Below are 70,854 nucleotides of genomic sequence, written 5' to 3'. Positions count from 1 at the left end.
ATATTGGTTCACTCCTATGCCACCACCTTGATTGTTACCACGTTGAACGTTGTTGGCGATGGTTCTGAGAAGATCCTCCATGTTCTTCTGAGATTGTTCTGTGTTGCGCTGACTCCTGAGCAGCTGTGCGAGGAACATTTCGGGGGTAAACGGGGGAGGAGGTGGTAAATGCGGTTCATGGGGAGGTTCATTGTTGTTGCTGTGGTTTCCACCACCACCACCACCACCGGTCCCTGCACCGTTGGCACCGGGCTCAGCGGCCTCATACGTGGTTCGGCGAGTGTTTGTCATCTGCATATTTCAGCAACAAGTATGATTGAGTGAAGCTGTAATAATTGCGAGTGAAGGAAAAATTATGCCATACTGAATTTACTGGAGAGAATAAATTCATACAATAAAAACAGAGGCACAACAATCGCATTCCAATTACAACGACAGCACTCAATTGAATTACTTAAACGGCAAACATCGCGTCCATACAATCACATTGCCAGCATACATACACTGGACTTTTTATGCGTTCAGATATCGCATTCGAAAATCAAGTTCCAACCATATGCCAAGTCTCATACGTTCGAAGCAACATACGATAGGTTACATGCCAACAAAAGAAAGGTCATCGCGACAAGGCATAGATACTAGCGTGAAGCAACTAGCCTACTCCTCAGGGCCATCATCGGGATCGGAGACGTCACCATCGCCCCCAGGTGAAACTGCAGGCTCGTTCTCGTTGTCGTTGTCAACGTCCATGCCAGCGACGTTCGGTGGAGCATATGGGCCAACCCCATTGTAGAGCGCGTGAAACTCCTCGTGCAAGTAGCCGTTGTATTCCTCTAGCTCATCGACCCTCTGCAGCAGAAGGTTTCTTGCATTCCAGGCTTCATTCCTTTCTTGAACCAGCTGTCCAATCATGCGGTCTGCATTGTTGTTGGCTTGAGTCAACGTATGCACTCGCTGCATAGCTCTATCACCTCTCTCAACCGCTTGATCCCGCTGTAAGTTCATATCAGCCAATTGCTCCTGCAAGCTAGCTATAGCTCGTGCCTGTCTCTTCTTCTGCTTCTTCCCTTTGAGCTTATCCTCACTGCGCAAGCCAGTCAAAGTCCAGTAGGTACTCTCGAGACCCTCATACGCTCTGATGGCGGCGAACATAGCACTCATTGCCTGGTTGTCGCTAGCCTGTCCCTCAGCTGGACCTCTGACCAATGCGCTTCCTTGAGGCTGAACCCAAATGGCATCACGAGGATCATCCCTAGGAAAAGTACCAGCTAGAGCTGCAGCAAGCTCACTGGGAAATCTGCTCATAATGTCCCTGATGACATGGAAGGCTGCTCCCTCTGCACCCTCAGCTGGAGTGCGACCCTCAAACTCCAAATGCCAACCATCCCAATCTGGAGCATCACCAAGAGCAGGAACCGTGATCTCCACCACTGCAAGTCCATCATCTGCTAACTGGCTCTCATTCCAAGAGTACACCGGCTCTTGACCCTCTGGGTACCCCACATCATGGAGCACTCTCCAAAGCAAAGTTGGCATGCCAAACTCGCTCAAGAAGGTGTCCATGGTGCGGTGCTCCCTCAGGGCCAACGAATGTCGAGGTGCTCTTCCTCCGGTGGACTTACGGGCGGTCTGCTTCGTGCGGGCCATCTGTAGCAAAAGTTCTCTTATTACTTCGGGGAAACATATTTTTGGTGATACACTTTTACCAAAATGAGATAATCAATTTATAAGGGGAGGTATGCATGGGATGAATGAGATGCACAAGTAACATGTTGTATGTACGTGTCGTACGTTCTCACAAACTTAGAAAATAAATAATTTCTAACGACGAATTCGGTGGCATAACAACGATCTCTCAATTACGTAGCTAATACGTTCTACACGATAGCGTTGTTATGTACCTGCAGAAGATTCATTTTAGCCCAATTCCCAATGAATGCATAAAAGCAGTAAAATTTTATCTACACGCTCTACACGAATCCCCAGATACGTGTACAACGGTAGTAACTACCCGAATCATCATCCTAATGATGGCATCGCCTCCACAGACGGAAGACCCTCACATGAGATACCTTGGTAAAACATGCGTAGAACATGTAATTACTCCAGCATCATATAAGCATTCACCCTAGATCGGCGGTGTATCCGATCATGCTCTCACAACTCACACTTACCGAGGCGTAGAGGCAATTGATCCATTCATTACCACTCAAACAAGTGGCACTCATACAATAGCACGCCGTATGAGCGACGAAAGAGAAATATGATGCAAGAACCCCAGTCAGTACTTAATTAAGCCACCTAAAGTCCTTAACTGGGCATAAAGGATATGATCACTGGCACACTTTATAGTTTAAAATCACGTTTTCCAATGCCTTTTTGTTTTAAATACACTTGTGAACAGTAACACGCTAAACCATGCTCTGATACCAGCTGTGACAGAACCGACCAATTATACGAAATTAAGTAAGAAAATCATCCACCAGAGCAGACGATTGAGCAAACTTAAGCCCGTATAACCCGGTAGTCCGTGAAATCATGAAGGATTTCAAACCAACTCGTGTCCCAGCCGTGATCGTAATAAGTTTAGCGGTCACCATCACATATTACATAAAAGTTCACATAACAGATACATCAGAGTTTCAACATAGTTATTACAAACCAGTTCGAATAAAAAGTAGCGGAAGTCTTTTGTTCAAATCACACACACACACACAGAGTTGAAATATAGTGCCAGCGGATGATCATCTCCAACAAAAGCATTAGATGAGACGTAAGGAATGACCATGCCCATGGTCCTAAGCATCACCCATCGTAGGATACAGGCAGTTGATACAGTAGCCATAGTACATCTGCCCATCTGCAACAAGTGGGAATAAAACCTTGAGTACGAGAAGGTACTCAGCCAGACTTACCCGACATAACCGAAAATAATGACACCAAGGATTATGAATGGCTTTATAGTAGGGTAGCTGACTCATTTGCAAAAAGAAGCATTTTTAGCATTTCAAGAACCTGTCTAAAAGCATTATTGCCAAGTTAATTATTATTAACTTGTCAACTAGGTTTGCACCTATGCTAGAGTAAACATGTGATTAAGCAGATAATGATAACCAATGATCATTAAACAACTTCCATACTGTCATATTCACTATAACTGTCCAAGTGTTCCATAACATTTACTACGATGAAGTAACTCAAGTCAAGTGCTCACTATCCAGGAGCGATGGCGATTCGAATCGATTCCTAACCAGCTGGTGATTTATTCCTTACACAAACCTCACTCACCCGCTAAAGTGAGATATTGATCACCGAGTCAACTTTCCAGGAATCTCGAGTTTGCCAGGAACCACATGTACCCGGGGGCCGACCGACTGCACTTTGGTCTTATCATCCCGCCCCCGTGTCCTACCACACCTGCTCCGGTACAGTGCGTTGCGAGCAATCTACTCGGCCCGAAAAATCTCCCAGCTTCGCGGTCGGAAGGTACTTTATTCGGCCAGCTAAATGTAAGGCATGCGTTCAACATGACTCGAGGCCCAACAACGGTCGGTCCTTAATCGACACAGACGGAAACACTACAGTCCAGAACTCTGCAAGTCTCCGTCCGGTCTCCACTTCATTTAACACTTAGTTATACCATGACTTCATAGTCATCCAAGCAGATCCAGGTAACCACCTATAGCTCGCAGGTGACAGGAAATCACCCGACTTCTACCGGTCTAAGCCAGCTAAGCATTGACTCGACTGCGGATACCAGGGTAACAAGGATATAGTATAACAAAGGTAAACAAGGTATAATGCAGCAACGGTTGCAAACAACTCCTGAACGTAATGCATCAATTAAAGTAAAGCATTTAATTAAATCATTGCAAACCGGGAGAAAAATGCTCCGGGGCTTGCCTCTCTCGAAGGAGCTCGGACGGTGATCGGGGCACTCCGGAAGTTCCTCAACGTCCTCCTCGTCGGCTTCTGGCACTTCCTGCGGCTGCACCTCGAGCTGCTCCTCTGGCTCCTCGGGTATGACGACCGGGTTCTCGGTTTGCAATCCTGTATGATGCAATGCGCGTAAGTGATTATGCAAACGGTGCATCGAAGGAGATGAATGCAATGGATATGTTGAAATGCAAGGTAGTCAACATCATCTAAGAACTATACTACAAGCACATGTCATCTACTGCACTCTCTTCTACTACTAATATGTTAAGTTAACCTATCTTATGAAATGCTTCAAAGATACACCAAAGCTTTACGACTTTCTTAATCACACTTAAAGCGACACTGGCTTAAACCCTAGTTACTAATAGGTTTGAATAGCAACCTATATTTTTGATGCTCCTAAAAATCTGAGAAAATTGCAGTAGCATACTACTACCCTAAACAGACTACCATAAAAATTTCATGGCATTTGGATAAGTAAACTATCCTACACAAAAATGACAAGCTATAGCATGAAAATGAGCATGAAATTACTTTGTACTATGAAAAGTGTCAAAGAACAGAATTAATATTTTTCCTAGGTTATTCATAGCATACAATGACTGTACAAAAATTACCACATGCATGTTTTATACAAATTTTGCTCTCTAGCAAAAATAACAAAAATCAGCCATTAAAGGCACTTGAACTACACCTCCAAAGTTTTCCACAGCACATGCATGAAACATATTTTCCTTAGGAAGTTCATGACATAAGAAGATGAACAAACTTGAAATCATATTTTTCTGAAGCCTATATATTTTTATACACATTTTTCAAGTTATCAGCAATTTACATGATTAAATAAAATCCTACAGAAAAGTATCCCAAAAATGACATGCAAAAATTTTCCCAAGTAGATCTGATGATAAGGAATCTAGCAAAATTTGTTTCAACAAATTTGGAGCAAGTTTGATCATCCAAACATTTTTCAAACCATTTCTATTTTCAAATAATAAAGAATAAACTGAAAACAATTCTTCAAAACTCTACTGGGCCGGCCCGAAGGGAACAGCTGGCCCATGGCCATCACCGGCCTGCGCGGCCCGAGCGCGAGGGAGGGGGAAACGGCCCAACAGGCGTCAACCCCCGGCCTGGCTCGGCCTGGCCAGCCGAGGCGAGGCGCCTCGCCGGGGCGCGCGCTGGCGCGGCGGCGCGGCTCGGCCAGCGGCCAGCGGCCGTCTCCAGCCACGGCAACGCCAGCGAGCGAGTGCAGGAGACGTGCGAGGAGAAAGCGAGCTCGGTAGGGTAGCTATGCGAGGCTAGAGGGGGAAAAGAAAACGGATTCCATGGCGGCCGTGCACAGCGGCGCCATGGCCGTCGGCGGCGAGACGCGGGGAGGCCCGACCTGTGCTCGGAAGGCGGAGCAAGCTCGAGCACGACTTCGAGGAAGGCGAGGCGGAGCTCGGGGCATGAGGAATTGGAGAATGGCGCGGTGGTGCGGGAGTTGGACGCCGGCGGAGCTCGAGCGCGGCGATGGCGGAGCTCGGAGCTCGCGGCTTTGGAGGAGAAGGGGAGGAAGTGCGGGCGCGAGTGAGCGAGTGCGCGGGCACCAGCAGGTGAAGGCGGGCGCGTGGGCGCGGTGCCAGGCCACGGCTGCCGCGCGGCGAGCGACGCCGGCGCGGAGTCGCCACGCGGCGGGATTCCTCTGTCGCGGTCGGGACGCGCGGCGCGGCGCGTCAGCGAGCAGGCGCGCGGAGGCAGGCCAGCGCGGCGCTAGGCTGGGCCGGGGCGCGGTGGAAGCGCGAGGCGCGCGGGGGCTTCGCTGGGCCGGCTTGCGGGGCTGGGCCGGAAAGGAGGCGGCGGCCCGCGAAAATAGAAACATTCTTTTCAATTTCCATTTTCAATAAATTTTCAAATAACAGTTTTCACATATTATTTTGAGCAAGAAAATGACCTCTTTTGAAAATGTACCAAAAATGAAAGTTGCTTAGAATTTAATTCCCTACAACTTTGCTTTTATGACCAAAGTCCAATTCTATCTAGATTTTAAATTATAGAATCAAAGTTAAATTTTAACTCAAAACCCTAATTTTGGGAATTTACTTTGGAAGCAAAATTTTGAATTAATTTAAATACAAACCTTGCTCCAAAAATTGTGCTAAACAATTCTAGATGATTTACAAGCATAACCAACAATTTCTACTCAACTAGCAAGCAAGAATCAGAGCAAAACAACTCTAATAAGTGTATGCATCATTTTCTTTTCACAAACATGTTTCGTATGTTTCGAAGTAATGTTTCAGTTGTTATATGCAAGATCATGCATGTAGGATTAGGATGCTTGATGATGCATGACATGTATGATTAGCAGTGCCTATATGTAGGCATAACACCGGGGTGTTACATTCTCCTTTTGAGGTATTGTATGGTTATGCACCGCGCCATTTTGGTGTTGCCACTTCTTTAGACATGAACATTATAGATTTGGCTACTTGGTTGTCTAATCAAGCTCTGATGTCTGAGGTGATTCGCCAGCATCTGAACCATGCTAAGCAATGTATGAAGAAGCAAGCTGATGAGCATCGGTCCAAACGTCAGTTTCAGGTTGGTGATCTGGTGTTCGTCAAACTCCAACCATATGTGCAATCTTCCTTAGCACATCGCAGCAATCAGAAACTGGCCTTCAAATTCTTTGGGCCATACCGTATTCTGGCTCGCGTGGGAGCAGTGGCTTACAGACTTGAGCTTCCGGCCTCTTCTTCGGTGCATCTGGTGTTCCATGTTTCATGGCTCAAGAAATCAGTGGGAACTTCTCATCCTGTTACCAGTCATCCACCTTCTGAGGTGATCCGTTGGAGTGTTCCCGAGTGGATTCTTCAAACTCGATCCATCGTCAAGGGTACGCGTTCTATCATACAAGGTTTCATTCTGTAGTCTAACTTGCCAAGGTCTCTAGCTACTTGGGAGGACTTGGAGTTTCTTCGCCAGCAGTTTCCCCGCGCCGCTGTCTGGGACCGGCTTGGCGCACAAGGAAAGGGGGGGTGTTACGTCTGGACCGGTGACTATGGCGAGTCCAGCACTAGATGCTGAAGATGGGCTAGAGCCATAGGCTGAGGACGGGCTAGAGCCATAGGAGAAGAATGGGCCATAGCTGCGAAGGTCTAGCTAGCCCAGGCTGGCTAACCGATGTGTCTCGGGCAGCGAATGGGCCAAGGCGTGAAGCTCATCGTTATACATACGGAGGTTGCGAAAGGAGAGGGCATGAAAGATTATTGTAAACTCTTGCTTCCACCTGCAAACTTCCTCTAACCCCATCCTCATGCTCTGCTGCCTTCTTTTGCTCCAATCTTGCTACTCACCTAAACTCTGTACCGCTACCTGAATATTGTGATTCATCTGAGTTCGTAACCTTGGGGTGATGGAAAATTTGGCAAGGTTTGTGTGCAGACCTGATGCTGCCCCAAATATGCTGAGTTTCTCTTTTACAGCCCGAGCATCCTATGTTGTCGGCTGGATGAATAAGATGACATCATCGGCATAGAAGCTACACTAAAACTTGACCTCCGATGGTCGCATCCTTCTGAGCACGCCGTTAGCTGAAGCTTTTAGGAACAGACGGTGTAGAATATCCATTGCGATGATGAATAGCATGGGAGATAGGGAATCTCCCTAGCACACACCTCGCATGTGTCTAATCAACGGTCTCTGATGGCCGTTCAGCATAATTCTTGAAGTTGTCGAGCTGAGCCGTGATAAAATCCAACCACACCAGCGCTGACCAAATCCCCTTGCCTGAAGAACCTCCAACAGGAATGGCCAGGAGAGGGTGTCGAAGGCCTTAGAGATGTCAAGTTTCAGTAGCAACATCGGCTTCTTCCTCTTTTGGATGAGAGCAACAGCCCGCTGAACATACTTGTAGTTGTCGTGAATCGATCTCATCCGGATGAATGCATTTTGGTTCTTGTCAATCAGTTCCTTGAGCTTTGGCGCTAGGCGTAGTGCTAGGATCTTTGAAATTAGTTTTGCAAAGCTATGGATCATTGTGATCGGCCTAAAGGTGTGGCAGAACTGTCCGAAATAACACACCTTTGGAGACGCTCGTCTTCTACTAGACACTAAGCACCCTGAAAGTAAGCTATACCAGACGGTTCCGTCGAGCACACCCCAAGAGAGAACTCGAACACTCCACGTTTTTCATCCAGGATCCAATAATGAGAGCGAGTTTACACAACTTAGTCCATTTCATACAACAAGAGTTCTCGGAAATACATTATTACAATACCAAGTTCAGAGTGTGGAATTTAAACAGCAGAATTAAAATAAACATCTAACGATAAGATACAAGGATCTGCCTGTGCCCAATAGAAAAATCCTTCACACAACAGCCACTCCTCAAGCTACACCTACAACAGGGGTAAATAAACCCTGAGTACATAATGTACTCGCAGGACTAATCCGACTAGTGGGAATAATTTTCCGACTCCAAAGGATATGATAAGCTTTATGGTTTGCTGGGTTTCCTTTTTACGAAAAGCATTACTAGTATTGAATCCTTATGTATGTGTTTTATTAGCATTCATGATTAGTTCATTAGCTAACCATTCTATGTAAGCACCTGTTCTACTTTCAAGCAAGAGTTGAGCAATCAAATCCATTTCACCATCTTTCATCTTTCAGTTATTACTACGGTGCTACATCATAGTCAAGTCGTATCATATCACACGGCGATTCATGAACCAATGTATCCTAGCTGGGTACCCCAAAACACACACCCCGCTTGTACCCCAGGCATAAGCAGGACCAACCCACCACTCTCCTGTCAAGGGGTCCAGGTCCCTGTCCAAACTTGGACTCCAAGTCCCCACTCCGAAGTCTCGGACTTAGTGTGGTGCTTAGACCTCCACCATCCCCACCTCCAATCAGTCACTCCAGAAAGAGCCAAAACCTATGACAAGAGAGTAACGAGCCTTCCCGCTCCCATAAGCAAGTATGTGCTCAGGATAATAAGTCTATGACCTGACTACCATCCACAGCAACGAATGGTCCTTAACTGACACGGACAGGAAAAACAATGTAACCAAGCTATGCCCCGTTGACCGTGGGACACAACCTATTACACCCACCAATCCTCGTACCATATCCCTGCCTAGTCTCCATTTCCTTTCACCATTTTATCATGAGAGTAATAATAATAATCACCTGTTGTGAGTAACGGCAGGTTACTCACGCTACTGATAGCCTAAGCATAGCAGCTACTCGACCTATGCTAGTAGGATTCATAGGTAGGTTTATCTATGCATGTAGTTTCAATATAAATCCTGTAACGTAAATGCACATCACATATATATATCCAGTGATTATTCAAAATAAGGGTTATGCACCAGGGCTTGCCTTGGGTAGGCGGAGTGTTAGATAAATCAGTTGTCGGTGGCTCCGAGGCTTCCTCCTGTACAAGAACCTCCTCCTCGTACTCCTTGATCACCTCCTTGTACTCCTGCTCTCCGGCGATCACGAACTCCACCAACTCGTTCTCTACATGCATGCAATACTGATGCAACACTTAACATTTTGGCAACAACAACTCTTAAAATAAGAATACACATGCTAAGCTACTAAGCTAGCTCTAATGACTAAGATACTAAGCTAATCATTATCTCTACCAAATAGATTTCAAGCTCACCCTACAAGTGCTTAACTTTTATAAACCAATATCTAGCCATTATTCCTTTAGCCTTAATGGATATTTAGCTACTATATTGAGTAGTCTATTCTAGGGCTACAAAAATTACAGTGAGCACCTAATAATACAATGAAGCTACTATAAAATTTTAGGGTCAAAGCTATCACGAATTTGCCACAACAATTCCTACAAATATTATCATAATAATTTTAAATACTTTCAATTGATTTAATATATCTCAGCATCATCACAGATAGGCATAAACTAATCACACCAACAGATAGATCATATTTTTAGGAACCTAACAAAATTGGTTTCATGGTTTTTGGACATTCGTACGAATTTATATTAAATATAAAAATCTAACTCAGAATTGAAATAGAAAAGCTTTACTAATTCGGCTAGAAAAAGAAAAAGACCAAAATGGCCCAACACGGCCCAACTCAGGCTTGGCCCACGCGCGAAGACGGCCCACGCGGGGAGCCCGCAGGCGCTTGACGCTTTTGCTGAAAAGCCCTTGGCTTTTGGACAAACAACCCACGGTCCACGCTACTATTTCTAAAGACAACATGTATGCACAAAGGACACTTGTACTCTCTCCTCTTTACAACGGCATGGTCCCTGGCCTCCCTCGCACGCTCCGGCGCGGCGAGCGGTGGCACTGGCAGCAGCGTCGGCCACCCGGGACCCATGCTAACCTAGCTAAGAGGCCGAATCTCACCAAGGGGTCGATGCGAGGTGATGGGCGGCGGTTGCACGAGCCGGGACACCGTAGAAGGACCTCTCCACGACGGCGTGCACCCTACGGCAAAGGCGACGATGTTCTGGTGAGCCACAACAACAACAAGGTAGTAGGGGTAGCGGATGAGCAACGATGACTCACCAGTGACCTAACCGAGGTGCCGGCTCGGCCGGAGACGACCCGAGCGAGGCTGGCCACGTGCGCGCTGCGAGATGAACGACGGACCGCAAAGGCACGGCAGCGTCAGCGGCGAGGAGGCGGTACTAGAGCTGTGACTAGCATGCGCACAATGAATAGGGGTTCTAGGCGGGGCTAGTGGTGCAATCAATTTGACGTAAGATGGCGAGGTTGGAGCTGGCCACGGTGAGGTGGGCTGGGCCTTAATGCCGCGGCGGCGGGAGCAAAGCTCCAAAATTAGAGCTCGGCCTGGCCGTAATCAAGGCGGGGTGAGGACAGCCGGCTAGGTGGCTTGATGGCGGCGCCAGAAACACCACGACGCGATCCGAGATGACATCTCCCTGCCATGCTTAAAGTCGTGGCTCAGTCGGCCATGGTGGGAGAGAGAAGAGATGGGAGGGGAATACTAGAACTCGACGCGACGTCGGCTTAGCGGAACACAACCGACGTGACCAGGGCGACATGCGCTCTGGCGCCAAAGCCAAAATGTGTGTGTGCAGGCGGTGGGGTAGAGCGGCGTGAGTGCGGCCGTAGCTTCATTAATGACGGAGCGTCGCGCATGGCAACAGGGAAGGAGAGGCAAGCCCCACATGCGCAACGCGACGGGGAGGGTTACAGTAGAACAGCAGTGCGAGGCAGAGGCAGCGCAGAGCCAGGCAAGGGAGCAGCGTGCAGGGTGGCAGCGGCAGCGGGGCACCATGGCCCGCGGCTGACCGGCAGCAGGCGCTGCGGCCAGAACGGCCAAGGCACAACCGAGCCACGGCCAGGCCGAGACGGCCTCAGCCGGCCAACGCGCGGCAGTGCGCGTGCACGTGGTGCACCCAAGCACGGCTACGCCGAGTTCCCGCACGAGGTGACCGCGCGCACAAGGATAGCTAGCCTAAGACATACGACGTGCACGAATTTTAAAGCGCCGATCATGATCAAACCGTTGCTCCTAAACCTAAATCGGCTTCACTACACTCAAGATGGCATATGGAACTACTAAATCGAATCATAGCACTACACCACTTCTCAATCCAATCTCTTCAAATAAATTGCTAAACATAGCAGCGTCTAGCTGTCCACAAGCTTAGAAATTTTTCTAAGTGTTTGAGCTAATTTTAATTTCAGATTGCATTTCTAAGCTACTGGAAATATTACTTAGCAATATTCTTTTTCAATACAAAGTATTTTATTGTCATCTACAAAGTTTGTACTTCAAACTTTATAAGTATCACACATATGTTCTATAGTATTTTTGCTTAATAAAAATTAGTTTTAAACCCTACTTGTTAACCGTACGAATTGTGGAGCAACTTTCGTTTCGTGTTTTTATTGATCGTTTTAAGTTACAAGAAATTGATCTATATACTTTATCACATGTATTAACATATAAACATGATGCTCATGATATGTTTTAGTAAATGATTTAGGGTGTAACACCGAGTGTGTTACATAAGTCCCCTAGGCAGTTGGCACCCAACTTCTTGGGAAGTAGCACGACCAAAGCGTTGTTGAGCTTGTCCAAGTTCCTGATATTCCCGGTTGTGAAGGCTTGGACAGCTTCCATGACCTCAGTCTGAATGACAGGCCATGCTATTTTGTAGAACACCCCGGTGAACCCGTCTGGGCCTGGAGCACGGTCACTGGGCATGGCTTTGATAGCCGCCCATACCTCATCAGCGGCGATCGGAGCTTCTTGGTCGGCCATATGTAGCGGTTGAATTCCCAGCACCTGGAAGTTGATTGTATTACCGCTAGCAGGAGCTCTACCGAACACATTGCAGAAGTGACTGTGAAGTGCCTCCTCCATGGCGGCATGGTCCGTAAGCATGTGTCCAGAAGCGGCAAGTGCTGGGATGTAATTCCTCCTTTTGCGGCCTCTTGCGATCAGGTGAAAATAGGCAGTGTTGGCATCCCCGTCGCTTAGCTGGCGGATGCGAGATTTCTGCCTGGCCATCGTCCGTTCCAGAGAGAATAGGCCGAGGCATCGCATTTTCATGCCCGCTTCTTCTTCAGTTATTAGTAGCCGCCATTCCTGTGCAACGTCCAGCCGCAGAACCAGCTCGCGCTCCATCAGCAACTGCGCTTCGATGTCCCAATTCTGGTTGCCGACCATCTCTGCAACTCACGCACGAGGTTCCTGAGCATTCGGTCGAGGCGTGCCATGGGATCACTTGGCGTTGTAGGCCGCTGCCAAGCTCGGACAATAGTTTCGTCGAATTTGGGCCAGAAGAGTTCAAAGTGGAACCGGGCCTTTGACATCTGGCCCATGTTGGTCTATAGGAGCAGTGGACAGTGATCGGACGCATCGGTGCCAAGTCCTCGCAAATGAGCGTTGGGGAATTTTTCATCCCAATCAACGGAGACAAGCATCCGGTCGAGACGTACTAGCGTTGGGCTTTCCCGCTCATTGCTCCAGGTGAAGCATCTTCCATGAAGACAGTGGCGGATGCAGAACAAGATTTAAGGGGGGGGCTGATCTCTTTTTCTTCTTCTTTCTCTCCAGTTTTCTTCTTTCCTCCACCTCTTCTTCTCCATCACCCTCCCTATATTTTCATTGATGTACCAGCTGTAGGGGGGGCTGGAGCCCCCCCAGCCCCCCTTGTAGATCCGCCCCTGCATGAAGAGATGTAGATCCTGTAGTCCTAGGCTGGCCACGGTTTGCCGGAAGCAGCGCAGGTTTGCACGATCGATGCGATCGTTGTTCTTGTCAGCTTCGTTCAGGATGAGATTAAAATCACCCATTACCGCCCAAGGCCCTGTGCAGGCGTCCTTGATTGCCTCCAGTTCCTCTAGGAAGATGGTTTTGTCGCCATCTTCTTGGGGTCCATAAACAACTGTTAGCCACCATTTGTTCAGGACGCCGTCGGTGCTCGATATGATGCTGCTTCAACAGAGATATATGGTGACTGAATAGCAGCCCACCAGCGCCTCAGTGAATGAAACATCTGACTGTCGCCGCGGGTGCTAGACGCAGGCAGGTAAGCAAACTCTGAAAAGGAGCTACCCAGCATAGAGAATACTAGGAATTGAGAGATTACATCCAGTTTGGTTTCTAGCAAGCAGACTATAGTTGGCCTAATGTCATCGACTAGAGTACGAACGGCGTCTTGCCTAGCCCGGCCGCGCACATTCCATGAAAGTATGGATGTATTATCCATGGAAACGAACTCCTTGGTGGGGCGGTACTAGAGTTGCGACTAGCGTGCACACGACGAAGAGGGGTTCTAGGCGGGGCTAGTGGTACGGTTAATTCGACGCAAGATGGCGAGGTTGGAGCTAGCCACGGTGAGGCGGGTTGGGCCTTAATGGCGCGGCGGCGGGAGCAAAGCTCCAAAATTGGAGCTCGGACTGGCCGTAATCAAGGCGGGGTGAGGACAACCGACTAGGCGGCTTGATGGCGGCGCTAGAGATACCACGACGCGACCCGAGATGACCTCTCCCTACCGCACTTAAAGTCGTGGCTCAGTCGGCCATGGTGGGAGAGAGAAGAGAGGGGAGGGGAATACTAGAACTCGACGCGACATCGGCTCGGCGGGATGCGACCGACGCGACCAGGGCGATTAGGCCTGAGCCCTGAGATTAGGCCACCACGGCCGTTGGCCGCCGCGACATTCTTCCGACCCATTTTCTTGAAGGCCACTCCCGTGCCTGCAGGTAGGAGGCATCGTGGCGGACACGCTGTGGAGCCCTGCCTCGAGGACCAGCTGTGCTGTTGGCCTTGAGGTGAAGGGATAGTTCCAACTCGCATGGAACCTGGCGCTCGGAATTGTCTGCTTGTGTTGCTTTTGGATCTACGCCTTCTTTAGGTGGCCCCTCTACAGCGGCACCACCGTTGGCACCCTGCGAGACTGGGTCAAGGAGGTCGCGAGAAGCATCTTGCTGTTGTGCTTTAGCATCTTCGAGGACGAAGCGCCAGCTGCTGACGTTGTAGCCCTATCCGGCACCGACTCCGGCCGTGGTTGGCAAGGCCGGCTGGCTCGCCGTCGACGACCCCATGGGCGCACCAGAACCCCTGGATTCAAGGGCCGACTCCCCTGCGGAAGTGATGACGGTCAGGGTTCCCGTCATGGCCACTGTCGCAGTCCGGCGGTGATGGCGACGAAGATGGGTTGTTGTTGTTGGGGTCGAAATCCGTAACGTTGCGGAGGTGGACGATGACTCGGTACCCCAGAACGTCTTTCCGCCTGAGGTAAGGTGGGAGATTGCCGAAGACTGGCGCGTTGCGGTGGCCGACCTGGACAACTTCGTTCTCGGCGATGTGGAGCCAGACGACCTTGGGGATCGAGCGCGGGTCGCACGTCCAGGCCGTGAGCTTGTACGTAGATAAGTCCGTCTTGGACGCTGACTGCTGGTCGATGGCGTGCAGCCAGCAACTTGGAGCCAGGATCTTGGCCGCCGTGTCTTCAGCCCATGCGTGAGGGGGAATGCATTCCAGCTCCAGCGCCACCTTGAACTTCATTGACGAGGCGTCCGCGTGCGCCAGACGCGACCAAGGCCGCATCACCAGGAAGGTACCGGCGATTGGCAGTGGAGTAGCCCCCCCAAGGATCCTGTCCCGGGTCTCACCGGAGTGGCACTCGATGAGGAAGTGCTCGGGGGTAGAAGGCCTTTACGGCGAAGGATGCCTCGTCGACGCCGCGGATGCCGCGCAGAGCACGGGAAGCGTCGGTGACGGAGACCTCATGAGTCGCATCCGCCACCATTGCCGTGATAGCGAGTCGCAGACCAGCTTCGGCGTCGTCGATTGCGGTGCTTCGTTGGATGATGCACCCGCTCTCCCACTGGCGTTCTTCCGGGTGTCCGGCCGGGCGGCAGGGGGTCCCGTTGATCCGGCAGCGGGCTCGGTGGTCTCCCCTACGTCGGGCTGTTGAGCGGGGTTGAACCGCTGGCTTGGGAGCCGGCCGGTGTGCCCTGACTGCCCGGGCCTTGCCGCGCGCGGACGAAGCGGTCCGCTGCGGCGGTGTCGCTGCAGCTTCCACCAGCCGGCGACCGTGGCCACTTGCATTCCCGGGACATGTGCCTGGGGCCATGGCAGCTCAAGCACTTCAGAGGCCGGCGGTTGAGGCACCGGTCGCGCATGGCGTCGGGGATCTTCCGCCGGCGGGGATGGACGGTGCGGCTCCGGTTCCTCGGGTCTGGTACCCGGCCCTGGTTGTCCGGCTGCCTATCGAGGACCTCCCTCCATCCGTCGGCGTCTGGCGGTGAGATTCGACGGCGTCCGCGTCGAGGGACCCGCTGGCCGAGGCGTAGGTGCGCCGGTACTCGATCGTCGGCAGGGACCCGCCGGCCGAGGCGGAGCTGTGCGCTCACGCGCTCGCCGACGGCGTCCCATGGCCAGAGTTGGAGGTGGGCAGGTATGTGCTCCGAGCCAATCCGCTGCCCAAGTGGTGCGGCGCGCGCGTGCACCGGTGCCTGGTCGTCGCGGGGCGCCTAGTGTCGAGGCTTCCGGCGACGCTTCCCGTCGCCACCGTGTCCTCCGCCGGCTACTCATCGACGGCACAGGTGTGCGTCCCTGTGCCGGAGATCCCCGGCCGATGGCGTCACGGTTTTTTTTTTCGCGTGTAGGCATATATGCCCGAATTTCATTAAGAGGACAGGAATGGTCAATAGACCTTACAATAAAGCCGTTAGCTGTTGGTGGCGAGAGACCATCATCAAAGCAAACCGCAGCCTAGCTACTGGATTACCAAAAGTCGTATTACAAGACCACCTGGTTCTACGACCATAAGCTAATCAAGTGAGCCAACGAAGAGTACCCTGCCACGCACCAGCATTGCGCTTTTCTGATCACCTCCGGTGCGATTGCCGCCAAGTTGGACGTGATTCGGTTGAAGACCCTATTGTTCCGCTCCTTCCAGATTGTCCAGGTGATGAGCAGTAGCAGGGTATGGAACGGTGGCCGGCTGTCAGCACTCAGCCGTTCTCTCTGTCTCAGCCACCAAATTCCCAAGCTTTCCTCTGTCAGCGGCGTCAAGTCCTGTAACCCCAAAGGTAGAAGCAACCTATACCAGAGTTGCCTGGTAGTCACACACCCCACGAACAAGTGATCACACGTCTCGGATGCCTGGCTGCACAGGTTGCAGTCATCTGAATCCTGTAGGCCATGCCGCAATCGTCGATTTGCAGTCCAGATCTTGCGGTGAAGCACCAACCACATAAAAAACTTGACCTTCGGTGGAGCTTTAGTCTTCCCTAATTCCTTGGCACCAAGGAGCGCAATTGATCCTTCAAAAAAAGCTCTGTAGGTCGACGACACGCTGTACTTCCCATCAGGCGACCACTTCCATGTGAATCGGTCCGGCACATGCGGATCGAGAACGACAGCGCGTAGGATTGCCCACACACGCAGATACTGAAGGAGCACCTGCACAATGTCCGCGCCATGAATTTCACGCGCCCACCGGTTCTGGAAGAGACCATCATTCAGAGACATCTTCTTTCCTCTCGGTGAGATGGCAGCGAACAACTGAGGCGCAAATGAGCATAGCGAACCAACATTGGACCAATTGTCCATCCACAGTTTTGCTGAGGCCCCATCGCCGATGATCACAGTCATGCTGGCATCTGTCATTGCGACTACATTCTTCTCAGCACGTGCCGGCAGTGTAGCCCAGCAGCGATCAGGCTCAACTCTGCTTAGCCATTCCCAACGTAGCCTGAGGGCCAGCCCAAAGAACCTAAGATCCAAAACACCTAGGCCGCCCAGAGATGTCGGACGACAGACAGTAGTCCAGGCCAGTTTGCATTTTCCTCCTAGCGCTGTGTCAGTACCGCACCAGAGGAAAGCCCTACGACGTCTATCAATCTGCTCAATGGCCCAGGTCGAGAGGCAACACGCAATGCTAATATGCACCGGGATCGCCGACAATGTGACCTTGGTCAGTAACACTCATCCCACGTGCGTGAGTAGTCCTGACTTCCAAGTCGGGATCCTCACGGCGACTGAATCCACCAATGCTTGCTCCTCTGCACGTTTCAGCCTCTTTAGCAACAGCGAAATGCCCAGATACCTGCACGGGAATGGGGCGACAACACATGGGACAGCGTCACGGTAGGAACCCCGAGGCGGCGGCGCCGAATCTACCTCATTGTCATCGTCGGAGAAGTCTGAATCCTCAGACCACCGCATGGCCTTGGAGCGTCCCGGAGTCCCAGATGGTAAGAAGGGTATGGCGTCGGCCCCTTACCTTTGGGGGAGGCTCAGTGGCCGTCGGTGCCGGGGTGGCGGCCGGCGGGCTGGGCTGAGTGGGGAGGGGGCGGGCTTGGGAGGGCAGAGCGTCTCCATCCGTTCGCTCTCTCCGCAGGGAGTTAGCGTTTGATTAGGAGATAACGTGGAGTCGATCATCAAGTCTATGTTTTGAGGAATAGGGTAGTTTCATTTCTTGTTGATACATGAGGCCTATAATGTCAACATCATTTTTTCCTCCTCTTCTTCTCGGATTCATCCTCGTTCGCGAAACTCCGCCTTAGGACCTCGGCCCCACGCCGGCAAGCACAGTCCACCGCCCTCAAACCCGCTTAATTAGCCTGCCAGGCTGAACTTAGACCCATGCCATCCTTGGTCGTCCGTCACTGCTTACGGTCCTTATCCGGTGACCGGAGCCCACACGCGGCCCCCTTACGTGCCCAAGCCCCCCACCTGGGCTGGCTTTGTCTGTCAATTTTCTGAGGATAGAGTCATCCTACATATTGGGATATATTCCCAAATAGAAATTTCTTAACTCTGTTTGTCCTAGGACCAAACACCGTCCCAAAAAAGTGAGACATCCCACCTGGGATGTCACAATCCCTCGAACTAAACACTATCTAAGAGCGAAAGTAGAGTAGGATACTAGAGTCCTATTTGGTTGAGCCCCCACCACCAATAAAAATCCACATATTTCAAGCTAATATGTATTTGTAACTTCAAGAAATCTTGAATCTAGAGTAAGAGGTACATTAAGGTCATTTAGGTGGCTTGTTTTCTTTATAGTTTGAACTAGACACAAATAATTAAATCATATTAGTTTAATCTACAAACTACATACCTAATATAAATGTTAGTCAACTATCAGTCGACTACGCAGGGGAGGAGGTGGGGGAGGCAGGGCGCTGATGAGGGAGAAGAAGGCGCTGCAGGGAGAAGACGACGGATGGTTTGCTAACTATCAGTCGACTACGCAGGAGACACACCCTAAGATAAATGTTAGTCAACACCACGGGAACCATTATCATCAAGCTAAGGAGGCCTTCCATCCTAGGAGGCGATTTGCGACATTATCAATTAGAGGAGTGGGTGGGTGGGTGGGTGGGTGGGTGGGTGGGTGTGTGTTGGGGGGGGGGGGTTAGAATTTCTTAGGTGAGGAGCAAATCATTTTCCGAGCAATGAATAGTAGAAAAGCTCATATGTAGCAATCTTGGACTTTTGACAAGCTGAGTACAGGGGAAAAGCTAAGATAAAGTGCAATTCTTGTTCAGTCATGCACCATATTATTAGTAATAAGCTAAATATATCTGATCTAGCATCGCATTTGGGTCAACAATGCACTCAGCACTCGGTCCCAAAACATGATATGTGAAGCAATGCAAGTTTAACCTCCATGCTTGATGAAACTGCTGTGCAGCCACTGTTAATTATCTTGTTGGAAGTGAAACATTGGAATGGTAATTCTTTATTGTTAAAATAATAATTAAGATGATCACTGTTCCAGGCAATATATTTTCATGGTCGCAACTCGCAACACCTTTCTATTCTATCTATCTATAGCCCGTCATCAGTATGCCAGCAGCAGCCAGGCAACTTTATTTAAACAACCTTAATAAAAAAAAAAAAAAAAAAAAGCTCAACCGCTTGTATCTTTAGAGATACAGAGTTGATGCATTAACCAATCAGACAGGCAGAGAAAATTAATGAAATAGGAGGAAGTGAAAAAGTGAGAGGTGAAACTAAACAAGGACAGGAGCAGGAGTCGCTCGCGCAGCTGCTGCTGCCGGCGACGTTGGTGCTGCTGCCGCCGGCTTGCCCCGGCCCATGGTGAAGCCGCGCGTGCCGTCGGGCATCCTGGGCCCCTGGGGAGGATGAGGCTGATGTCTGGGGCTGAAGGGGCACTTCTGGGAGGAGGCAGAGGCAGCAGCAGCCACCTGCTGCCTGCTGCCGGGGCTGGACGGGCACTGCTTCTGCGACGACGACGAGGTGCGGGGGCTGGACGGGTCGAAGTGGCCGGCCATGCCCGCGGGAGCCGACTGCGGGCTCTGCGGCGCCGTGATGTGCAGCTTTGTCGTCCCTCGTCCTCGAGCCCACCCTTTCTGCTTGCCCCCACCATTCTGCTGCTGCTGATCCTCCTGATGCTGCTGTTGCTGCTGGACGTGAGCGTGACCATGAGCTGCTGCCGCCGCCGCCGCCTCGGCAGCAGCAGCAGCTGCAGGTGAAGAGTAGTCTGCTGTAGGGGAGTCGGATGACATCTGGGAGGAGTGCGGCGAGTCGTCGTCGGAGCCCACAAAGTGGTCGAAATCTGCCCGTTTCAGCCTCATCACTGACTTGGGCTGCAATGCAAATCAAAAACATGCATGCATTGTTACTGAATGCACGCAGATGCAGATAACGAACTCAAGGAGAGGAAATGAAGTTCGAGGATCAAACAAACCGAGCGCCTGAGCACTGTGCGGACACGGAGCCCTTTCCTCCAGTTCCGTTCGTCATTCAGCTTCTCCACCTGGTATGGTACACATCAAAGGTAATCAAATTAATTAGATTATTCCTGTTCCTGGAAATTAATTACTAGGCACTCACTGCTTTCTCGGCTTGCTGTGACGTCTCGTACTCCACAAGTGCGTGCATCTTTTTTTTTAAGGATATGATAGTGTAAAAAAACAAGGTAAAAAGAGTGTCAGTGAACCTCCTGTATATGTATATACTCCATATGGCTGTATATGGTGCCTTGAATTAATGGTTCGGTTTAGGATGGATGAATGAATGAAATACCTTGTTGCTGACTAGCGTGTCGGACTTGGAAGCCCTTGCAGTGCTAGGCTCTTGTGGATGGCATATCTTGATGTTCTTCACACTGCATGCATGCATCAACAGGTACATGCATTGCATGGCACTCAGTGTTAGTTCATCTCTTACATGCATGCATGCATTACTGTATGTATCTGAAACCCATGCTGTGTGGTGTGCAGTTTGAGTAGTAGTAATTGTTTGTGTGCCTTGCTGACCTGCCGACAACGCCAAAGATCTTCTCGAGGCTGTTCCTAGACGAGTCCTCTGGCAAATTCTCCGCTATGATCATGCGGGACTGCAGGAATTTAACACGAGTTTCAGTTGTGTATTATTATTGTTTACTGCATGCTTGCTGATCAGAACTCAGAGATGTAGGACCATCGGAGGACACGTTTCAAGTTGAAGAGCCAAGCCACTGACAAACTGACCTGAAGCTCTTCCTTGTGTTTCTCCGTGAATGGCTGCCTGCGCCGGACTTTCTTGCCGTCGTCACTGACATTCTGCACAAGGAACCAAAGAGCTTCATCATTATCATAGTTCGATCTTTGATACGAGGCCAGCAGGGTTTCATTTCACATTTACAGACATGGGCTGCTGCTTACAAGCTTTGTGGAGGTGCGAAGAGCCTTCACCAGCATCTGGTTGGTTGCCCCAAGGGACTTGATCTTCTTCCAGGATGCAATGACTGACAAGGGAACTGGACAAGACAATGCAACAAGGTTTCATTGTTCCATCACTTAATTTGAGAATGCAGCCTGAACTGAACATTATTGGCCTTCTTTCTAGCTAGGATAGATGTGTCATCAGTCTAACTGACATTGTGACACAATCTCTAATCTGGGAGACTAGCATGCAGACTATCTCGTAGCTGGTACTGCTATACTACTTACCATAGCCTTCTGTGTCTTTGTTCATAATCTTGAGCAAGAACTCGTTTGCCACCAGGTTGATGTCGCTGAACTGGTACTCAACCTGTGTATGTGTCCAAGTGCAAAAGGAGCAGCGAATGAACTTACTTGTTGGTCACTTGCATGCATGCATTGCATCAGAGTTTAATTTCATCATGCGTGAGATTAGTAAAAGGCAGAACAGGCACCTACCTGCTTGACAATCTTCTGTGCGACGTCCGTGGTGGCGGCGGTCCCCTTGGCCTGAGCACTGTTGCTCCCAGCAGCAGCGGCGGTGGCGGTGGCGGTGGCCGCGCCGAACTTGGCGTGCGCGAAGTCGGGCATGAAGAACACGGGCTCGTGGTCATGGAAGAAGCTCCAGTCGGCGGGCGCGAGGCCCGGCTGCATCTGCATGAAGGGCGAGTAGTAGCCCCCCGCCGGCGCCGACATGGGGCTGGCGGTGGGGCTGGCGGCGGCGGGCGACATGGGCACGAACTCCGGCGCGTGCACGTTGAACTTGAAGGGCGTGGCAGTGGCGCTGGCTGCCGGCCCCGGGGGCGCCACCGCGGCAGCGACGGCGGCCCCATCTTCGTCGCTTGTGGCGGCCTTGGTGGCACACTTGACTACGACGTCGCTGCTCTCCTGTGCCATGGCGGCCGCGCGCTTGCTTGAATTGGTACGGCGGTGGTGGTCGGTTGGTTATTGACGACGAGAGGCAAATAAGCTAACCGATCGATCGATCGATCGCGTGCAGGGGCAGAGGAAGACGTCTATTTATGTACATATCGAATAGCGAAGGAGACGGCGACGACGACATGGGGAGGGTAGACACACACCAGTGGTTGGCTTGCCATTGGGAGAGTTTGTTTGAGAAGCCAGAGCGTTTTTCTCCATCCGCATGCATGCACGAGCACGACGTCCTTCCCTTCTGGCTATCACCAGGCTATGTCTGCATCCGTACGTATGGCGTCCGTCCGCACGGAAGGGAATGAAGACGACGGAGACCGTTGACCGGCCGCTCGCACGCTACGTCAGGCAGAGCTCACACCTCACATGTGATGCAGATGCAGGGGCAGGCCAACCACGGATCCTGTTTGCTTACATCGGAGCAACTCCAACGAAGCCCTGGAATCATCAGAAACCATTGACATTGATTTCAAGGCTCTCTTATTTTTGAGATCAGGACATTTACTCCATATATTTTCACCATCTGTACATATGCATTTGGCAACACCACAATAAATAATAAATTATTTATGATTTTACTATGAAGAAACCATATTTAAATTTATGCATGAATGTTCAAATTTAAATTAAAGTTCAAATTTAGTCCGAATTTGATGATATAGTCCATTGTGACATATATAGTTCATGACATCTCATCAAATCAAATGACATAATCCAACACAAATGAAGTCTACCAAAACAATTAAACAACAGATGTTCCACAAGATCGTTTCAAAATTTCTCATGTCCCTCTTTATCTTCAATCTCCCTGTATATCTTGAGAAACTCTGACAACACAACTGGATTACGGCATTGGTATTCCTCCTCCCTCGGCTTCTTACCCCCACATCTTGATCATTGCCATAGCGCCCAACAATGTCTTCATTTCTCACATTCTCAATTATCATATTATGCATGATCACACACGCTGTCAAAGTATACCATAGTCTCCTTGTTCTGGAATCTTACAGGACCCTAATCATGGGAAAGTGTGACTGCAAAACACCAAATGCTCCTCTGCTGTCTTACTTCTGGAGCTCTATAGTTTGGATGTAATGTAACCTCTATCTTTTCCTTTGGTTCTTGTATCGTATTCATGTAATTGGCGCCATGCCTAAACCCGGGCTACGGCCCTCCACCCAACAAAATTGTCTGGAATCAGTGGTAATATAATCAGGTGGGGACTCATCGTCCCCGTTGTTGTTGCTAAAAAAAACACCAAATGCTCTCTCAACATCCTTCGTTCCTAACCACTTCATGAGCTTTTGTGAAGTGACATTTCTTGTTACCTTGCGGGTTTTGTCACTTATGGTAGCAATGTATTTGGAACTTATATTAATGTAATCATTTAAAAGCTATGTTGTTTCCCTTAACCGGTTTTGAAAACCCAAACTTGTACTATTATTTGTGAACCCATTTGTAATATTTTTTCCGCTGCAAGTGCGTGTATATGATGTGTATTTGCTTAATCGTGCGATCTTGGTTGTGATGTTGATTTATCGAGGTCCTTCGTGACACTCGGCGGACTAACGGGTTTATATAAGTGAAAGTATGTGCGTGTCAACGTGTTAAATGGGGACAGCCGTACTTGAGCTTGTATGAATTTGACGGTTCTGTCACAACGGCGGCGGTGTTTTGGTGAGCTAGGACAACTACCGGCTTAACCAGCTAGCGTGCGAGCAGCAGGGGCTCACCATGGACCTGGCCGAGGTGACGGTACAGTCGGGGACTGCCTGAGCGAGGCCGGTCACGTGCGACCGAGCGGCACGGCGGCGCACCACGGCAGACACGACTGCGTCAGTAGCGCTGGGGTAGCGGTAGAGGTACGGCTAAGGAGCACATGGCGACGTAGAGGTGGAAGCGAAGCTAGCGATGCACTTGGATTGGATCGGGGTGGATAGATGGAGGACTGCCCATGGCAATGGCCGAGCTCGGCCTTATCGGCACGGCGGCGAGAAAAAAGTCCAAATTGGAGCTTGGCTGTGCTCGCTTCAAGGCTAGATGGGGTCAGATGGCTAAGGGGGTCAATGGCGGAGCTAGGGACGCGACGAATCGGGCAATGGTGACCTCTCCCTGCTGGATTTATTGAATGGCGTCGCGTCGGGTGGAAACGACAAGAAAGGGGAGGGAGGGGGTCAGCTTGCACACCGGCACGACGTGCTTAAAGACGATGACGGTTGGGACTACGACTGTCGCGGTGGGGCTAAGGGGCACGTGGGGATACTATGGCTGCGGGCATGGCCTTGTGCCGGTTCAGTGAGTGCGCCATGTGCGCGCGCGGCAGTGGCAGTGCCATCGGGCAGGCCAGGCAGCGACGTAGAATTGCAGAGAGTGTGGACGCGACGAAGAGGTGACGGCGCCGGCAGCAGGGACAAGCCCACGCGTGTGATGGTGAGAAGGATAGCAGCAGCACCACAGCGCGAGGCAGAAAGGGTGGCAGTGGTGGCAGCAGCGCAACAGCGAGGTGGGGCAGTAGCGTGACGGCCAGCAGCTGCAGGGCGACGACAGTGGCCCGCTGGGGCCGGCCACAGCCAACCCACGGCCAGACAGGCCGACCGGGCTCGGCACCACGGCGCGCGGGACGCGGCCAGCCACGCAAGGTGACCGTGCACACAGGCCAGGCATATGACGTGCATGAATTTTAAAGCGCGTCTAAAAACTAACCTAACACAGTTGAAGCTAAACTACCTCGACCATGCTAAAGAGGGTACATCAGTCTACCATAAGGAGCAAAAACACAGCATTGACCTTTAGCTATATTTTCCTGAATTAATTCACCAACATTGCATTGTCACACTGTTTTCAGACAAGAACTTGTTGTCTTGGGCTGAATTTGATTTCAAGTTCGATTTCTAAGCTATTAGAAATACAAGCTAGCAATATTATTTTTCTAAGACAAGAGTTGCATTGTCCTCTACAAAGTTTATACTTCAAACTTTATTTAGGGTCACATACATGTTCTATAATATTTTTGCTCAATAAAAATTGGTTTTCAACCCTACTCGATATACATGAGCTATTGAATCAACTTTCATTAAACACTTTTATTAGTTATTTTATATTACAAGAAATTGATCTACACACTTTATCACATGCTTTATCATATAAACATGATGCTCATGACATGGTTTAGTGGTTTGTTTAGGGTGTAACACTGAGGGTGTTACATAATGTTAACTATAAAAAAGAAAAACAGGAATTGTTTAAGATTGCTGATGAACTGGACAGAAAGGCGGAATCGCAGCCCCTAGGTCAACCTGAAACCGACCTAAAACAAAGTGTGAAAGAAAGGATAGCCCATTTGCTCAGAACTGAAGAAATCAAATGGTTTCAAAGATCAAAAACCAAAGGGCTATTGCAAGGTGATAATAATACGAACTACTTTCACATGATAGCCAATGGTAAAAGAAGGAAAACTAGAATATTTAGATTAGAACAAGACGAGGGAGTAATTGAAGGAGAGGAAAACTTGAGGAACTTTATAACAAAGTATTACAAGGACCTTTTTGGTGCCTCGCAGAGAAATGTCTTCTCTCTTGATGAGACACAAATGGGAGATATTCCACAGGTCAGTGAGGCGGAAAATGTTCGACTGACTGGCGAGTTTTCTGAGAAGGAAGTAAGGGAAGCTATTTTTCAAATGAAACACAACAAAGCCCCGGGTCCTGATGGTTTCCCAGTGGAGTTCTACCAGGTATTTTGGAGTTTAATAAATGACCTAATGGCCATGTTTAAAGATTTCCGTAGCGGGGACTTGCCCATCTTAAGTCTGAACTTCGGGATTATATCACTGACCCCTAAGCAAAAGGAAGTTAAAAAGATTCAACAGTATAGGCCAATTTATTGTCTCAATGTTAGTTTTAAGATTTTTACAAAAGTCCTAGCTAACAGATTGACAAAGGTGGCAGATACTGTAATAAATCCTTCTCAAACGGCTTTCATGCTAGGGAGAAATATTTTGGAGGGAGTAGTGGTGCTTCATGAGACAATACACGAACTTTATCGCAAAAGGAAAGACAGTCTAATCCTAAAATTAGGCTTTGAGAAAGCCTATGATAAGGTTAACTGGCCCTTTCTACAATAAACCTTATGAATGAAGGGCTTTTCGCCGACATGGTGTAAATGGATTGAAGCTATTGTGAGTGGTGGGAGTGTAGGAGTCAAAGTTAATGATGAAATAGGGCATTTTTTCTAGACCATAAAAGGGTTTAGGCAGGGAGATCCTCTCTCGCCTATTCTTTTTAACTTAGTGGCTGATATGCTAGCCATTCTTATCTCTAGAGCAAAGCAAGGAGGCTGTCTCATGGGGCTAGTATCTAATCTGGTGGATGAGGGTTTGTCCATTTTGCAGTATGCCGATGATACGATTCTGCTTATGGAAAATGATTTAGAGGAAGCTAAGAACTTGAAGCTGTTATTAACGGCGTTCGAAAAATTAGCAGGGTTAAAAATCAATTTCCATAAGAGTGAGTTGTTTTGGTTTGGTTTGGCTAAAGAGAGGAGTAAGGAATTTTCTGAGCTGTTTGGGTGTAACCAAGGGACTTTACCCTTCAAGTATCTAGGTATACCCATGCATTTTCGTAGGTTGTTGAAGAAAGATTGGGCACTTATAGAAGAGCGTTTTCAAAAGAAGCTTAGCAGTTGGAAGGGGAAGCTTTTGTCGTCAGGAGGTAGGCTAGTCTTAATCAATTCGGTTTTGTCCAGCCTACCAATGTATATGTTGTCCTTTCTACCGATTCCTAAAGGAATAGTTAAAAATTGGATTATTATAGATCCAGATTTTTTTGGCTGTGCGACGAACATAAGAAGAAGTATAGACTTGCCAAGTGGGACATCCTGTGTCAAACAAAATGTTTGGGTGGGTTAGGAATTTTAGACCTTGAAGTCCAAAATTTGTGTCTACTCAGTAAATGGCTATTCAAGCTTTTGAATGAGGATGGCCTTTGGCAAAAGGTTCTAAGAAACAAGTATTTAAAAAATAACAAATGCTTGTCTCAGGTGAAGAAGCAACCAGGAGACTCACACTTCTGGATAGGTCTCATGGATGTTAAAGTTCTATTTCTAGAAAAGGGAAAGTTTAAAGTCAACAGTGAAAACCAAACTAGATTTTGGGAAGATCTTTGGACAGGCCAAGAGCCTTTAAGTTTACAATTTCCAGGTCTATATAGAATAGCAAGAAGGAAGAATGTTTCGGTGGCCAATGTACTAGGTACAACTCCCCTTAACATGGCGTTTAGGAGGGCACTCCTATGGGAGAAATTGCGATACTGGTTTAGACTAGTTGCTCTAGTACTTTCAATCAAGTTGAATGAGAATTAAGATGTTTTTCTTTGGCGGCTAAGTAAAAATGGTCTCTTTTCAACTCAGTCTTTATATAAAGACATCACGGGGAGGGCTAGAAATCTAGGGAAATGTTCTTTTTGGAAGGCTAAATTGCCTTTAAAAATTAAAATCTTTCCATGGTATCTAAAAAGGGAGGTGGTCTTAACAAAAGATAATCTGTTAAAAAGAGGCTGGAAAGGGGAAACCAAGTGCAACTTCTGTGACATGGCAGAAACCATACAACACCTCTTTTTAGAATGTCATGTCGCTAAGGGGGTATGGAATTCTGTGTTCTTAGCGTTTAATATTAAACCACCTAAGGATATAAGCCACATGTTTGGTTCTTGGCTAAGAAGCTTCCCTCCAAGCCTAAGAAATCAAATAATAGTGGGGGTAGCAGCTTTGTGTTGGGCGATATGGTTACGTAGAAATGATGCTGTGTTTAGCAGAACAACGACTAACTCTTTCTCACAGTTGATTTTCAGAGGGACATACTAGATCAGACTTTGGCCGCAGCTGTCTAAAGAGAAAGAGGGAAGACAAATGAAGGAAGCTTGTCATTTACTGGAAGTTTTGATGTTGGAAGTCTTTGGAAAGCATTGGTGGAGACATCTAAAGAGGATTAAAACTTAAGGGCTATGTGTTTTAGCATCAGCTCTTAGAGGAGTTGTTCTGCTTTACTTAGTTTCAGTTGTTCTGGATTGTGTAACCGGTTTTCGGTTTGGCCTTAGTGTTGTTTCTGTATGTATGGCTGTACACATTCACTTGTTGAATGTTGGTGACCGGATGTTTCTTCCTTAATCTACTTAAAAACGCTCACTTCGCATACTTATGTTTGATGGATTTTTTTTTCTCGTGACGGTATCAGATCCAGCCACGCTAATTAGCGGGCGTTCACCAACCAGATTCTAATATGGTGAACGATCCGATAACCCCGCGACTTTCCATTTTTAGTAAAAAAATCCGCAACTTTCCTTTTTTTGGTAAAAAAAATTATGTAACTTTTCTTTTTTTTGGAAGTTACAAAGTTATACTCATAACTTTTACGTATAACTTGTTGAACAAACATCAACGTCTAACTTATACATATAACTTATACACATGACTTCAACATATACCTTCAACGTTATAAAGTTATCGGCAAAGTTACACACATAACTCATACATATAACTAACTACGTGACAAAGTTATATGCATAACTTTTATGTATAATATTTTACGGAACAAACTTATCAACATAATTTCATAGAAAACTACAAAGTTATACACAAAACTTTTATGTATAACTTATTTGTATAATTTAGATATATAACTTGATGAATGATTTAGAGTAAAGTTGGACGTATAAGTTATATTAAAAAACTTAGATGTACAAATTAATATCATAACATATTAGTAGAAATATGAAAACTATATATCAAAATAAGTATGTAGTATAACTTATAAATATATAACAAAAAAGAGAAAAATGGTAAAAAACAAAAAAAGGAAGAAAAAAGGAACGTTCGTGCAGGTGTAGTCATGCCACCGAATGAATCCGACTAACAAAAAGTTATTCAATCAACTTATGTATATAAGTTTTAAGTTATAAGTTATACAAAAGTAATACACATAAATTTTAACTAGAAAAAAAATTATTCAAAATATATACAAGTAGGTCTAGTTTTGTTCGCCTCGTCGCGTAGAACATGCCGGTGCAGACGGATTTAAAAATAGATACACCGTTTAAAAGTTATAGCATTTTTAAATAAATGTTTCGCTTTTTTTTCTTTCACGTCAGCGGTGAGCATAGGAGTGGGCGCATGCAGCTCGGACAACTACGGCTTGTTCGGGAGGGCGTAAATGATCATGGATTATTTACTGCTGGCTGATTTGGTATGAGAGAAAAATACTGTTCCTGACTGAAAATTTACGATGATTTACAAGCAAGCGAAGAGGCTAATCGTTCGCTGAGGACTGAGGAGTGGGCGCATGCAGCTCGGACAACTAATCGTTTGCTGCGTTAACGAACGCCGGATTGGAATCGGTTATCAGATCGAACATAACCTATCTTGCAAGTTGACGATTTTTACTGCATATACTCCAGTACCACCACGGATGGGTCGTACTCATATTAATAACATATGCACTAGAATAATCATGGACTGAGGACAGACCTGTGGCTTGACTTCACTTCACTCTTTTTTCGCTCGTGTCGTGCGTGGAGCCTCCTTTCTTTATGAAAACAAAACTATAATATATATTTACATACACTCTGACCCTATGTATGACCTGTGTGATGTGAATAAGGATGTTAGAATCCGATTCCACGGCGGTACAAAAGACATGGTGGAGAGAGGCTCCACTACTACTCTTACACACTCTCCCTCCGCTCCGTCGACATATAGACGACAGAGATGGTGTGTGTGATGATTGATTTGAATGTTTTTATTTTTCTTGTCAATGGTAGTAGTAATGAAAACCCGCCTTGATTTGTTGTCCTAGTATGTTTGTGACGGAATGATTGAATGATAGTAGCTGCTGCCTCGTCCTGTCTTCTCTCCACGTCTGATAGATAGTGTAGGCATTGGCGTCGCTCTGGGTGGGTGTCCAATCCCAATTCCAATTCCAATTCTTGCTCTCGCAGTGCAGTAGTCTCCATCCATGTCTACATCTGCATCAGCGCATCTCTAGTTCCAGTCCAACAAGGCCTCAAGTCTCAAGCACAGCAACAGCAGGCTTGTTGCCTTGTTGCTCAGCAGGCACTGTACACAGCTTGTAGGTAGGCTAGTCCTCGCCTACTACTTGCCTGCTCCTCCTCCTCCAGTCCTGGGTCTTTCTGCTGGTTGCCTTGCGCACCACCACCCTCTGTTGATCCTTCTCCTCTCCTCTGCAGTCAGCTGAATCGAATCCATTCCAATCCCCGGACAGGCCTCTTCTTTCTTCTTTTGGAGCCTCTTCAGTCCAGTGCCAGCCCAGCTTCTTCTTCTTTTTTTCCTTATTGTGTTTTATTTATATATATACATACATAGCACTACTACTACTCTTCTTTCTTGCTGGATTCTTCCTTTTCCTCCCATCCTCCTCCGCTTCTTCTTCATTCACTGGTGCCGGCCGGCCGGGCATTCACCCAAGTTTTCTTTTGTCCCGTCGACGTCGGTGCTCGCTTGTTCCTTTCTTTCTTTCTTCCCCAAAATCGTATCTTTCTGTCTCCGCCGTTGCCATGTCCGGATCGGAGCCAGGGGCCGGCTGAGGCGACAGCCACAAGCCCTCACCCTCACCATCACCTTCTGCTTCTTGCCTTGGGCTTGAGCCTTGAGCGGAGCAGGGGTGGAGAAGGAGATGGCGTCGTCCTGGTCCTCATCCTCCTCCTCCAGCACCAGCACCGGCACGCTCCTCCGGTTGCTCTGCCTCTGCGCCGCCTTCCCCGTCGCCCTGCAGGCGGCGGCGCGCCCACCCAGCGTCACCATCGGCGCGCTCTTCACCTTCGACTCCGTCATCGGCAGGTCCGCCAGGACGGCCATCCAGCTCGCCGTCAACGACGTCAACGGTGACCCCGACGTGCTGAGGGGCACCAACCTCAGCGTCATCTTCCAGGACACCAAGTGCAGCGGATTCGTCGGCACAATCCAAGGTAGGATACGAATGCTCTGCTCATACTCTGTTTTCCTACTCTGCTTATCTGCTCTGTTTTCTTTCTTTCTTTAACTAACTTTCCTGTGGGTTGGGGATTGGGGTTTCCATTCCATCCTCGGTGAGATTGCCATGAATCTTGATGTGATGTGATATGCCTCCTCCGTTTTGGGTGGTTGCCCCGTCATTACGCATCATCAGCAGCACCAAATCATCATGTCAAGTGGGGCTTAATGTGTGGGTGCAGCCAACATCTCCCCTTTCCTTCACTTTTTTTCGGTCCTGCATGCACCGCATTCCATTCCATTCCTTGCTTGCCTGCATTGCATTCCATTCTCTAAACTTTGATTTCTCTTTCTGCACAAGAACATCAACATTTGATTGCATCAAGACAAGATATATACCTCTGTCCTTTCTTTTGTAAGTATTCCTTCCTCTTTCCAAACTGCATTGGTGGGACTCAGCTCATGCATTCAGATTCCACACCGTCACATTCAGAGTTTCTTTCTTTCTTTCTTTCTTTCTTTTCGAAGTTTTCACATTCAGAGTATCATCAGGCACATAGTACTAATATAGGGACGCAGGGGCACTCTTCTAGTCTAGTCAAGTCTGGTTTTTTTAACAACAAATTAAGCTAGGCTAGGCTCCATTATTCTTCAAACAAACCATGCTAGCAGCTTGCATATACTCGTTGAATAAACAACAAACATGATTACTATACTAGCTGAATCAACCGAGTTTGATTTTGTAATAATGTCAGTTAAACTAATCACCAGATAAGATGAGTCAGCCTGCCTATGCAAATCCAATCCGTTAGTCAACGACCGCTTCATTGATTGTTACTGCTTGCTCTGCTGCTAATTGTAAAAGTCAACTGCGATGCCACTGACGACTCAACCCCCCTCGATCCGACCTGATGCACAGCCTTGGAGCTGATGGAGAGGCAGGTGGTGGCCGTGGTGGGCCCGCAGTCCTCGGGCATCGCGCACGTCGTCTCCCACGTGGCCAACCAGCTGCGCGTGCCGCTGCTCTCCTTCGCCGCCACCGACCCGGCGCTCGCCTCCAAACAGTACCCCTACTTCGTCCGGGCCACGCACGACGACCGCTTCCAGATGGCCGCCGTCGCCGACGTCGTCGCGCACCACGGCTGGCGCGAGGTCACGGCCGTCTACGTCGACAACGACTACGGCCGCGGCGGCGTCGTCGCGCTCGGCGACGCGCTGGAGGCCAATCGTGCCAGGGTCTCCTATAAGGCCGCGTTCCCGCCGGGCGCCGACCGCGCCGCGATCGCCGACCTCCTCGTGCGCGCCAACATGATGGCGTCGCGCGTCTTCGTCGTCCACGCCAGCCCGGACTCCGGCCTCGACGTCTTCGCCGCCGCGAGGTCGCTCGACATGATGGCCGCCGGGTACGTCTGGATCGCCACCGACTGGCTCGCCGCCGCTGCCATCGATGGCGCTGGTGCTGGTGCCGCTTCCAAGTCTGATATACAGGGCGTCCTCACTCTGCACCAGTACACCCCGGACTCGGACGCCAAGGCGTCGCTTGTCTCCAGGTTCGCCGCCACCTCCAAAGCATCCAGCAACGCCATCAACGCGTACGGCCTCTTCGCCTACGACTCCGTCTGGATGGCGGCGCGCGCCATCGACCAGTTCCTCAGCGACACCAGCGATGGCAACATCTCCTTCTCCGCCGACCCCAACGTCCGCGACGCCAACGGCAGCGCACTGGGTCTCAGCGCGCTCAAGGTGTTCGACCAGGGCGAGCAGCTGCTGCGGAAGGTCATGCTCGCCAACTTCACCGGCGTCACGGGCAGCGTGCGGTTCCAGTTCGACGCCCTCATCAACCCGGCCTACGAGATCCTCAACGTTGGCGGCACAGGCGTCCGCCGGGTCGCCTACTGGTCCAACTACACGCGCCTGTCGGTGGCGGCGCCGAGGCTGCTCCCCGACGGCGGGCCACCGCCCAACAGCACGACGACCCAGCAGCAGCAGCAGATGTACAGCGTCATCTGGCCCGGTGACACCACGGCTAAGCCGCGCGGGTGGGTGTTCCCCAACAACGGCAAGCCGCTGCGGATCGGCGTGCCGTACCGGACGACGTACAAGCAGTTCGTGTCCAAGGACCGGTCCAGCCCCGACGGCGTGAGCGGCTACTGCGTGGACGTGTTCAACGCGGCGGTGGCGCTGCTCCCGTACCCTGTGCCTTCGTCGTTCGTCCTGTTCGGCGACGGCGTGAAGAACCCCAGCTACAACGAGCTGGTGCACAGGGTGGCGGACGGCTTCTTCGACGCGGCGGTGGGCGACATCTCAATCGTGACGAACCGGACGCGGGTGGTGGACTTCACGCAGCCGTACGTCGAGTCCGGGCTGGTGATCGTGTCCACGGTGAAGGCCAAGAGCTCCAACGAGTGGGCCTTCCTCAGGCCCTTCACGCCGGGGATGTGGGCCATCATCGGCGCCTTCTTCCTCTTCGTCGGCGCCGTGGTGTGGATCCTGGAGCACCGGTTCAACCCGGAGTTCCGGGGGTCGCCCAGGAAGCAGATGGTGACCATGTTCTGGTTCAGCTTCTCCACGATGTTCTTCGCGCACAGTGAGTAGCTAGAGTACAATGTTGTTGGATTATTGTTTATTCAGTTCGATCGATTCAGCAATCAGCACCGATTTTCCACCATGAAGCTGAATCTGAAATCCTCTGTATTTTAATGGGAAATGCAGGACAGAACACCGTGAGCACTCTTGGTCGCGTCGTCCTCATCATCTGGCTCTTCGTGGTGCTCATCATCAACTCCAGCTACACGGCCAGCCTGACGTCCATCCTGACGGTGCAGCAGCTGTCGACGGGCATCCAGGGCCTGGACAGCCTCCTCTCCAGCAACGACCCCATCGGCTACCAGGTCGGCTCCTTCGCCCGGAGCTACATGATGGAGGAGCTGGGCGTTCCGGCGTCGCGCCTCAGGGAGCTGGCCATCGACGACTACGCCAACAGCCTGCAGCGTGGACCCAGCAACGGCGGCGTGGCGGCCATCGTCGACGAGCTGCCCTACGTGGAGCTCTTCCTCTCCACCAACTGCCAGTTCAGGACGGTGGGCCAGGAGTTCACCAAGAGCGGATGGGGATTCGTAAGGAGTTTTTCGTCTCTTTCTTTCTTTGTTTGTTTCGTTCTCCAAACTGACGACGACTTCGATAACAGGCGTTCCAGCGTGACTCCCCACTGGCGGTGGACTTGTCGACGGCCATCCTGACGCTGTCGGAGAACGGCGACCTGCAGCGGATCCACGACAAGTGGCTCAAACCGGGAACGTGCGCGTCGCAGAGCACCGACGGCGTGGGCGCTGACAGGCTCAACCTGGGCAGCTTCTGGGGCCTCTTCCTCATCTGCAGCGTCGCCTGCTTCATCGCCCTGCTCATCTACTTCGCCAGGATACTCTGCCAGTTCTGCGAGTACCACGGGACCGGGACCACCGCCGGCGCCGCCCAAGAGGACGATGGCGCCGGCCCGTTGCCTGACCCGCAGAGGAGCCTGCGCCGGCCCGCCAGGCTCACCAGCATCCGGGACCTCATGTCCTTCGTGGACATGAAGGAGGCCGAGGTGAAGAGGGCCATCCGAAGCAGGTCCAACAGGCGGCTCGACGGGTCCATGGGCGGCAGAAGCTACACCTCTGAAGGGCCGTCCTTGTCACGGCCGTCCTCCATGTCGCCGGTGTAATACGGGGCGGCGGCGTTCTTCTTCAAGGACACGATTCGGTGCAGGCCTGACTTTTAGGTAGCTGGAGTCGGCGATCCGAAAGAAGGGCAGGCCTGGTGCGGCAGAGCTGTCTGATTGAGTCACCAGGTCGCGGGTTCGAAGCAGTCTATCTGTAGATTTTGTGGGGGAAAGGTTTGCCTTGATTTTTTCTTTTCCCAGACCCCACTCATGTGGAAGCCTCCGACACTGGATGTGCCCTATATTTGGGAGTCGGCGATCTGAAATTGACGAAACTGTACGTTTGTACAAATTGCGATTCAGTCAGCGATTATATATACGGTTTTTCATCACCTGAAGATAGAATCTGTAGGTGCTAGATGCAATGTAGCTGTAGAATTACAGGGTATTATGTACGAAAACTTCAAACTTGTGTGGACAGCTGAAGATGAAATGAGAAGTTTTTGCTATACATATATTATGACACGTTCTAGATGGAATCTGTCTTACACCTGTTTTTTGAGTTTGCAGTAGCTGCACAGCTCTGGTGTGTGCTCTCTGAAATTCTTAAAAGTTAACTTGGGTGGTTCTTTTGAATCCATTGGCCAATTTTGGCTTAGTTACTGCTGCTGCTCTTTGGACCTTATGGAAGCTATGAAATGACCTTTGTTTTCAGAATGTTGTCTGGAAAGGGATGGATATCCTGCTGAACAAAATTGCCTATACGGTGCAAAATTGGCTAATCCTGTGCCCGGAGAACAAGAAGGATTCTTTTTCAAGAATAGTGTTGGGGATCAAGAGGAAAGGTGGGACTGGACGTTTCCCTGGAGAAGCTGCAAGTGGTGGACCGAATGCAGAGTTTCCTCAAGATGAAGCCGGAGCTGGTTACTTCTTCTGATGCTTTGCAAGTCTGGAGATCCTGCAGACTGGCGAAAGGAAGCCAAAACAAACCTAGTACTAAGCTTCATTAGCTGGATGGTTACAGAGGAGAGTATCTTGCAAGGCTATGATTTCTACTACATACAAACATACATACTCATACATACCGTAATAGAATATGAAACTCCATAAAGCTCCTAGCATCCGCGCGACGAGAGCGTTTCATCTACTGTTCATTTACTGTTCGCGAATCCGACACCTCCACGTGCCATAAAGCTCCTAGCATCCGCGCGACGAGAGGGCTTCATCTACTGTTCATTTACTGTTCGCGAATCCGACACCTCCACGTGCCTCGTGCGTGTGTCCGCGTCGTTTTGCTCTATCCCGGTTCGTCCAGTGCCGCCGCCTAGGGCCTCTGGGAAAATAAAACCCCTCGCAGTGCCTCGACGCCTCCGCTTCATCCTCTTCCCCTCCCCTAGCTCCCGTGGGAAGAAAAACGCCTCGCCGCCTCCGCCTCCATCTCCCCACCGGCCGCCACGCCCCCGGATGCCGCGCCTACCTGCCTCGCCGTTGGCTTCCTCCCAATCCCCGTCCACCATCCTCGCCCGCTCCGTCGCCTTGCCTCGCCTCCTCCGCTTCCATCCATGCTGCGTCCGTGCCTCCGCGGTTCGCCTCTTCTTCGCTCCCAGCGGCCGCGCTTACTCTTCCCTGGCCACGGTGCGCCGATGCCGCGCGCAACCCAGCCGGTAGCTACGCCAGAACGAAGAGGCGGCGACGACCACGCCTCTCCCAGACCTACCGCAGGTTCGCTCAACAGCGCCGGGCTGCTGCCAGCGCGATTCCTACACCTCCGTCCGTATTCTTCTCCTGCACGTCTGCAACGACGTCGCTCTTCCTGGCCGGATTCCTCCGCTGCATCATCGACTCCTTGATCTCTGCAGCTCCAGCATCGTACGTGTCCGGCGGTCATCCGGTGGGTCACTAAAAAATTCTTTTTCTCAGATCCGTCCTCCCACTTTTTTTTTCTGCAGATCTGTTAGATACTATTCCATGCTTGTGCTATTTGGCTATTGGCCTATTGTTCCATGCTTATGGTACTTACTGATGCCACTGAAACTGTTTTCTTAAAGCAAATCTTCTTCTTTGTTAGCAGAGATATGTCACTATGTGTACTTTCATGAGGTTCACGGGCTTCAAACAGTTATGCTGGCAGGTAATTAGCATTGCTTTTTTCCCTATTGCTGGCATCCTTATCGAATATTCTACGACATAATCTATTTGCCATGTTCCAAATTTCAAATACCTGAAGGTTTCTTTGTGATTCTCACCAATCAGGGTTAGCACTGTAATAGTGCCATACATGTAAGGAAAGCTTTTGCCTAATGGTTTCAGGTATTTTTAGGATATATATATCTGACATATACGAACTGAATTAAAATCTCTTTCATGTTTGTTTTTAGCCATTTTTGTTGTTACAACAGGCCATTTAGTCATCTGATATTTTATATTTAACTTACATGCATGAACTGAGTTAAAAATATTTTTATGTTTCAGTACGAAGATCTAGGCTTTCAGGAATTAATCTTTGTGCTTATTTTGTGGTCCATGACATTTGTACTATTCAGTGCTCTTTTGGGTGATGGCACTTCACAAGCATAAAAAATGTCAGAAATGTAATCAAATACGTTGTTTTATCTTCTATCTTGCTTTGTCAGAGCTTACATATTCTTTGATGTGAGCCAAGGTTTTTACCATCCTAATACTTTACAATTTTATAGTCATGTCTGTCGGCCTTCGAACATTTATTTCAGCAGGGTGCAGCACTAGACATGTATAACTAATTTGAACAGCAGAACATTACCTTATCTAAGAACACATTGTACACCTCTTATCAAGGAGGTCAAGTTTGGTTGTTTTCCCTTTGGTTCACTAAGGTAGCCAAGGGACACCTGGACCCAGCTAGCCTATATGTTTCATCTCCTGTTAAGATAATAGATGTGAGTGTTTCGTAACAAACTAATATTTCTCATGATGTAGTCACCAATGCAGATTAAATAATGAAAATATGTTCACTACTATTTGCAGCCTCAGTCCCCCCCCCCCCCTTCTTTCCTTTCTTTTAGATCACAAAAAATGTTTATACGGTGCTACAGTGTTATTCATTCCTTCCATATGTTGTCTTTTCACAGTCCATTGGTTTTACCATTCCTAATGGCGTATCCCATATAGGACTCAGTTATGCCCAGATAAATCTGACAACTACAACATGCTCAAATATGCAGTCGTGCCTGTTCTTTCTTTGATCTCAGATCTTTTTGCCCAGGTTTGGTTCCACCTGCGCACATCTGTTGTTCCTTTCAGCTTTGCCTCTTGATGCTCTCTGTCCTCAGCGGTACAGGTGGTTGTTCATTCCATTTATTCAATTTTCTGGTTAACTACACTACACCTTTCTCAGCGAAACCATGTATAATTTCACTGGATGAATAAACTATTATGTTTTTGGAGAACATATGATGTTCGGCTGTTCGGTGTTCGCTGGATGAATAAAGCAGCTTATGCTTTGCCTTTTGGCTTCTACTGACGAAATGTAGCTAAGCCACACTGTCGATTAGGTGAATTCAATTTTTGGGTTCATCCAGGGGATTGCCGTTTACTTTCGTGGTTATTTCTCTCTAATCCTGACCATACAGACAGTTGATTGATTGATTTTTTTTAATATGCATGTTAAAAATGACAGTTGATAACCCTGCTCTGATTAGATGGTATTTGTTTGATATTTGTTGGCAGAGACTTACAGTTTTGGCTTAGAATTAAGAAACACAAAGCATGATAAACACACATGTATACATGTATACTCCCTTCCTTTCTATTTACACACACCTGTGCATGCCTGTGATTGTTTTCATAGCACAGCCTAGCTGCTACTCTTTTGCTTTCATGCCTATAGTAATATCCTACAGGCTCAAAGCACTTGGTGTTCTTTTTGCAGTTGAGTTCTGAACGACTGAGTTATGCCCCTGGAATTAATCTGTAGGTGGTTCAGCTGGCATAGTGACCTGTAGTCTTCCGTCGCCTCCTATTATCTAAAGCGAGCAGAAGAATGAAGCCAAAACTTTCGGGCTTTTCAAAAAGAGACATGCTATTTCTTCTTAGATGAAAACAAAAGTGAAGTGTGCCGTTACTGTTTGCTTATGACAGAACATAACCTTAGGTGTGCACCATGTTGAGGTGTCAAAACACCAACCTTTTGTGTATGTATACTTATTTCAGTATAATATTTAGTGAGCCTTCTGTCGTGTTTCTAATCTCACGCCGTATGAAATCTTCTAAGCAGTGCATAATTTTGTCTAAATTTTTGGTGTTTTAGATGTAGGCTTCACAGATACTTTGGAATTGTTAGTTTCAGACCCAGTCACCGAACACAGACAAAACAAGAAAAGTTCTGTTTTTTTTCTCTAACTGAAATAGTTTGTTTTCGTAGGCAATTGCTCTTACACATGTTTCTATCTCATGCCATTAGACAGACCATTCTTTTCAACCACCCCGCTTGCAATATGCCATTGTATATGTCTGGCTTGCTTCAACTGTTGCTGACTCAATTTGATTTCTTCTGTCGTGCAGACCTCAAGAACGGCGGTTGCATCAGCTTCAGCTATCCTAGAGCTTCCTATCATGTTAGAAGGACGTATGTCAGACTCTAGCCCACGTTGCACCCATGGTACTTCTAATGGATCACATTATCAGTATCTGTGAATATTGTTACATGCAGCGCAAACATGTAGTCCTTTCTAATGGCAAAATGTTCCTAATTCCTTCTTCCGGATTCAAAGTTGCTACAAGACATTGCTACCTGTATGCCATGGTATGATTCTAGCTATTGAATGTTTTATCCTGATGCTTTGACTGAGCAAATATGTAGCTGCCATTGAATGTACGAAATAAAAAAAATGTCTAAATTAGATGGCGCAGTTTTTCCATTGGCCTGTTTCTGCTCACCTGGATGGCTCACGTGTGCTAAAAATTGTACATTTTATGGTGTTTCAAAATCAAGCATCTTATATGTGCTTGCTTTAAAAAGCCTTTGGAGGTGGGAAATCGGCAATGTTATCTGTCTAACTTCAACTAGCTCTAATGAATCCATGTATAATTTATGCCTGTAAAATATCGATGGTAATTATTGTAAGGACTTGCTTTATGTTTATTTGTTTAAAAATTAGATAATTTTACTGAATGATAAATTCCTTGGAGCAGGTCTATGAATTCTTTTATCATAACAGAATTTTTGTGATTAAAAGACTTGGGCTATGGATATGAGCGCTCAGATTTTCTTCCTCAATCATGTGATTCTAAAATGTAAGTTTACACTACTGTTGTTTATTCTTCTTGCTATTATCACTTCTGATAAAATATGCGTCGAGCATCTTTGGCTGATGTGCCGGGATGTTCCCTATATGGCGATTTCTTTTATGTTTGTGCTTACCGGACACTAGAGTGATGACTTCGATCAAAACTTGCATGCCTACAATATAAGCCGTTCTGTGTTTGAATTGCACTGCACTAAATGCTGGGAATCTATTTTTCTTTTTTCTTCTTGGCCCGTGGGAGGGGGGAATGTTAAAGGAAAGTTGTTCACCTGATGAATCTTTTCTACATTATATCTTTTTGAGCTAATCGTTTTGTTAAGCCTCTTCTAAGTTCCTTTGTATCCCATGTGTATTCGCTTCATCATCATAGCTAAACATTATGTATAATACGGAAAGATCTAAATGAATCACCAAAACAATACATATACCACATTGAAAGGGAAATACCACGTCAACATACTCCGGAAAGGGAAGCCACGCTATCCTCACGCATCCACGATGCTCGAATACCAGTCACAACTCACAAAGATCAAAGTGATGTAACCTTAGCAAGAGCGGTATCACAAGTTCACAGCAACAAAAACACAGAGATGTACACATCACCTGCGTGTGCAACCCGGCCTAGTATATATACTCCAGCTGGCTCTAGAATAATCATGGAGTGGTCTCCCGAACTGGGACAGGCTTGTGGATTTCGCCGGTGCTAGTTGGTAGGTAGGTGGACAAAGTCGCTGCAGTATGCGACTACGTCAGCGTGACTGGCTCTAGTACGTTGCTGAAACTGGCACTGGCAGCTGCACACATGCATGACACGTTGAATTCAAGCTCCAGGAACGAATACTCCGCAGCAGCGGCAGGCTGCAGCACACGGCCCAAGTGATGGCGAGGCGTAAGAGGCCTGCTAACTGAGACGTCGATGAGCCATTATTGGGTTACTTGTCTTTTTTTGGCCTGCTAGCTGGATGAGTCTGGCTGGCTGGACTCTCTCAGGTACATCTAGTACATCGACGGACTAGAGGCAAGACGACGACCCTCCTATATAAGTATCATCATGCAGTCGTCTCCTCCAGCACAGCAGAGTGATATGGCGTCCTCCGCCACCACCACCAGCACCACCCTCCTCCGGCTGCTCTGCCTCTGCACCGTCTTGCCAGTCGCCCTGCAGGCGGCGCGCCCGACCAACATCACCATCGGAGCCCTCTTCGCCTTCGACTCCGTCATCGGAAGGTCCGCCAGGACCGCCATCCAGCTCGCCGTCGACGACGTCAACCGCGACCCCACGGTGCTGAGCGGCACCAACCTCAGCGTCGTCTTACAGGACACCAACTGCAGCGGATTCGCAGGCATAATCCAAGGTAGGAGTAGACTACTCTCTCAATCTATCTCCCTCTGTCTGCACTGCACAGTCTGCCCTGCACTGCATTCCATTTGTCTCAACTCTGTTTTCTGCACAAGAACATCAACATTGATACACCCCCCCCCCCCCCCCCCCCCCCCCCCCCCCTAGTCCTTTATTTCTTTTGTAAGCATCCTTTTTCCCTATCAAGATATACTCAATAATATATGCATAATAAAGGCATAAAAGCGACCGTGTCAAACTGCATGGGACTCATGCATTGCACATTCCACGCCATCACATTCAGAGTTTCACCAAACATACAGAGAGAGAGAGTACTGAATTAATTCCCAGAGTTTTCTGGAATCAAACATTTTTTAAGTTTGATCAAATGTGTACAAAAGAAATCATTTGGATACATCATAAAATATATTTTCATAATATACATGCTCATCCGGTGTGATAAATATTTATCCTCTTTTATTTATAAATCTGATCAAATATAAAAAAGAGAGTTTGTGGTAATTAACATCATTGCTAGATGCGAGTCCTAACTCATACATTAGCGGAGCTAGAAACTCTTAGAAGTCTGGGCAATCTTCACTATGCAAAAAGAATTTAGCTAGTAAATTAGAGTCCTCTTCTTTGGTATAAAGGAAATTTTCTATTAAAAATCGCCGAGGAGCCTGGCCGGCCGCCTGGGGTGGCCGGGCGGTGGCTCCGCCACTGAACTCGTATGTGTATGAGACCTGAGTCCAGGTCATATATGAGATACGAAGAAAACTCTCTATTTTTCGGATAGTTGGGGGGAGGGGGACAAAAAAAAAAGGTGAAGAAAATTTTTGCCTTCTTAATAATAATAATTTATTATTGTTATTATTATATTAATATATATACATTATATTTATATTAGGTATAGATAGATATAAATATAGATATAGATAAATCATCTAGAAAAAAAAAACGTCTTATAATTTGAAATGAGGGGGAGTCCTATACTAGCTGAATCAACCGAGTTTAATTTTATAATAACAATTGTGCGCGTGTCATCAGTTAAACTAATCACCAGATCAGGCAGGCAGCAGCCTATCCAAATCCAATCCATTGGTCAACGACCGCGTCATTGGTTGTTCCTCTGCTGCACAGTCAACTGCGGCCAACGATGGGATGCCACTGTCCACTGATGAGTGATGACTGATCTGAATGAACCTGAACCCTGCAGCCGGCCTGGAGCTGATGGAGAAGGAGGTGGTGGCCGTGGTGGGCCCCCAGTCCTCGGTCATCGCGCACGTCGTCACCCACGTCGCCAACGAGCTGCGCGTACCGCTGGTGTCCTTCGCCGCCACAGACCCAGCGCTCGCCTCTACGCAGTACCCTTACTTCGTCCGCGCCGTGCACGACGACAGCTTCCAGATGGCCGCCATCGCCGACATCGTGTCGCTCTACGGATGGAGGGAGGTCACCGCCTTCTACGTCGACGACGACTACGGCCGCGGCGGTGTCGTCGCGCTCGCCGACGCGCTGGAGGCCACGCGCGCCAGGTTGTCGTACAAGGCCGCGTTCCCGCCGGGCGCCGACCGCGCCACGCTCGCCGACCTCCTGCAGCGCGCCAACTCGATGGAGTCGCGCGTCTTCGTCGTCCACGCCAGCCCGGACTCAGGCCTCGACGTCTTCGCCGCCGCGCATGACCTCGGCATGATGGTCGCAGAGTACGCCTGGATCGCGACCGACTGGCTCGCCGCCGCCGCCATCGATGGTTCTGGTGCCGCCTCCGAGTCCAATAATATACAGGGCGTCGAGTCCAATAATATACAGGGCGTCCTCACGCTGCGCCAGTACACGCCGGACTCGGACGCCAAGGCGTCGCTCGTCTCCAGGCTCGCCGGTGCCGAACAACCTAGCAATAATAATGCCACCGCCGTCGTCAACGCGTACAGCCTGTTCGCCTACGACTCCGTCTGGATTGCGGCGCACGCCATCGACCAGTTCCTCGACGAAGCCGGCGGCAACGTCACCTTCTCCGCCGACCCCAACATCCGCGACGCCAACGGCAGCGCGCTGCGATTGAGCGCGCTCAGGGTGTTCGACCAGGGCGAGCAGCTGCTCCGGAAGGTCATGCTCGCCAACTTCACCGGCGTCACGGGCCGCGTGGGGTTCCAGTTCGACGCCGATGGGAATGGGCCTGAGAGTGGGATCCTCATCAACCCGGCCTACGAGATCCTCAACGTCGGCGGCACGGGCGGCGTCCGCCGGGTCGCCTACTGGTCCAACTACACGCGCCTGTCGGTGGACGCGCCCACGCTGCTCGACGACGGCGGGCCGCCGCCCAACTCCAGTAGCACGACGCCCCAGCAGCAGAAGGATCAGCAGCAGCAGATGTCCAACGTCACCTGGCCCGGTGGCACGACGACCATGCCGCGCGGGTGGGCGTTCGCCGACAACGGCCAGCCGCTGAGGATCGGCGTGCCGTACCGGACGTCGTACAAGGAGTTCGTGTCCAAGGACGACACGAGCAAAGACGGCGTGAGCGGCTACTGCATCGACGTGTTCAAGGCGGCGTTGCAGCAGCTCCCGTACCCGGTGCCGGTGTCGTTCGTCCTGTTCGGCGACGGCGTGACGAGCCCCAGCTACGACGAGCTGGTGCAGAATGTGGCGGACGGCTTCTTCGACGCCGCGGTGGGCGACATCTCGATCGTGACGAACCGGACGCGGGTGGTGGACTTCACGCAGCCGTACATCGACTCCGGGCTAGTGATCGTGTCCACGGTGATGGCCAGGAGCTCCGACGAGTGGGCCTTCCTCAAGCCCTTCACGCCGGAGTTGTGGGGCACCTTTGTCGGTTTCTGCGTCTTCATCGGCGCCGTGGTGTGGATCCTGGAGCACCGGCACAACGAGGAGTTCCGGGGGTCGCCGTGGAACCAGATGCGCACCATGTTCTGGTTCAGCTTCGCCGCAGTGTTCTTCTCGCAAAGTGAGTCGTGAGTAGAATTGGCCGGTGAATCAATCCAATGTGTCGATCGATTCAGCAATCAGCATCTTAATTTCAGGTGAACTTGAAATCCTAATGAAAAGTGAAATGCATGCAGGAGAGGAGACTGTTAGCAGTCTTGGTCGCTTCGTCGTCATCATGTGGCTCTTGGTGGTTCTCATCATCACCCAGAGCTACACAGCCAGCCTGACGTCCATCCTGACGGTGCAGCAGCTGTCGACGGGCATCCAGGGCATCAACGACCTCCTCGCCGGCAACGACCCCATCGGCTACCAGCAAGGCTCCTTCGCCGGGAGCTACATGATCAAGGAGCTGGGCGTCAAGGCGTCGCGCCTCCGGGAGCTGCCCATCGACGAGTACGCCGACAGCCTGCAGCGCGGACCCAGCAACGGTGGCGTGGCGACCATCGTCGACGAGCTGCCCTACGTGCAGCTCTTCCTCTCCTCCAACTGCCAGTTCAGGACGGTGGGCCAGGAGTTCACCAAGAGCGGATGGGGATTCGTAAGTCCAACATGCATGTTTTTTCTTTCTTTCTTTCTTCCTTCCACCAAATTAACCAACTGACGACGTCGACGATCTGTGGAAACACAATAGGCGTTCCCGCACGACTCCCCCCTGGCTGTGGACCTGTCGACGGCCATCCTGAAGCTGTCGGAGAGCGGCGACCTGCAGCGGATCCACGACAATTGGCTCAACACGGGGACGTGCGACTCCACCGACGGCGTGGGCGGCCCCGTAAGGCTCAGCGTGGCGAACTTCGGGGGCCTCTTCCTTATCTGCGGCGTCGCCTGCGGCGGCGCCCTGCTCGTCTACTTCGCCAGGATACTTTTCCAGTTCTGCCAGTACCACCGCCACGGGACCAGCGACGGCGCCAAAGAGGAGGACAAGGAGGAGGACGACGGCGGTGGCGGCCCGTTCCCTGACAAGGAGAAGAGCCTGCGCCGGCTCGCCAGGCAGACCAGCATCCGGGACCTCATGTCCACCAAAGAGGAGGAGGAGGACGGCGGCGGCAGCCCGTTCCCTGACAAGGAGAAGAGCCTGCGCCGGCTCGCCAGGCAGACCAGCTTCCGGGTCCGGGACTTCATGTCCTTCGTGGACATGAAGGAGTCCGAGGTCAAGAGCGCCATGCGGAGCAGCTCCACTTCCAGCAAGTCCATGGGCCGGTCCGGCAGCGACACCTCTGATGGGCCGTCCTCCCCGTAGAGACACCTTTTTTTTTTTAAACTGGTTTTCCAGCACCGGATGAAGAAAGAATCTTGTTGGTATGCAACGTAGCTGTAGTATTGCACGCGTACTACATTTGGTGGGCCCTGGGGCATACTCAAACATGTTGCAATGCATGCATATGGACGACGTTGAAAACGATCGTAAACGATCGATAGAAGGCGAAATCACTCTCAGTTTCACGTTTTTGTCTCGAAAACGAAATCGATTGATATTGTCGGAAACCAATACGGCATCCGTAATATCGAAAATGGTAGTAGTCAATCTTAATCTAGATTGATAACGATAGGAATCCATGAAAATGATATCCTCAAAAATGATATTTCTTTTTTTTCGTTTACCGCTATCTTTTCCGGTTAGGCCTAAAAATCAGAAAAAACTCAAAAATGATTTTCGTAAATTAGAAATTATCATTTTCGTTTTCATCCCTACTGGTATGCGGGCAAAGTTTTTTCGATAGAATAGGAGGGGTTTGCACCCCTACTAGAAGATTTTATTAAAAATTTGGTTTACAAAGAATGCCTCACCAAACAAAAAAAAAAGACAGAAAGAAAACAAGAAAGATTACACAAAAGCTTCGAGCCATAAGTCAATACTAGGATGAAAAGCTACCTTTGCAAGTAGAATAACTAGAGCAAATTCCTTCTTGAAGATCGATTTATACAGTGAAGAACCGAGTGAGGGATGCCTTTGAAGATGACATCATTGCGCACTAGACCGACACATTGTAATGATAATTTCCATGGGAAACGGCAGGCGAAGCTGGGATTTGAAACCTTCCACAATCAAGCATGGATCATCAGAGTTGGGCACCATCAACTGCAGAGAGGACCTGCATGCTTGTTTTTGAAACGAATAAGCAGGAGAGCTGCCGATTATATTAAAAAGAAGATAAGTGTGCCCAAAGTGGACACAATTGTAACATCCCTGTTGTTACAAGCTTGCTTAGCACCGAAATTTAGAACCAAGAAGGATTAGCTTAACAAGTTTCTAGGTTTTAAAAATTTATAACGCACGTGAGGCAGAAAACAATTTCTATGAATAAGGATCAAACATAACATGTATTTAGTACTAAAAAAAAATTGAAGTACAAGTTTAGTTGATGGAAAGGCAACTTTAACTTTTGGAAAATAGATGTTATTAACTAGTGTTTTGGGAGCTCAAAAATCAAATTTGACGTTAAGATAAGCTCTTTTCGTTAAGTCGGCAAACACTTGAACTATTGTGTAAAATACCATTTTTGACGAATTATATTGAGCAAAATAGTTAAATGGTGCTTAAATATTTTGCTCCTATGGGTTAGTATAAGGTGTGGACTATTGCATGAAATACTTGTTGGTAACCGTTGATAGGGTTTCAGCCTTTTAAAAATTGTAACAAAAGTGTTAATGGCTGTTAGTTTGAATTGAATCCTTAACTTTTCTAAGTATGGAAAAGTAGTAAGACAATGCTATTTCGACATTTAATTTCTAACAAAAATATTTAAACACTAGCTACATGTTTTGGTATTGTTGATTGCATCAAAGCGAGTGCTTGAGCATGGCTTAGGTCGAAGTTGTGTTGGATGTCACGTTGCTCTAGTAAAAATTGCCCAAACTTCGTTGGAACGCGTTGTTAACTATGTTGTTGGCGCCCTGTTCGTGAACCGGCACTCCAGCGACGAACCCAAGTTAGCATCCTTTTATCTCCTTCTCTAGTTGCTCTTGGGTCATGGCGATTGCTCCGCTAGCTAGCTGATAGTGTCGACTTTAGGTTAGTAGGATTGGTTGAACTTCGGTTGAGATGATCGGCATCCTTTGCTTTGCTTTAAAATTCATGCACATCATATGCTTGGCTCGGGCGCACGGTCACCTCGCGCGGCCGCTCAGTGTCGCGTGGCTAGTCTGGCCGTGGGTTGGCCGAGGCCGGCCTAACGGGCCGCTGTCGTCGCCCTGCAACTGCTGGCCATCGCGCTGCTGGCCCACCTCGCTGCCGCACTGCTGCGCGCACCGCTACAGCGTGCCGGAGGGTTGCCACTACGCTACGCCGGTGCATCCGCTGCGCGGTCACGTGGCGAGGCGTTGTCGCAATACGATTGTTGTGTGCCCCGCTGTCGCTGCATGCGTGCGCCACCGTGTCCGCTGAGCCACGCGTGGGGTTGAGCCAAGGTCGTGGCCATTATCGCTGTGTCGATGTGGCAGTCGCCCTACCTGTGTCTCACCTACCACGAGCCCGTGCCGCCGCTCACCGTGTCTAGGTCAGCCGACCCCAGCTTCAGGGTGACAATGACGCCTCCCTGATTTGCCCTATTCCGCTAGCTAACGCCGGTGAGCCGCTTGGGCCTGGCTACCGCATTCAAGTGCCCCGCGTGCTGGCACACCTCTTGGCTCCGTCTAGCACTACCCGACGTGCTTATTGCCCTTGCTCGTGTGGCCATGTACTCGTGTTGTCGTACCGTGTTGGGTCGTGGCTGGGTTACCTCTGTTGGGGTTGTGTCGCATGAGGTAGCAAGGGTGATGCGCCGCCCTCTTCCCTTCATAATAACAAACTCAAAGCTTCCTAGCTCAATTCCTCACATCAGTGAGAAGCAGAGGAAGTTAGTTAGACGCCCCACTCTCATTGGATCCAGCAGTGGTCTGGCCGCGGTCAATTTCATATTTTGCTTGCCGCCGGTCATGTGCGCCGGTAGAAGTCGAGTGATTACCTATCACTCGCAAGAGATAGGAAATATATTATTGTTATTGTCACATGGAATATATAAGAATGATAATTGGAGACCGGGCGGAATGGTACTTTGGATTTGGACTTGGTTAGGCATTCGAGCGAGGCTTGGATTGCACTTGTTCTGCCTATGTCGATTGAGGACCGTCCATTACTGTGGATGATAGTAAGGTCACAGACTTATTATCCTGAGCACATACTTGCTTATGGGAGTGGGAAGGCTCATTACACTCTTGTTGTGGGTTTCGGCTTTTTTGGACCGATTGATGAGGCGAGGAAAGGTGGAGGTCTAAGCACCATACTAAGATTGAGTCTTAAGTGTGGGGCTTAGAGTCCAAGTTTGGATGGGGGACTAGAGCCCGTGATAGAAGTGGAATGGGTTGGTCTTATTTCTGCCTGGGGTACAAACGGGGCATGTGTTTCAGGGTACCCAGCTAGGATACATTGGTTCGTGAATTGCTGTTTCTATGAGACGGCACCGACTTGGCTCTGGTCTAGCACCGTAGTAAGAACTGGAATATGAAAGATGGTAAAATGGTTCTGATTGCTTACCACCTGCTTGAAAGTAGCACATGTGCTTACATAGAATGGTTAGTTAATGAACTAATGATGACTGCTAATGAAATTGAATATAAGGATGCATATTTAGTAATGCTTCTGCAGATGCAATAACCCACAAGCCAGATAGCCTTGCATATCCTTGGAGTCTTTTATATTCCTCCTGTTGGGTAAGTCTTGCTGAGTACAATCGAGTACTCAGGGTTTTATTCCCCTGTTGCAGGTGATCGGAGGATGCTTAGAGCTAACTCTTGTGTGTGGAAACCTCATGGTGGGCTTAGAGATGATTCCTTTCCCCCTATGACCGCAATGTTTATTTATAACCCTCACTAAAGGTTTTTATAAGAAAAGATGTAAAATCTGCTAGCATCTCTTGTATAAAACGTCCACTATGTTAATGCTCCACCATATAATTAAATTAATCCTGCTTCCTCTATAACTCTGAGAACATTGTTATATTCCACTATTATAATAAATTGAGGTAATATTCTAGTACTGTAATAAAGTGATGTAAGAAATGACTTAAGAATGTTGTAAGCTTTATTCTCTCATTTATAATTCTGATGGAAAATATGGATTTTCGTGCTCTCTCTTGGGGTGTGCTCGATGAAACTGCGTAGTTTAGTGTCCTCTCTTGGGAACTTAGTGTCTAATAGAAGACAAGAACTCCTAGGAGGTATTAGATTAGGCGATTCTGCAACAACAATGACCAACAACCACACCAGAAAACAAACTCAATAAAAGGGAAAAACAACTCTAGTCGATCGGATTGGGACACCAATACGAACCGCACAAAGACGAAGCTCAATCCAGGAAAAAAGAAGAAAAAAGAGAACCACCACCAACTCCAAACCACCACACTGCACCGCCAACACTTGGACGATAAGGACGGGTGAAAACACCATCATCATCGCTCGTGCCGTCATTATCGATGATGATTCACATTGAGCTAGCCTGCTGTCAAGCAGGGACTAGCTGTCGTAGGTCGCCACAAGCCATGTAGGCCTCCCGCAATCGGATCTAGTTGCGCCGCCTGTCAAGATGATGTACCACACCAGACTAGCCACCGTAGTCCGCTGCAAGCTACCAAACCAATGCGTGAGCAGTTGCCTCAGGCGCTCACCAAGTTGTTTTTGTCCACCGTGATCTAGGCGCGTACACTATAGTTCTAGCAACCTAGCTGCCTCATCAAAGGTAGAAATACCTCATGGGTCCTCCAGCTGCCAGTTAGCAAACCTCCTTATGACGGAACGACTGCCACTGAGCGGGACCACCCACCACCAAACCATGCAGGTCACCTCAGCAATGCACATCTATTGGCCAGAATCCCACGCTGGCCTCCTTGCCAACATCGTGGGTGCCACCCATGTTGACCTTCTCGCCATCTACGTGGGTGCAACTAGCGCATGGTCCCTCCAAGACCGTCACCCTCCACCAAGCAGATGCCAAGCCCTCCAATTGACACGCCAATGTCCTCTTCCTAGCCACCTTCCGATGCCATGATACTAGACCCCAAATCCTCAACTATGTATCCACCTTGTCATCAACCACAATGGCTGGCATAGCTTCCAAAGCGACACCTCTAATGAGAGGAATGATGCCACAACGCCACCGTCGCCTAACCAGAAGGTTAAGATTTTACACCTAGGAACAAAGTGCCACACATGAGGCTAATCGATGGACGCTTCTAAGGAAGTAAACGACACTCAGAGGCGTTGCTGTTATCGACCAAAAATGGCAAGGTTTTCACCATGGCCCCCAACCCCCTGCATGGGCCTTATTGCTGCTGATGCCAAATGTGGCTTGTCACCCATCATTGCCATCTCGGGAGCTTAAGGCAGCCGCAACCAAGCCCCAGGCCACCAAAACCCAGGACAGCAAGATAGCGTTGTCGCTACATGTCCATTGCCGCTGCAGGCTGCCATCGCCGGTGGTTTGCCATCACACCGCCATGCTGCAGAGCGCGCTCTTGACGAAGATGTATAGGCCATCACCACCGCCACCGCGAGACCCTACGGGGCAAGGACCACACTCGGGCCGCTGCCACTAAAAGGCACGCTAGCCACCCCTACGCGTGTAGATCCAACATAGAGGGGACTGTACCTGGATGCCGGAGGATCGCATCTGCCTCCCCTAAGTGTTGAGGCCACACAAGTAGCCCTCGACAATGAGCAGCAGCCCTGCATGGCCATATCCACCTCCACCGAGCACGCCGCTCTGGTCATGCCAAGCCGACGTGTGGGCATAGGCGGGCAGTGGGCTGGACCCGATCGGCTGCCACCCCATCGCTAGCGCCACCACCATGGATACCGCCCAACACCTATATTGCCCTCCTTGACATAGATCCAATCGAGGGGCACCAGATTCGCACACTCCTGTGCTAGGGATCGGTCGCTGGCTGTTGCCTTACACAGGAGCTCCTCCGAGAGATAGATGGGGGAGGGGAGGGAGGAGAAAAGGCCCAGCCATCGTCGTCCTTGCTCTCTGCCGGCCTTTGGCATTGAGCTTTGATGGTGGCCTGGTAGTGGAGGCATGGGGAAGGGGCTGGTGGTGGTGGAGGAGGCGCTGCCCGAGTCACCCTTGGAGAGCGACACAGGGGCTGTTCTGTTAGGGGACCAGCATGCTAATGCAAAAGGGCAATGGAATATTTATTATACGAGGGCAAAAATCAAACAAAAGATAACAATATATATAACCAATCAATCAATCAACGAATGAATGGATGCTCATCATTAACCAAAAAAGAAAGAGTGGAGTAGCTAGCTACCTAGTTCAGCGCCGCACGAATGCACATACTCTTGTCTTGATATATATTTGTACTCCACGTCTCCACTAGACTGGACTAGATAAAGCAGGTGCCGCACTGATGTGTATGTGCAACAAATCCGGATGAACTCATTGTTGTTGTTTTGGTGCGGAATGATATGAACTCATTGTTGTTGTAACTTGTAGGTACGCTAGAATAATATATATATCTCGCACGCATGCATGGAAATAGAAAGAGAAGATGGCTATCTTGCTTTCACTTAGGATTAGGAGTGTTGACATCCAAAAGGGTCTAAAGATGGTTTGTTGGCATCACCAACAAGATATAAACATTATAGGCGTCTTGGAGGTCAAATGGTATAAGGAAATTGCGAGCCAAACACACGGAGAAGACGGTGGGCTAGGCAAGCCAGGGTCAGTCAGCTTAGCCAACTTGGCTAGCCGGCCTGGCCGGCTCACACCTCCCAGTCGGCTTAGCCGACTGCCTCCTGATGCAGCTCGTGGGGGTGCCCGAGCCTGCAAAAGGTGGCTTGTCTGACTTGCCCAGTTGGCTAAGCCAACTCCCCCTATAAAGTCTAAACCGGTTCATTTCCAAATCGGTTTTTGGCATGTTTCTGACATGGATAACTTGGAGAATGCATTTTGGACTTGTTTTCTATAGGGATAAGACCACCCCTTTATATATATACACACACACACACCAAAATTTAGGAAGAAGAACGTGTGAACTCGAAGCTTCCTTATCAAGTTCATTGTATTAATCAGTCTAAGGAGATACTATACATTGTAATAAGTCATAGAAGGTATTAATCAGCTTAAGATTAACTACATAGCTAGAGTAAGAAATGAAACAACAAAAATAGTATCCTCAACAAAAATAGATTGATTTATCTAAGCCAAACTAAAGTCACTGCAGGAACAATGAGACTATCTGTTCAACATACGAAGCAGTCAGGAACATGATGTAGCACTCGGTTTTAAGAACAAAACCAGATACGCACCATATGTGAGCCCAGAAAGTCAAATCTCACATATAGCTACAAATAAAGATAATATCAAAAGACAATGCTTAAATACATAGCGTATTAGTATAAAGATTATAACCTCAGAGTATAGATGGTGGAAAGACGACTCCGATCTTTAGATGAAGACTCCAAATACACAGGGACAACTGACTGGTTGATCACAAGCCTAATTCCTCCAAACTCTAGCAATCTGGTACCCATTCGGGATTTTTATCCAAATAATTGAAAAATAAAGCAAGCGTAAGTACATGTTGTACTCAACAAATATAACATGGGGTTCATAAGGCTCAAAAGGCTGACACTGGTTCACTGGGATTAGATTTTAATGAGTCATGATTTTAGCAACTGAGTAGCAACAAGTTTATCACAAGCCCATATAAACCCATGATCAGGTGAACATGAATAATGAATAGCATAAACAATTAACCATTAGTGAGCATCTTCATCATCCATATCATTAGTGTTCATCATCTATTCCATAAGGGTTCCAAGGCCGCTCGTGACCATGAGCATGGCTGATATACCAGTTTTACACTCTGCAGAGGTTGTACACTTTCACTGTGAGTCATGATTTACCCTTTTACCCGAGGTTGCGAGCCTCTTGACCCACTACCAAGGAAGGTCGGCAGGGTTCACTATGAAGTCTTTCAAAGGTTCGTCTAACAAGTTAGGGCCGCTAAGGTTTTCCCATCAATAAGCATGAACCCCCCTCCAAGGAGTGACTAACAATATACCAAGAAACCAAAGTGCACTCTCTTGGCAGGCCAAGATCATACAAACTAGAGCCCCTCTTGCGCCATAAAGGTAACCTCTAACAAGCTAGAAAAGGTCCTCATACTGAGTTAAAGCCAGAGCTATATAGCCCTCACAGCTGTACTGTAAGTCCTGGATAATCACTTACAGATAAGTCCTTAGAGAGAGGAATCTAGAGCACCATAAAATAGCCCAATGCTCTAGCCCCCTTGTTCCATGTTGCTAAAAAGCATCTTTTAGTGTTTATTGCATATACCATTAGTCAAGTTACAAGATCATGGTTGTAGTTGAGCACTAGCATCATACTACCCAATGCAATACACCATAGGCAACAAGGTACAAGTATAAATTACTAGGAAATCCTTAGTGGCAGTCAAGGTAGACACATGCAGTATGAATTAAATGATTAAAGGTGTATATGACAACAAGGATGATCCCATGCTATACTTGCCTTAAAACACCGATCCTTTGGTAAGCTTTAATCTTTAATGTCCTTCTTCTTCTTGATCACCACGTATATCTCACCGACTGGACATGATCATACAGCATCACACAAGCATCTATACAATCAAACACGAAGCAAACAATAGATCTAAATTAGAATAGTACACCAAACATAAAATCAAGATAAAAAGTTTGTGAAACGAATCCACGTCTCGTTACGAACACACAGACGCGAAAAACACACTAATCGGAGCTACGGTTGAAAAGATACAACTACCGATAGATTTGCGTTATACGTGGAGAAGAAAACTATATGCTTCATTTATTTTAACTATATACAAGATTATATAAATTGAATTAAGGCAAATTTAGATTCGAATTATAAAACTAAAGTAAAACAAATCATATTTTATTTATAAAATCTAGTTGCATAATTATTAATCAAGATATGATTTAAACATGAAATTTCAGAAATAGTAATATGGTAACCACTGTTACTAACACGTAGATCTCGTCGATATGAATCTAACGCAACTTGAATGGGTCAAAACGGATCTAAAACGCAAAAGATATGAAATAAACAAGATTTCCTTTATTAAAATAATAGATTAAATCTAACCTCGAATTTTAGAAGTTGAAAACCTACTTAAAAGTAGTATGAACATGTAGATTATGAAATTATGAACCTAACGCAATTTGAACGGGTCAAATCAGAGTTAAAACGGAGAAGTTATGGCTAAAACAAAATCAGTGGCAATTGTGTAAATAGCTGAAAACGTACTTTTGAAGTGAACCGACTAAAATATGCTTTTAAAAGAAGAAGACGAAGTCTGGGAAAATATTTTGGATAGCAGTCTTACCTAGGGGTACCTCGACGGCGTAGGAGGAGCAAGACTGCAACGGCAACGGCGACGGCGAGAGAAGGATGAGAAAAATCTGATTTACTACACGAGGGATTTCTCAAACTAGGGGCTCTCCATACGGTAGTTTTGGTGTGCTTTGCCCAATGGCTCTCCATATAGGAAGAAAAACTCCCCACATCCACGTCAACTAGCGATATGGTACTAATTGATGTTACCCCCTCCACGTTTACTAATGGGCCTAAATAATCATTAAAGCCCATTAGTAAATAAATGCATGGGCCTTTAGGATTTATTAGGATTATTTCACTTGGGCTTTGAGCATTGGAAAAAATAAGAGATTTATTATTTTAGGAATTAATTAATTTCATGAATAAAACAATTCTAGAAAAGTCTAGAATTGATATTTAAGCCACGAAAAATACCCCGAGACCTCCGAAAATTGGGGGAAAATTCCCAGAGACACTTTGGAACATGATGAACCCAAATAAAGTATTTGGAGCTCATAAAAATATTGTTGGAAACTTGAAACATAAAGATTAAGGTGAAGGAGGTAGGAATTAAATTCTAGAAAGAAGCTATAAAATTCCTAGAGATAGATATTTGTCTCCTAAATGTATAAAAAACATACATTTTGCACATAGAAACACAAGGTGCGACCGACATGAATGCAACAAACACGTTTCTACCTTATGATAAATTTTAAATTAATGAAAATTTTTATTTTCCTATGTTTTCATGTGCACGATAATTCACAAATAAATCATTTTAACTCTATTTTCAAAAGTGGCAAATTTTGGGGTGTTACAATTCTACCCCCTTAAGATGAATCTCGTCCTCGAGATTCGAAAGATAGTGATAAAAGAGATATGGATACTCTGCATTTATTTGATCCTCATTTTCCAAGTTACATCCTTCATTAAGAGCCATTCTAGGATCCTGGTTGGCTAATCTGCATAAACATGATCTCCTTTACACTGACATCTGAAAACTCACAGTCCACTTTACTATCCTCATAGGATGCACCTTCTAATAGGTCATTTTCGTATTCCTCAGGTGTAGGTTGAATACCCTCATACTCAATTCTTTCTCCTAACGGTGTGGTTAAAAGCACCGAATGCTGGGCATACTTAATCACTCCTTTACAAGCAGATAACCATCCATTTCCAAGGATAACATCAATGTCCATTAATTCCAAGACTATAAGGTTTGCCTCGAAGTTCTTTCCTTTTATGTTAAGACTAACTTTTGGGCATAAGCGGGTTGCCTTCTTTTTTCCTCCTAGAGAGTTAACTATTAGGGGTTTCCTCATCAAAAGCATAGTCATCTTATGCTCTTCCACATATTCCCTAGAGATAAATGAATGTGAATCACTGGGGTCAAATAACACCATAGCAGTGTCTGAGCTTACTGCAATCAAACCATAAACAACCTCCTTAGCTCCATGAGTGGTAATCAGATCCACATTGTTCAACCAGCCTTGAATGTAGTTTTGCTTTAACTTATTACTTTGCACCTGCTCCTTATGGACGTTCTGTTCTGACTCCTACTGCTGTTGATTCTGGCTTCGATTACTCTCGTCAAACTTCTTAAAACAATCGTTCTTATAGTGTTCAATCTGACGACAATCATAACCTTCCCTACTAGTAGAAATATTTGTCATTATCAAGGTGATAGTGGGAGATGACAGACATGGCTCTTGAGAACTAAAATGCTGCACTTCATTATTAGGTTGATGATACTGATCTTGATCATTACTTTCAAGCAGATTCATAGGGTGTGACTGATATTCTGGTTATGTAGCGAAACGGAGATGAGTATTCCTTAACTGGCGTTGAAGGTCACGCTTTCTCTTCTTCTCTTCCATCTCTCGACGCTTGTTCTCAATTACAATTGCTCTGTCCACCAATGTTTGATAGTCAGCATACACCACGGTCATCAGCTGTAGTTGCAAACCATCATTTAGTCCTTTCAAGAAGCATTTTTGCTTTTTAGCATCACTATCCACCTCTTTTGGAGCATAACATGACAATTGAGTGAATCGGTTACGATACTCACACACTAACATAGATCCTTGCTTCAAATTGAGGAACTCTTCTTGCTTAAGTTCTACCTCACCTAATGAGACATGGTAGGACCTAAAATTCTCCTTGAATTCCTGCCAGGTGATAGCAGGAGCATTGTTGGGACGCCCATACTCAAATGACTCCCACCAATCTTGGGCAGTTCCTTGCAGTTGACCGAAAGCATAAAGCACCTTTTCATGGTCATCACACTGAGCTATATCCAATTGTCGCTCCACAGCTCTAAGCCAGTCATCAGCTTCTAATGGTTTGCTTGTATGAGAGAATATCGGTGGATGTCTCTTCATAAACTCACTACACTTATCAATAGGTGGCGCTTGATGTGGGTTATTCAACACATTTTGAGTAATAGTCTGTAATAACTGAGTCTGCGTTATCAAAGCTTGCTCTATAGATGGGAAATTAGATGGCGGTGGATTAGAATTGGCAGGATTCCTTCCAGCACCTTGTGAAGCACTTCTTGTGGTAGCAACCATCTATTTTCAACATGTATGAATTATAACTCAGTCATTCATAACATCCTTAATTGTAGCTTCAAAAGATGACAAGATAGGATTGATGGCAATTGAGACAAGAGAACACCAAACCCCAAAGATAACTAATACTTCCAAACAAAACGCTAGAATGTAAGAAACTTTATCTTATAAATCCTTCAACTTGGCTACCCCCCTTAAGAAAAGGTCAACTAGGGGACACCAAAATGGTAGCTTGCATCTTCTTCTAGATGAGCTAATTAGTACCAAGACATTCTGACATCCCAATGATACTCTTGTAAATGGGCAAGAACAAGAAATCTGAAATTCCTCGCGAGCAAAAAAAATAGTGGCACAGTAAAACAGCTGTAACTCCCATTCTGTTAATTCAATGAAGTTGTAGCTTATACCGTTGGAAAGCTTACCAAATGCTCCACAACTTCATTATAGAACTCTTTTCCAAATTCTGCAGTTAACTTGGTCGAAAATAGTGCACAACAGAAACTACTCTAGATTCCAAACAGCACAGATGCATCGCCTTGTGATTTTCGTATCTCCATAACCAAAATAGCTATCAGGCTGATTCTTACACTCAGAGAAAGATACTGATGTCTACTATTGTTCAGAATTTTTTTCATGATTTTTTGGGTCATCCAAAATCAGAGATATAAACCGAAGAGTATAGACTGCTCCGAAAAGACAGGATATGGAAAACAGAAGAAAATCAAAACCCAACTATTTATTTCATTAATCCTTATACCTTAGGCCTATAAACTAAATGAAATTGTGGGGACACCCAACAAGATCATTGCAATCATTACAAAAATCCAAAACAATCATAAGCATAATGACAGTTCAACAAAGTAATAAAGATGCACAATTCAATCATTGACTCAACTTGCGATACTATCGTCCTCATTGTACTAGGGGTAACAATCCTAAGACTTATCTTCAGATTACGCAAGAAGGTGATGAGAAATAGTTCTAAAAGCATATCAAACCAAGGAATGAAGATGAGAACAAAGACTTTAAAATAAGCATCAAGGAGGAGATAAATATCAAGGATATATATATAGTAGAGAAGAAAATATCAAGATTTATAGAACAAGAATTTTATAGAAATTTCAAAACCTTAAGACAACCAATTTCTAACTAGGCTTGCGTCCTACAGTTAGCATTACTCTGATACCACTTTGTAGCACCTGATTTTAAGAACAAAACCAGATACGCACCATATGTGAGCCCAGGAAGTCAAATCTCACATATAGCTACAAATAAAGGTAATATCAAAAGACAATGCTTAAATACATAGCGTATTAGTATAAAGATTATAACCTCAGAGTATAGACGGCGGAAAGACGACTCCAATCTTCAGGTGAAGACTCCAAATACACAGAGACAACTGACTGGTTGATCACAAGCCTAATTCCTCCAAACTCTAGCAATCTGGTACCCATCCGGGATTTTTATCCAAATAATTGAAAAATAAAGCAAGCGTAAGTACATGTCGTACTCAACAAATATAACATGGGGTTCATGAGGCTCAAAAGGCTGACACTGGTTCACTGCGATTAGCTTTTAATGAGTCATGATTTTAGCAACTAAGTAGCAACAAGTTTATCACAAGCCCATATAAACCCATGATCAGGTGAACATGAATAATGAATAGCATAAACAATTAACCATTAGTGAGCATCTTCATCATCCATATCATTAGTGTTCATCATCTATTCCATAAGGGTTCCAAGGCCGCTCGTGATCGTGAGCACGACTGATATACCAGTTTTACACTCTGTAGAGGTTGTACACTTTCACTGTGAGTCGTGATTTACCCTTTCACCCGAGGTCGCGAGCCTCTTGACCCACTACCAAGGAAGGTCGGCAGGGTTCTATCGATGTTTGACCACCGATAGCCTGCCACGGGGGTTCTCGGGGCAGTATGTTTAGACTTCAGCGTATGTGGAACTCGACGGTTAACGCAAGAGATAGTTGATTTGTCCTGGTTCGGACCCTCGATCGTTGATCGAGTAATAGCCCTACATCCAGTCGGTGTTAGCCTTTGCGTTGGATTGATTGTCTAGTGTTATGTTGTTAAAAGTCGCCCGTCCCTAGGATCCCTGCCCTCCTTTATATAGTCAGAAGGTCAGAATCCTAGTCGGTTTACAATGAGAGTTCCTAGTAGGATTACAGAATAATACTACTACTAAGATTACAGAGGAAGAATCCTAGTTAGATTAGATCTTCTCCCTTCCTTGCAGGGTATCCCATGGGTCCCGGACTGACAAGCCCCCGAGCACTTCATGGTTGAGTTCTAGAAGCCTTGTCTTGTTCCTTCAAGTCTTGTCGAGCAGGAACAAGCGTCGTCCGAGTGCTTTCTTGAGCGAAACCATGTAGCGCTTCATGAGATCTTTGCGTGGTGTGTACTTTTTTGAAGAAAAAAGTACTCCCATTTGGATGTAGCCCCCGAGCCTCTTGCTATTTGGAACATGGAGCTTGAGGGTCTTTTCTTGAAATCACCCTGATTCTTCGTCGAAGGGTTCCCGAGCATATACCCAGGTTCTTTGTCGAAAAGAGCTCAGATATAGCTATGTCTGGGTTTTTTTTGTCGTGTGGCCTTGAAGTCATCTGTCTTGAAGAAGTCTTCTGAGTGATGTGCGCTTTTTTGAAGAAAAAAGTGCACTCACTGAGTGTAGCCCCCGAGCCTCTTGCTATTTGGAACCAAAAGTTGGAGGGTCTTGAATCTTATGTTGTTTGAAAGACTGTTGTCTTAAAGTAGTCCTCTTGGTGACGTGCGCTTTTTTGAAGGAAAAAGTGCACTCACTAAGTGTAGCCCCCGAGCCTCTTGCTATTTGGAATAAAAAGTTAGAGGGTCTTGAATCTGAGTTGTTCAAAAGAACTAAAAACCTCTCCTGTTGTAGCCCCCGAGCATATATTCGGGTTCTTTTGTTCAGAAAGAACTCGGATGCAGGGTCTTGTCATATTCTCTGGTAGTCTGCTGTTGTTAGATGTAGTTGTATGGTGGTGGTTGAGTGTAAATGCTGTTTGTTCATGAGTTGTATAGTGTTGGTATGTCCTTTCGAATATGCTTGTCCTTGTAGATTGTTCCTTCACGCCTGAGTCATCTTTCATTGAATTCTGTCTTTTCATGGTGTCCTTTGTTAGGTTTGTTCCGCTGGTGCTCCTGGTCCATGTGCATCGCTTCTTTGGCCTATAAATATCCTCCTCCTATGCTGTTTTGATTCATCGAGTATTTTTGTTGCGTGGTCTGAAGTCTCCGTAGTCATGAATATGTTAGTTTGTGAAGTAGAGCAGCCCCGGGCGTATTTTACAGTTCTTGTGTATCTTGCCGTAGCTGGAGGGAGTCTTGTGATAGGGATTAGAGGTAGGCTAATCCTGCAGCAGCATTGTACTTGGAAGTACGTGGCGGTAGTTGGAGGGTGTCTTGTGATGTGAGATGCGATCCTTCATCTGGCAGTTCTGGGTTGATCCTCGTCGCCTGCCCTGAGACTGTCCAGTGCAGATCAACACCATATCTAGCATCATATCAGTCTTGGGTAGACAGATGCCTGCCGGCCTTCTCTGCTCCATGTTGTCCCGCCGTGCTGCTGATTTCTGCCTTGGATGCACTGCGTGCATCCTTTGAAGAAAATAGTGTAGCCGAGGGTGGTTTGTTCTACCGAGTAGCAATTTGGAACACGTAGTCATTCCAAAGCCTAGTCGTGTCTGGGTTCCTCTTTGCTACTTTGCTTGTCGTGGTACCGAGTTCGTTGGGTCTTGTAAGATATGTGATCTTCTATTTTTTGAAACCATTTATAATGGAAAGAATCTTGCCTTCTGAGTTGTCATTCTTTATTCTCCTGATGTTCCGGTTGTTGATGAGATTTCCAAGTTCTTTCTGTAAGGACCGGGTTGTTACGCTCCTTGTGAGGTAACCCTTCTTTGCTTTATTGTTGATGAGTTCTTTTTGTGGTAATATGATAACTCCGTCGTGGTGCTGGATGGATAAGTCTGAAATCTACCCGTTGAACTGTACCGTTGTGTGGATTTGAGCCGTCCGTCATTTTAGCTGCGTCGGTAAATAGACCATTGCGTCCTCATGTCATGTTAAAACGGGCCTGGTGGGCCACGTTTTTACTGGTGTAAAATCTATTTAAAGGCCTTTGTCTTCCTTTTCTTTGGTACCCTACCTTTGCCTTGAAACCCTAGCCTTCGAAATTCCACCACCGCCATTGCTGTCGTCGTCTGAGCGCTTCCGTCTTAGCCTCCTCTATTCTTAGTGCCCCATTTCCTTTGCTAGTATATGGGTAGGACGAAGTCGGCGAGTAAGTCCTAGGCGACCTTCGTCGATGAGGAAGCATTGCTCTCCATCATCAAAAATCAAGAATTCATGGCGATGAGGGCTGATCAGAAGATCTGGCCAGCTCCAACAACAACTGAAGACCAGCTTCGCGAGCTCGTTAGCGATGGTCTGATTCAGAGCAAGGGTATTATTGATTGGAGAGCTCCAGGCGAGCATCGGGTCCCTGCTCTAAGTCCTGGTGAGATTATTCTTTTCATCTCCTTTATCCGTGCGGGTCTCTACCTTCCTGCTTCTGCCTTTCTTCACCGATTCCTTAACTATTTTGGGATTAGCCTAAACCACCTTGCTCCCAATGCTGTTCTTCACCTTTCCATTTTTGTTCATCTTTGTGAAACCTTCCTTGGAATTCCTCCTTCTCTTTCTCTCTTTCGTTACTTCTTTCGCCTGAAGCCACAACACCGCCACGATGACACCAATGTTTTTGGTGGCTGTGAGATTCAGTTTCGCCAGGGTCTTAAGAGCAAATTCTTTGACTATGACCTAGTTGATTCTATAAGGGATCGGTGTGCTGATTGGTTTTATGCCGCCAACTTGATTCCCCCTCTTTCTGTTCATTCTGGATCTGGTCCCTTGGTTAATGACTGATGGGAAAAGAACCCTGTGACAATTGCCAAGCTCCAGATGATCAAGCCTTTTCTCGAGAGGATTTGCACTCTAAAACAGCAAGGCTTGACCGGCTTCGGGATTGTTTCAAGTTTTCGTCGCCGCCAAGTTCAACCTTTGAAGGAACGCGAACATTATGGTTTTGAGTACTCTGGGGTGGAGGACCCTTCTTGTATGGTCCCTGCCCTTGAGTTGACTGACGAGGAGGTGCTGGAGCATCTTTAGAAGATGCGGAAAGGAGTAAGCGTCATTCCGCTTGCTGTCCTTGAGTACAGCGCTAACAACCTGCCCCCTGCTGTGAGTTGTTCTTTTCTTTATGTAGGTACTTTTGATTCTCTTTCGTTGTATCCACTTTTGCTTAATCTTCCTTGTCTTGTTGTTTTACTCTTTTATAGGAATTGGGGCATAATTTCGCTAATCCAATTCCCCTTGATGATCTCCTTACAAATGTGGAGGCTGGGGGTAGTCTTGCTGGGGCATCCTTGACTAGTAAGTTTCAAGCTACCATGATGCTTCCTGATGTTTCTTCCGCATTTTCTGACGTATATGAAGAGTATGTTCCTCGTCTAGTTCCTCGAGCTCCTCGTACTTTCGGAAAGAGGGGGCGAGCAGATAGTTCTTCTTCTACTCCATCTGCTGTCAAGAAGTCTCGCCAGTCGAGTACTCGTCTAGGTACTCTAGTTGTAGCTAGCATGCTCTTAGGTGAGCATATTAATACGTTGTCCTTTTGCTGTTTGTTTTTATCTTTGACCGAGTACTTTTGTCCTTTTTTAGCTGGAGCTATGGTGGCCTTGGTCGAGAGTGAGGAGGAAGAGGATGATGATGTTGCCCTCGTTACTCGTCGGTGAGTTCTTTTCTTGTTTTCTTGTTGTTGAACTCCTTTTTTTGTTTTGACTTTGGTCTTGTTCTCTTGTAGCAAGCGGTCATTGGGTTTGAGTTCTTTTGGGGCTCCAGTACCGGCCGCACTGCTCCTATCGCAGGGTGGTGGCGATGTTTTTGCTATCGTGGTTCCCCCTACAAGGTCTTCTTTTGGTTTTTTGAAGAAGAAGATAGCTGAGTGAGTGAATTCTGGTTTTATTTCTCTGCTTCTATTCTCCTTTTTTCTTATTCTTATTGATGAGTTTCCTTGTCAACTTTCAGGCCTTCGTCTTCCCTAAGCCTCTAGTCGACTTCTTGTCAAACCTCTGGTGCGCCCTTGCGTACTGAGTCTTAGGACTCAGAACGCACGGTCGCCGAGGTGGCTGTGAGGGGGACAGAGTCCGCAGCTGCTGATTTGCCGGCTCCCGAGGTGACCATGGCCATTGGGGTTCATCTGAGGGATTGGCCATGGCTTCCTAGGAGATTGCCCTGGTCATGCCTTCTTCGCCTCGGCCGGCTTCTCCCTCTCCTCTTCTTGCTTCCGGTGGTCTGCCTTTGGCTAATGACGTGGTGCAGCAGTTTGATGCCACTCATTGATTGTCAAAGCTAACCGCCGCCTGGGGAAGCTTGTTGACCCTTGCGACTTCTTTTGGAGAAAGGCTCCAGGTAAGTTTTTCTACAGTTCTTTCTTTGGATGTTCGTTGGGAGTACTTTTTTTTCTTCTATCCTTATGTCTTGTTTTTCTTTCTCTCTTTTTGCTCAGTCTTTTTCTCATGATCATACCGGCTTCTTTTTCTTGTCTGAAAACAAGAGAAAGTTGTCTTCTGAGGTGAGTACCCTAAAGGCAGAGCTTGACCTCTGTCGGGCCGAGTTGGAGACTGAGCGTCAAACGCATCAGAAGGAGGAGAAGGCTCTCCGTGCCCGGGTAGTTGAGGTAGAAAAGTAGAGGGATGTAGCTGCCCAGGAGGCCTTAAAAACATGGAGGCCATGAAGAAAGAGTTCCATGGTATCGCGAGTTCTTTTTCACTTCCCTTTGTCTTCAAATTTGCCTTTCTGCTGACTTGTCTTTTCTTGCTTGGTCTAGCTCTCTGAGTTGAAAAGCAGAAGCTCCCAGAGGGTATCGAGGAGATGAACACACTCGTTCGTACTAGCCACAATAAGGCTGAGGAGGTAATTACTCAAGCTGAAGAAGAACTCGTGCTTGCTAAATTGATTAGGCGTGGAGCTGACAGAGATCTTGTGCAGGCCCAAAAGACCGTTGAGGACTTGACTGGCAAGTTGTCAATGACTACTGAGAACTGGAAAGCTTTGTGGAAGTCTTTTCGGTCAGTAGCTGACCTTCTCCGGACTCCAGCAGATGATGGTCATTCTTGGGCTCAGTTCATTCCCCAAGTGCCGACCCATTTCCAGGGGTTCGTGAAGAGGTGTGCCCATCTTTGTACCAGGAATGTCCTTGCCCAGGTCCGGGTTCTTTCTCTGGACTTTCCTTTGTCCAAGGTTGTTGATGAAGCCGAGAGCCAAGAGTATCTGGATGCTATTGAGAAGTTGGAGCCTGAGGTCGATGATTTAGCCAGGAAGATTGTAGATAATCTTAACATTGATGTTTCTTCTCCTGATGACAATGCCTGATGTAATCGACCTTTGTATTCTAGCTTTTGTAACAAAACACTATACTTGAAAACTGAATGGAGATTCTTTATTTTTTGTTGATGTCTTCTTTGTCTGTATTTCTTTGTCTCGTAAACAACTCGGCTTAGGTAAATCATTGTCTTAACAAACTTTCTTGATCTATCGAGTGCTTTTCTGGCTTTCGTTTGTGCCTTGTAAACAACTCGGTATATGTAGATTGATGTCTTGACAGACTTCCTTGACTTGTCGAGTGCTTGTCTGGCTTTCGTCTATGACTTGTAAACAACTCGGTATAGATCGTTGTCTCGATAAACTTTGTGTTCTTGTTAGTACTAAAAAGACTTAGGACATCTCTAGCTTCTTCTTTTCGGCTTAACTCGGAGTGTGGTCAGCATCTGGTCCTATCTCTGGTTGCAAAAGCATCTTAGGATCGACAAGCCCCCGAGCACTTCATGGTTGAGTTCTGGAAGCCTCGTCTTGTTCCTTCAAGTCTTGTTGAGCAGGAATAATCGTCGTCCGATTGCTTTCTTGAGCGAAACCGTGTAGCACTTCTTGGGATCTTCTGAGTGTAGCCCTCGAGCCTCTTGCTATTTGGAACAAGGAGCTGGAGGGTCTTGTCTTGAAATTGCTCTAATTTATGCTCAGGTTTAGTTTTAGTTGTTTTGCTTTTTGGTTCGGGTGTTAGCTTATTAGCTACCCTCATCAGCGGGCTCAAGCATCTTTTTAGCTCTTTTGCTCTCGGCCAGTATGCTCAGGCATCTTTTTAGCCATTTTGCTTTTTGGTTCGGGTGTTAGTTTATTAGCTACCCTCATCGGCGGGCTCAAGCATGTTTTCAGCTCTTTTGCTCTAGGCCGGTATGCTCAGGCGTCTTTTCAGCCATTTTGCTTTTTGTTTCAGGTGTTAGCTTGTTAGCTACCCTCATCAATGGGCTCAAGCATGTTTTCAGCTCTTTTGCTCTCGGCCGGTATGCTCAGGCATCTTTTTAGCCATTTTGCTTTTTGTTTTGGGTGTTAGCTTGTTAGCTACCCTCATCGGTGGGCTCAAGCATCTTTTTAGCTCTTTTGCTCTCTTCAATTGAGACGCATTTTAGGAGTACTCCTGATGATGCGGCTCTTCTGTATAGTTTGTTTCCCACTAGGACGTAGTTCTTGCTTCTGTGAACAACTCGGGTAGCTTCCTCTTTTTCTGCTGGCAACTTATTCTCTTTGATGTAATTGATAAAAACCTAGGTCCATGAAGTGGTGATTACCAAAATCTGGGTGCCTTTCGCTGAGATTTCAGGGGTTATCTCACCGGGTTGTTTGATAGAGGAAGCTGATAACTCCTCTATGAATACACCGGGTGGGACCTTCACCCTGTCTGATCCAAGCTTGGCGAGGACATCTGCCGCAATATTAGAATCGCGCAGGACGTGTAGAATTTCCAATCCTTGAAAATGTTTTTCGAGCTTTCGTATTTCAACACAGTAAGCGCCTATGTTTTCTTTGGTGCAATCCCAATCCTTGTTGACCTGATTGATGACTACTGCTGAATCGCCGTATATGAGTAAACGCTTGATTCCGAGGGTAATTGCCACTCATAGCCCATGGATGAGGGCTTCCTATTCTGCTTCATTGTTTGTAGCTTGCCATAGTATCTGAAGGACAAACTTGAGTTGTTTTCCATCTGGAGAAATTAGGAGGACGCCTGCACCGGCTCCGCCTAGCTTGAGTGATCCATCAAAGTACATCTTCCAATGATCAAGGATGGTACTTGACATAGGTTGTTGAATTTCTGTCTATTCGGCAACAAAATCAGCTAGGGCTTGAGATTTAATTGCCTTCCGTGGGGTGAAATTGATATTGAGAACACCAAGTTCAACTGCCCACTTAGATATGCGCCCTATCGCGTCTCTGTTGTGTAGGATGTCTTCAAGTGGGAAATCTGTCACCATGGTAATCTTATGGCTTTCAAAATAGTGGCGAAGCTTGCGTGAAGTGATCAGGAGAGCGTAGAGTAGTTTTTGCACATGTGGGTACCGGATTTTTGATTCTGACAGTACTTCGCTAATGTAGTATATGGGATGTTGTACTTTATGTACACACCCTTCTTCTTCTCTTTCTATGACAATCGCTGTGCTGATCACAGTAGAAGTTGCTGTGATGTATAGCATCATGTCTTCGTATTTCTTTGGAGGTGTGAGAACAGGTGAGGAGGTGAGGTATGCCTTGAGCTTCTTGAAAGCTTCGTTGGCTCTGTCTTCTTTAGCCATTTAAAGAAAGGAAACCCTTTTTTGCCTAGTCTTGATATGAAATGATTGAGGGCCGCCATGTAGCCTGTTAGTTTCTACACATCTTTGACACTTCGAGGAGGGCCCATCTCTATTATGGCTCGAATCTGCTTGGCGCTTGCTTCGATTCCGCGATGACTGACCAAGAATCCGAGTAGTTGTCCTGAAGGAACTCCGAATACACACTTGTTTGGGTTCAATTTCCACCTCCATCTTTTCAGGTTTTTGAAGGTTTGCTTTAAGTCTTCAATGAGTGTATCCGGGTTCTTTGTTTTTACTACTACGTCATCCACGTATGCTTCTATGTTTTTGCCGATCTGATCACCGAGGCATGTTTGGATAGCTCTTTGGTAAGTGGCACGAACATTTTTGAGTCCAAATGACATGGTTTTGTAGCAGTAGGCACCGAATGGAGTGATGAAAGATGTCTTGCTCTAGTCTTGTTCTTTTAATGCGATCTGGTGATATCCTGAATAGCAATCAAGGAAGGATAATAGGGTAGATCCTATTGTTGAATCAACTATCTGATCAATGTGTGGTAGCCCAAACGGATCTTTTGGGCAGTGTTTGTTGAGATCTGTGTAATCGACACACATGCGCCACTCATCCGTATTCTTTTTCTGTACTAGAACTGGGTTTGCTAGCCAATCTGGATGGAGGATTTCTCTGATGAATCCGTCTGCCATTAGTTTTGTGATTTCTTTTTTAATTGCTGCCTTCTTGTCTGGTGAGAATCGTCATAGTCATTGCTTCATAGGCTTGGAGCCTTCATTGATATCAATTCTGTGCTCAGCCAACTCTCTTGGGACCCCTGGCATGTCGGCTGGTTTCTAGGCGAAGATATCTTTGTTGTCTCGAAGAAAGGTGGTGAGCGCGAGTTCCTATTTTGCTGAGAGGTGAGTGCTGATGGTTGCCATTTTGGAGGGATCACCGGTGCCCAGGTCAATTTGCTTGACGTCGGCTTCTTTTGGTGGTGCTAAGATGCTGGGTTTTTTAGCCGATATCACTAGCTCTTCTGGGCTCATTTCTGCTACAACAGTGGCTATTTCTTTTCTTCCATCGGTGGCTTATGCCTTTGATGTGATTTGGATTGCCTGAACATCACAGTCAAAAGCACGCTTCAAATCACTCTGGAGAGAAAGGACACCGTTAGGCCTTGGCATCTTAAGCAGCAGATACGGATAATGTGGTATTGCCATGAATTTTGCTAGTGCTGGGTGCCCGAGGATTGCATGATATGATGAATCGAAGTCCGCGACTTCAAACTTGATGATCTCTGTACGGTAGTTCGAGGGAGTCCCAAAAGTAACTGGTAGAGTGATTTGTCCAAGTGGCATTGCTGCCTTGCTGGGTACTATGCCATAAAAGGCGTGCTTGTTGGTGTAATCATCCCGGCGAGTTATAGTCCCATCTTCCTTAGAGTTTCTGAAAAAATGATGTTGAGTCCTGCTCCTCCGTCGATTAGTACTTTCGTAACAGTCATACCGGCAATAGTTGGATCTAGAACCAGTGGGTAATGGCCTGCATTTCCTACGCTAGTCCATTGGTCTTCTCTTGAAAATTGGATTGGATACTGTGACCAATTGAGATAGCTTGGTGTAGCAGGTTCTGCTGCCATGATGGTTCGTAACGCTAGCTTTTCTTGATGTTTGCTTCTGGAATCTGGAACCCCAGCAAAGATTACTGCTACTGTCCCCCTCGATTTTTGGAATCCCTTGTCTTCGTGGTTGTCTTCTTCTTTTTTCTGATTGCCTTCTTTGGTGTTCTCCTTACTATCTTTCCTTGTGTATCGATCTTTGAAGGTGTAGCAATCTCCGATGGTGTGATTTCCTTTGGGGTGCAAGACGCAACGCATGTTTTCAATGTCGTCATACCTCCTAGGCTTGGAAAACTTCCTTAATTTGTCAGTGACTGCTACGGTGTTGTCTGGTCCATGTTTTCTTTCCTGATGTTTGTTATTTCGAAGATTTTGCCTGTCCGGGTTGTCTCGGTTGTTTCTATCCGGGAATCTTTCTCCTGTCTTTTCCTCTGCGGTAATCATCTTTTCCACTGTTCATCTAAATTCTTCATTGTTTCTTGGGTTTTCTTTGCAGAAGTCTTGAAATTGCTACCTAGCCATGATTCCGTGAGAGAAAGCTTCGATTACTTCTCGTTGGGTGATGTCATGTACTTGAGCTCGTAGTTCGCCAAATCAACGATAGTAATTTCTGAGACTTTCACCTCCTTTCTGCTTGAGTCCTTTTAGCTCTGTGTGGGTGATTGGGTGTGTAATGATACCCACAAAATTTTCGTAGAAAGCTCTTTGTAAGTCCTCCCAATTTCTGATTGATCCTGGATTCAATTTGTCAAACCACTGAAGGGGCATGGTCTCTAGGGCCATGGGAAAGAACAAGGTCTTGATGTCATCGTCTCCTTCGGCCAATTCAATTGATTGTGAGTAAATCCTAAGCCACTGCCTTGGTTCGGTCTTGCCATCATACTTGGAGTGGTTGGACGGTTTAAACTTGTGAGGCAGTCGTATTGAAGCAAGTCTATTTGCAAAATAGGGGAATCTATCGTGCATTCTGGCTTCTGTGTATTCTGATTCTACGCCCCCTTCTTGCCAACTGTTGTCTTGGTGAGAGTAGTTTTGCGTGGCTGTCTGAGTAGGTGCTTTGCTTCTGGCCTTTCTTGGTTGTTCGACTCGGTCGTTTTGACTATGATTTCTTCTACTTTCTCTGTTGTGACTTCCACTTGGTCCAAGTCTCTCGAAAGCGGATTTCCTTTGATTTTGATCTTCCTGCTCATGAGAAGTTGACCTATCAGGTAGTCTTGAGTGGGCCCTTCCATCGTGCGTCCTTAGGACTATTGATCGGAGGAAGTCACGGAGCTGTTCTTGTTTTTCATTGGGATGTGAAGTCACCCTGAGTTCTTCTAGTGCTTCTTGGATCTTATCATAGGGTGTATTCGCCGCTCGTCCTTCTTTGACCTCTCACTCTGATTTTCTTCTATTGTACTCGGCTAGGTCTGACTCATATTTGATCTAAGTTTCCTTTCGCTGATTAGCACGGTGTTGACGTCCTTGTTTCAATTTGTTCTTTCTCTCTCGCTTGCCTCTGACTCTTAGTCTCACCATCGTGCCCCTGGATAAATGGTGATACGTTGGATTCGGATTCATCTGAAGACCTGACGTCGAGCGCTTTAGGGGGGACCAATGGTGATTGAGGACGGCGAATCATGAATACTTCTAGAGTGTGAGTTGTTCTGTCATCGACATTGGTTTCTGTACTGTTAGAGTTGTTGATAACTTCAGTAGAGGCTTCAAGGTCACAGATCGAGTCTCCTTCTTGGTAGGGTAGAGTTGTAGTGTCAACTAGCCAGGTACTGCTATCCTTAGGAATAGAACCTGGCCAGTGGATGATGCAGTCTTGAGATGTTACGATTAGTACGAGACCTTTCTGAGCTCCTGTCAGTGGTATTCCAAGCACTAGATTAAGAGATCTTTCGAGCTGTGCCCGATAAGACGTTGACATGTTGTTGAGGCTGAATGGAAAACGACCCATCTTCTTTAGGGTACTCTGAGTGTACTCCGAGCTGTATTTTTGATAGGTTGATGTCGTGTTTCAGAGCCTTATTGAAAAAGAACTCGGTTTTCTAAAAGAACTCGGATAAGACTCCGTCTCAAAAGCGGAGCCTGAGTTTGAATCGGATGCATGAAGCCACGAAATCTGAGTTGGATCGAACATCATGAGCTGTGCGAATCTTCCAGCAAGTTGATCTGTCATTGTCGCTGAAATAGAAAAGTCCTGATGATGATCTGAATCTTTGAGGAGATGGCCTTAGAGCTTGCCATCGTTGCCTGCCTCGTAGATCCATGAACCAAAGATGAAGGTTGATCCCTTCGAGAAGATCATGTTGTCGAGGTCCATCGAGCTCTCGGATGCAAAGTCACCGAAAGCCCCTACCTGGCACGCCAGCTGT

General features: G+C 47.4%; 3 protein-coding genes across 5 annotated transcripts; 2 read left to right on the top strand and 1 right to left on the bottom strand.

Moving 5' to 3' along the window:
- Window positions 1–19,192: 19,192 nt before the first annotated feature.
- Window positions 19,193–22,129, bottom strand: LOC136544947 (la-related protein 6C-like). The gene is made up of 9 exons (XM_066537002.1): window positions 21,588–22,129; window positions 21,378–21,459; window positions 21,090–21,184; window positions 20,916–20,987; window positions 20,703–20,782; window positions 20,470–20,551; window positions 20,278–20,325; window positions 20,132–20,200; window positions 19,193–20,030 (listed from the first exon to the last, which is right to left on the bottom strand). Exons 1-9 carry the CDS (start codon window positions 22,023–22,025, stop codon window positions 19,434–19,436), a joined length of 1,563 nt encoding a protein of 520 aa, XP_066393099.1. The 5' UTR covers window positions 22,026–22,129; the 3' UTR covers window positions 19,193–19,433.
- Window positions 22,130–29,952: 7,823 nt separating this feature from the next.
- Window positions 29,953–35,214, top strand: LOC136541346 (glutamate receptor 3.4-like). 3 transcript variants are annotated; one of them, XM_066533181.1, is made up of 5 exons: window positions 29,953–31,036; window positions 31,402–31,455; window positions 31,960–33,627; window positions 33,753–34,156; window positions 34,228–35,214. In XM_066533181.1, the coding sequence occupies exons 1-5, from the start codon at window positions 30,745–30,747 to the stop codon at window positions 34,741–34,743; spliced, it is 2,934 nt and encodes a 977-aa protein (XP_066389278.1). In that variant the 5' UTR covers window positions 29,953–30,744; the 3' UTR covers window positions 34,744–35,214. The 3 variants fall into 3 exon arrangements, with proteins under 3 accessions (XP_066389278.1, XP_066389279.1, XP_066389280.1); XM_066533182.1 differs by lacking the exon at window positions 31,402–31,455 and having other exon boundaries at window positions 29,957–31,036; XM_066533183.1 differs by lacking the exons at window positions 29,953–31,036; window positions 31,402–31,455 and adding an exon at window positions 31,102–31,272.
- Window positions 35,215–41,046: 5,832 nt separating this feature from the next.
- LOC136544946 (glutamate receptor 3.4-like) lies at window positions 41,047–45,490 on the top strand. Its single transcript, XM_066537001.1, has 5 exons — window positions 41,047–41,317; window positions 42,521–44,269; window positions 44,385–44,788; window positions 44,882–45,239; window positions 45,339–45,490. The coding sequence occupies exons 1-5, from the start codon at window positions 41,047–41,049 to the stop codon at window positions 45,488–45,490; spliced, it is 2,934 nt and encodes a 977-aa protein (XP_066393098.1).
- Window positions 45,491–70,854: the final 25,364 nt, after the last annotated feature.

Source organism: Miscanthus floridulus, chromosome 3 (genome assembly GCF_019320115.1).
Source record: "Miscanthus floridulus cultivar M001 chromosome 3, ASM1932011v1, whole genome shotgun sequence".
Lineage (NCBI taxonomy): Eukaryota > Viridiplantae > Streptophyta > Magnoliopsida > Poales > Poaceae > Miscanthus > Miscanthus floridulus.
The sequence above is the reverse complement of the archived record's forward strand: the minus strand, read 5'-3'. Positions and strand labels throughout refer to the sequence as shown.

What these genes read in the sequence shown, in the direction of transcription:
- LOC136544947 (XM_066537002.1), bottom strand. Translation starts at nt 22,025, where the DNA reads ATGGCACAGGAGAGCAGCGACGTCGTAGTCAAGTGTGCCACCAAGGCC. An exon ending in TTCGCACCTCCACAAAGCTT is followed by an intron (nt 20,988 to 21,089) that starts GTAAGCAGCAGC and finishes TTCCTTGTGCAG; the next exon opens with AATGTCAGTGACGACGGCAA. An exon ending in AACACAAGGAAGAGCTTCAG is followed by an intron (nt 20,783 to 20,915) that starts GTCAGTTTGTCA and finishes AAATTCCTGCAG; the next exon opens with TCCCGCATGATCATAGCGGA.
- LOC136541346 (XM_066533181.1), top strand. Translation starts at nt 30,745, where the DNA reads ATGGCGTCGTCCTGGTCCTCATCCTCCTCCTCCAGCACCAGCACCGGC. An exon ending in CACGATGTTCTTCGCGCACA is followed by an intron (nt 33,628 to 33,752) that starts GTGAGTAGCTAG and finishes TGGGAAATGCAG; the next exon opens with GACAGAACACCGTGAGCACT. An exon ending in CCAAGAGCGGATGGGGATTC is followed by an intron (nt 34,157 to 34,227) that starts GTAAGGAGTTTT and finishes CTTCGATAACAG; the next exon opens with GCGTTCCAGCGTGACTCCCC.
- LOC136544946 (XM_066537001.1), top strand. Translation starts at nt 41,047, where the DNA reads ATGGCGTCCTCCGCCACCACCACCAGCACCACCCTCCTCCGGCTGCTC. An exon ending in ATTCGCAGGCATAATCCAAG is followed by an intron (nt 41,318 to 42,520) that starts GTAGGAGTAGAC and finishes TGAACCCTGCAG; the next exon opens with CCGGCCTGGAGCTGATGGAG. An exon ending in CCAAGAGCGGATGGGGATTC is followed by an intron (nt 44,789 to 44,881) that starts GTAAGTCCAACA and finishes GAAACACAATAG; the next exon opens with GCGTTCCCGCACGACTCCCC.